The 71,342-nt window shown below is 50.1% G+C and overlaps 2 protein-coding genes across 3 annotated transcripts; one reads left to right on the plus strand and one right to left on the minus strand.

Moving 5' to 3' along the window:
- The first annotated feature begins 20,794 nt into the window (after positions 1-20,794).
- LOC100279565 (Pyruvate phosphate dikinase regulatory protein 2) lies at positions 20,795-23,769 on the plus strand. Its single transcript, NM_001365469.1, has 3 exons — positions 20,795-21,452; positions 22,398-23,037; positions 23,122-23,769. The coding sequence occupies exons 1-3, from the start codon at positions 20,934-20,936 to the stop codon at positions 23,223-23,225; spliced, it is 1,263 nt and encodes a 420-aa protein (NP_001352398.1). The 5' UTR covers positions 20,795-20,933; the 3' UTR covers positions 23,226-23,769.
- Positions 23,770-31,861: 8,092 nt separating this feature from the next.
- Positions 31,862-34,289, minus strand: LOC100277476 (uncharacterized). 2 transcript variants are annotated; one of them, XM_020540433.3, is made up of 5 exons: positions 33,987-34,271; positions 33,611-33,748; positions 33,400-33,481; positions 32,948-33,140; positions 31,862-32,299 (listed from the first exon to the last, which is right to left on the minus strand). In XM_020540433.3, the coding sequence occupies exons 1-5, from the start codon at positions 34,059-34,061 to the stop codon at positions 32,209-32,211; spliced, it is 579 nt and encodes a 192-aa protein (XP_020396022.1). In that variant the 5' UTR covers positions 34,062-34,271; the 3' UTR covers positions 31,862-32,208. The 2 variants fall into 2 exon arrangements, with proteins under 2 accessions (XP_020396022.1, NP_001144496.1); NM_001151024.2 differs by having other exon boundaries at positions 31,913-32,299; positions 33,981-34,289.
- Positions 34,290-71,342: the final 37,053 nt, after the last annotated feature.

The following is a 71,342-nucleotide window of genomic DNA, read 5'->3' on the forward strand; positions in this document are numbered from 1 at the left end:
AGATCATATTTGCGTGTATGTTCGTTGGTTTGAAACACTAATGACTGATAGATGCTATGACTTAGGAACTGATCGATGATACACTTGTTATTTATAGCTTATAGAATTGGGTGATCAAGGGGTAAGATAGATCACGCACCTTGATAAGGTGGCGTCTTTTGCCTCTGTCTAAATCTCTCACCCTTTCAAGTGCTCAAGGTATGTGCAAATCTGAACAAATCAATTTGTTATTATTTGGAATGTTCAATTTCCGTATAGATAATCAGGTTCCGTAATTGAGAGGTGCTCCCATGGAATCCCATTCAACAGGTTAGACTATGGCATGAACAGAACATTTTAGCGATTTGTTATGGATGACACACAATCAGCACAAGGTTTGGGAAAAGATAAGTATCTTGGATTTGCCAAGCACTCATGACAAGTTAACGTTAGGAAAAACAAGTAGCGTTATAGAGTGATCAAAGAATTCATGGTTATTTTATAATGTAGATCTTTCCTGTCAGGTGAATATGAATTACCAAACAGCGATGAATACGCTAACTCTAACTACTACTTGATGTTCGACCAAACAATCATGTGTTTATGACCCTCCTGAGAAAAAACCATGTTCAGCGCAGAAACAACTGCCTGGTGAGTTTGTTCATATAGCTAAAAGTAAATGAAAATGGTTGGATATTTAATCTACATATGTGAATTCTTTGTAAGTTAGATTCTGATTTGTTCTATAGAAAAAAAGCTTTCCTCTTTCAAATGGTGCTATTATGGTGGGATTTTGCTAGCAGACATTCGAATGGTCCGTTGTTTTTTTGTCTGAAACTACCGAATGGTAGCTATTTCTGCAGTCTGTGTCATGCCAATCTGACAGTGTCCAATATTGAAAACACTCAACTACCTAAAGCTAGCTAACTGCTTTTAAGCTCCAGATAGTATGTTCATTTCCTTGATGCGCTACCATCAGGGGTTAACGTTATAAGGATGCTTCTACTGAGGCTGGACTTATGAAAAATGAGGATATGGTAAAACCGATGAGTCGCTCTGGAGATTATAGGTTCACTTACATATACCATTATTTGTCATTTGATACTACCTATGCTCAACTTTCCTGTTCGTATTTTGATGCTTTAGGTCGTGGCACTCTGGTAACTAAATTTTCTTTTCAATATAAGGAACTTCTCAAGGGCCCACTATATTATGCTATTACTATAACTTTTGCCATGTCTCTATTATGGAGAACCTCACCAATTGCTGTAGCACTTATATGCAACTTATGTGCTGGGAATGGTATGTTCTTATATTTGCATTTCATACTTTTGATCCAAGAATAAACCCAACATAACTGGAAGGTGGTAAGTTTGTTTCCAATCAATAATGTAGTAATATATAGTATCTACATATAATCCTCATGTAAACATGTACGCATAATGTCGGGGACCATAATTAGGGGTACCCTCAAGACTCCTAATTCTCAGCTGGTAACCCCCATCAGCATAAAGCTGCAAAGGCCTGATGGGTGCGACTAAGTCAGGGATCAGTCCATTCGAGCGACTCGATCACGCCTCGCCCGAGCCTAGCCTCGGACAAGGGCAGCCGACCCCGGAGGATTTCCGTCTCGCCCGAGGCCCCCCTCCAACGGCGAACATATTTCCGGCTCGCCCGAGGCCCTGCCTTCGCTAAGAAGCAACCTTGACTAAATCGCCGCACCGACCGACCAAGTCGCAGGAGCATTTAATGCAAAGGTGGCCTGACACCTTTGTCCTGACGCGCGCCCCCCAGCAGAGCCGAAGTGACCGTCGTCACTTCGCCGCTCCACTGACCGGCCTGACAGAAGGACAGCGCCGCCTGCGCCACTCCGACTGTGGTGCCATTTGACAGAGTGAGGCTGACAGGCAGTCAGGCCCCGCGGGAGGCACCATAGGAAGCTCCGCTTCGCCCGACCCAGGGCTCGGACTCGGGCTCAGCCCCGGAAGACGGCGAACTCCGCTCCGCCCAACCCAGGGCTCGGACTCGGGCTAAGTCCCAGAAGACGGCGAACTCCGCTCCGCCCGACCCAGGGCTCGGACTCGGGCTAAGTCCCGGAAGACGGCGAACTCCGCTCCGCCCGACCCAGGGCTCGGACTTGGGCTAAGCCCCGGAAGACGGCGAACTCCGCTCCGCCCGACCCAGGGCTCGGACTCGGGCTAAGTCCCGAAAGACGGCGAACTCCGCTCCGCCCGACCCAGGGCTCGGACTCGGGCTAAGTCCCAGAAGACGACGAACTCCGCTTCGCCCGACCCCAGGGCTTGGACTCCGCCCTGGCCTCAGCCGACGACCTCCGCCTCGCCCGACCCAGGGGCTCGGACTCGGCCTCGGCCACGGAAGACAGACTCGACCTCGGCTTCAGAGGAGCCTCCGCATCGCCCAACCTAGGGCGCAGGCCAGCCACGTCAACAGGAGGCACCATCATCACCCTACCCCGAGCTGACTCGGGCCACAGGGAACCAGACCGGCGTCCCATCTGGCTAGCTCCGCCAGATAGGCAATGATGGCGCCCCGCATGCTCTGTGACGACGGCGGCTCTCAGCCCCCTTACGGAAGCAAGAGGACGTCAGCAAGGACCCAACCGCTCCGACAGCTGTCCCTCCGCCAGGCTCCATCGCTCCTCCGACGGCCACGACATCACACCAGCTGGGTGCCAAAATCTCTCCGGCTGCCACGACGACATGTACTTAGGGCGCTAGCTCTCCTCCGCTAGACACGTAGCACTCTGCTACACCCCCCCCCATTGTACACCTGGATCCTCTCCTTACGCCTATAAAAGGAAGGACCAGGGCCCTCTTAGAGAAGGTTGGCCGCGCGGGGACGAGGACGAGACAGGCGCTCGCTTGGGGCCGCTCGCTCCCTCTCCCGCGTGGACGCTTGTAACCCCCTACTGCAAGCGCACCCGACCTGGGCGTGGGACGAATACGAAGGCCGCGGGATTCCCACTTCTCTCACGCCGGTCTCCGGCCGCCTCGCTCTCCCCCCTTCGCGCTCACCCTCGCGCTCGACCCATCTGGGCTGGGGCACGCAGCGACACTCACTCATCGGCCCAGGGACCCCCCCGGTCTCGAAACGCCGACAGTTGGCGCGCCAGGTAGGGGCCTGCTGCGTGTTGACGAACAGCTTCCCGTCAAGCTCCAGATGGGCTGTCTCCAACAACCTCTCCAACCCGGGACGGTGCTCCGTTTCGGGAGTCTTGAGTTCATGTCCCTCGACGGCGGCTACGACATGATACTCCTTCCACCGCCGCGCGACGACGACAATGGCGGCCGACAACCCGCCCGCCGGCGGCGGAATCGACGACGTCTTCCCCGCGTGGTGGAAGAACGACCTTCGAGCTCATCCTGCCCTTTCCCCCGCCGACGGAGGGGAAGGCAGGGCGACCAAGGCCAAGCAGGAGGCAGCGTCTCGTTGGCTGTTGAGCGAGCCGACAGCACCGGCACCCCAACGAGGGGCGCACCGGGTATCGACTTCACGCCTGAGTCGAAGACGAGCGTCGTCTCCCCGCGACACGCCCATCCCGAGCAAGCGGACGACGCCAGCGCGCTCGCGGAGAGCTTGCTGGACGTCACCCTCGCAACTGAGACGATGGTGCAGTCAGTCCCCGACGTGACTTCATCGCCGCTCGTCGACCAAAAGGTACCGATCGATTCCCATCCTACGTCATTTGGATTCAGCCTCAACCCGCCTAGCGACCTCGCTTTGGCGGACACTCTCGTAGAGGCGAGTATAAACCCTCTGGGGTTTCGCATGCGGTCGCCTTGGGACCGGCTGACGGATGTCTCGACCTACGGGCCCTCTGGGTCCGAGGAAGACGACGGGCCCAGCATCTGTTGAGATTTCTCTGGACTTGGCAACCCCAGTGCCATGCGGGACTTCATGACCGCCTGTGACTACTGCCTCTCCGACTGTTCCGACGGTAGCCGCAGCCTCGGCGACGAGGACTGCGGCCCAAGCCGTGAATGTTTCCACGTCGATCTAGGGGGTCCCTCCGAAGGCAATCATCTCGGCATGCCGGAGGACGGTGATCTCCCTAGGCCAGTGCCCCGCGTCGACATCCCACGGGAGCTAGCTGTGGTCCCCGTTCAGGCGGGGGGCCATGACCCACAGCTCGAGCAAATCCGCGGGGCGCAGGCCAGGTTCGACGAGGGAGCAGGGGCGCTTGAGCCGATCCGCCGGGACGTCGGGCAGGCATGGGCGGGCCAACCCCGGCCAGAGAAATACGTCATCTGCCCCAGGGTTTCCAGCACCGCATCGCCGACGACGCCAGGGTCAGGCCGCCACCCGCATCTAGTGGCGTCGGCCAGAACCTGGCTGCCGCAGCGATGCTTCTCCGCGCGATGCCGGAGCCATCAACCACCAAGGGCCGGCGAATCTAGGGGGAACTCAAGAATCTCCTGGAAGGCGCCGCGATCCGACGGGCCGAGAGCTCTGCCTCCCGAAGGCAGGGATACCCCTCAGAACCTCATGCCGCGACTTCCCGATTCATGCGGGAAGCCTCGGTCTACACCGGGCGCACGCGCAACACCGCGCCTGCGGCCCCGGGTCGCCTCGGCAACGAGCACCATCACCGCGACCGTCGGGCCCACCTCGACGAGAGGGTGCGCCGAGGCTACCACCCCAGGCGTGGGGGACGCTACGACAGCGGGGAGGATCGGAGTCCCTCGCCCGAACCGCCCGGTCCGCAGGCCTTCAGCCGGGCCATCCGACGGGCACCGTTCCTGACCCGGTTCCGACCCCCGACTACTATCACAAAGTACTCGGGGGAGACGAGACCGGAACTGTGGCTCGCGGACTACCGCCTGGCCTGCCAACTGGGTGGAACGGACGACGACAACCTCATCATCCGCAACCTCCCCCTGTTCCTCTCCGACACCGCTCGCGCCTGGCTGGAGCACCTGCCTCCGGGGCAGATCTCCAACTGGGGCGACCTAGTCCAAGCCTTCGCCGGCAATTTCCAGGGCACATATGTGCCCCCCGGGAATTCCTGGGACCTCCGAAGCTGCCGGCAGCAGCCGGGAGAGTCTCTCCGGGACTACATCCAGTGATTCTCGAAGCAGCGCACCGAGCTGCCCAACATCACCGACTCGGATGTCATTGGCGCGTTCCTCGCCCGCACCACCTGCCGCGACCTGGTGAGCAAGTTGGGTCGCAAGACCCCCACCAGGGCGAGCGAGCTGATGGACATCGCCACCAAGTTTGCCTCCGGCCAGGAGGCAGTTGAGGCTATCTTCCGAAAGGACAAGCAGCCCCAGGGCCGCCCACCGGAAGATGCTCCCGAGGCGTCGACTCAGCGCGGCGCCAAGAAGAAAGGCAAGAAGAAGTCGCAAGCGAAACGCGACGCCGCCGACGCGGACCTTGTCGCCGCCGCCGAGTACAAGAACCCTCGGAAACCCCCCGGAGGTGCCAACCTCTTCGACAAGATGCTCAAGGAGCCGTGCCCCTATCATCAGGGGCCCGTCAAGCACACCCTTGAGGAGTGCGTCATGCTTCGGCGCCACTTCCACAGGGCCGGGCCACCCGCGGAGGGTGGCAGGGCCCACGACGATGACAAGAAGGAAGATCACCAAGCAAGAGAGTTCCTCGAGGTCCGCGACTGCTTTATGATCTACGGTGGACAAGCGGCGAATGCCTCGGCTCGGCACCGCAAGCAAGAGCGCCGGGAGGTCTGCTCGGTGAAGGTGGCAGCGCCAGTCTACCTAGACTGGTCCGACAAGCCCATCACCTTCGACCAAGCTGACCACCCCGACCACGTGCCGAGCCCGGGGAAATACCCGCTCGTCGTCGACCCCGTCATCGGCGACGTCAGGCTCACCAAGGTCCTTATGGACGGAGGCAGCAGCCTCAACATCATCTACGCTGAGACCCTCAGGCTCCTGCGCGTCGATCTGTCCTCCGTCCGAGCAGGCGCTGCGCCCTTCCACGGGATCATTCCCGGAAAGCGCGTCCAGCCCCTCGGACGACTCGACCTTCCCGTCTGCTTCGGAACGCCCTCCAACTTCCGAAGGGAGACTCTGACGTTCGAGGTGGTCGGGTTCCGAGGAACCTACCACGCGGTACTGGGAAGGCCATGCTACGCGAAGTTCATGGTCGTCCCCAACTACACCTACCTGAAGCTCAAGATGCCGGGCCCCAACGGGGTCATCATCGTCGACCCCACGTACAAGCACGCGTTCGAATGCGACGTGGAGTGCGTGGAGTACGCCGAGGCCCTCGCCGAGTCTGAGGCCCTCATCTCCGACTTGGAAAGCCTCTCTAAGGAGGCGCCAGACGTGAAACGTCATGCCGGCAACTTCGAGCCAGTGGAGACGGTTAAGGCCGTCCCCCTCGACCCCAGCAGCGACGCCTCCAAGCAGATCCGGATCGACTCCGGGCTCGATCCCAAATAGGAAGCAGTGCTCGTCGACTTCCTCCGCGCGAACGCCGATGTCTTCGTGTGGAGTCCCTCGGACATGCCCAGCATACCGAGGGATGTCGCCGAGCACTCGCTGGATATTCGGGCCAGAGCCCGACCCGTCAAACAGCCTCTGCGCCGATTCGACGAGGAGAAGCGCAGAGCGATAGGCGAGGAGATCCACAAGCTAATGGCGGCAGGGTTCATCAAAGAGGTATTCCATCCCGAATGGCTTGCCAACCCTGTGCTTGTGAGAAAGAAAGGGGGGAAATGGCGGATGTGTGTAGACTACACTGGTCTCAACAAAGCATGTCCGAAGGTTCCCTACCCTCTGCCTCGCATCGATCAAATCGTGGATTCCACTGCTGGGTGCGAAGCCCTGTCTTTCCTCGATGCATACTCAGGGTATCATCAAATCAGGATGAAAGAGTCCGACCAGCTCGCGACTTCTTTCATCACACCCTTCGGCATGTACTGCTATGTCACCATGCCGTTCGGCTTGAGGAATGCGGGCGCGACGTACCAGCGGTGCATGAACCATGTGTTCGGCGAACACATCGGTCGCACGGTCGAGGCCTACGTCGATGACATCGTAGTCAAGACGAGGAAAGCTTCCGACCTCCTTTCCGACCTTGAAGTGACATTCCGATGCCTCAAGGCGAAAGGCGTCAAGCTCAATCCCGAGAAGTGTGTCTTCGGGGTGCCCCGAGGCATGCTCTTGGGGTTCATCGTCTCCGAGCGGGGCATCGAAGCCAACCCGGAGAAGATCGCAGCCATCACCAGCATGGGGCCCATCAAGGACTTAAAGGGCGTACGGAGGGTCATGGGATGTCTCGCGGCTCTGAGCCGTTTCATCTCACGTCTTGGCGAAAGAGGTCTACCTCTGTACCGCCTCTTAAGGAAGGCCGAGTGCTTCACTTGGACCCCCGAGGCCGAGGAAGCTCTCGGGAACTTGAAGGCGCTCCTCACAAAGGCGCCTATCTTGGTGCCTCCAGCTGCCGGAGAAGCCCTCTTGGTCTACATCGCCGCAACCACTCAGGTGGTTAGCGCCGCGATTGTGGTCGAGAGGCAAGAAGAGGGGCATGCATTGCCCGTTCAGAGGCCGGTTTACTTCGTCAGCGAGGTACTGTCCGAAACCAAGATCCGCTACCCACAAGTTCAGAAGCTGCTATATGCAGTGATCCTGACCCGGCGGAAGTTGCGACATTACTTCGAGTCTCATCCGGTAACTGTGGTGTCATCCTTCCCCCTGGGGGAGATCATCCAGTGCCGAGAGGCCTCTAGTAGGATCGCAAAGTGGGCGGTGGAAATCATGGGCGAGACGATCTCGTTCGCCCCTCGGAAGGCCATCAAGTCCCAGGTCTTGGCGGACTTCGTGGCCGAATGGGCCGACACCCAGCTACCGACAGCTCCGATCCAACCGGAGCTCTGGACCATGTTTTTCGACGGGTCGTTGATGAAGACAGGAGCCGGCGCAGGCCTACTCTTCATCTCGCCCCTCGGGAAACACCTACGCTATGTGCTACGCCTCCACTTCCCGGCGTCCAACAATGTGGCTGAGTATGAGGCTCTGGTCAACGGGTTGCGAATCGCCATCGAGCTAGGGGTCCGGCGCCTCGACGCCCGCGGTGACTCGCAGCTCGTCATCGACCAAGTCATGAAGAACTCCCACTGCCGCGACCCGAAGATGGAGGCCTACTGCGACGAGGTTCGGTGCCTGGAAGACAAGTTCTACGGGCTCGAGCTTAACCACATCGCTCGGCGCTACAACGAGACTGCGGACGAGCTGGCTAAAATAGCCTCGGGGCGAACAACGGTTCCCCCGGACGTCTTCTCCCGGGATCTGCATCAACCCTCCGTCAAGATCGACGACACGCCCGAGCCTGAGGCGACCTCGGCCCAGTCCGAGGTACCCTCGGCCCAGCCCGAGGTACCCTCGGCACGGCCCGAGGCACCCTCAGCTCAGCCCGAGGCGACCTCGGTTCAGCCCGAGGTACCCTCGGCCCCCGAGGGTGAGGCACTGCGCATCGAGGAGGAGCGAAGCGGGGCCACGCCTGATCGGAACTGGCAGACCCCGTACCTGTAATATCTCGACCAAGGAGAGCTACCCCTCGACCGAGCCGAGGCTCGGCGGGTGGCGCGGCGCGCCAAGTCGTTCGTCTTGCTGGGCGATGAGAAGGAGCTCTACCACCGCAGCCCCTCAGGCATCCTCCAGCGATGCATCTCTGTCGCCGAAGGTCAGGAACTCCTGCGGGAGATACACTCGGGGGCTTGCGGCCATCACGCAGCGCCTCGAGCCCTTGTCGGGAATGCCTTCCGACAGGGCTTCTACTGGCCGACGGCGGTGGCCGACGCCACAAGAATTGTCCGCACCTGCGAAGGGTGTCAATTCTATGCGAAGCAGACCCACCTGCCCGCTCAGGCTCTGCAGACAATACCCATCACCTGGCCCTTTGCTGTGTGGGGTCTGGACCTCGTTGGCCCCTTGCAGAAGGCACCCGGGGGCTACACGCACCTGCTGGTCGCCATCGACAAATTCTCCAAGTGGATCGAGGTCCGACCTCTGAACAGCATCAGGTCCGAGCAGGCGGTGGCGTTCTTCACCAACATCATCCATCGCTTCGGGGTTCCGAACTCCATCATCACCGACAATGGCACCCAGTTCACCGGCAGAAAGTTCTTGGACTTCTGCGAGGATCACCACATCCGGGTGGACTGGGCCGCCGTGGCTCATCCCATGTCAAATGGACAAGTAGAGCGTGCCAACGGCATGATCCTACAAGGGCTCAAGCCTCGGATCTACAACGACCTCAACAAGTTCGGCAAGCGATGGATGAAGGAACTCCCCTCGGTGGTCTGGAGCCTGAGGACGACGCCGAGCCGAGCCACGGGTTTCACGCCGTTCTTCCTAGTCTACGGGGCCGAGGCTGTCTTGCCCACAGACCTGGAATACGGCTCCCCGAGGACGAGGGCCTACACCGACCAAAGCAACCAAGCTAGCCGAGAAGACTTGCTGGACCAGCTGGAAGAGGCTCGGGACAAGGCCTTACTACACTCGGCGCGGTACCAGCAGTCCCTGCGACGCTACCACGCCCGAGGGGTCCGGTCCCGAGACCTCCAAATGGGCGACCTGGTGCTTCGGCTGCGACAAGACGCCCGAGGGAGGCACAAGCTCACGCCCCCCCTGGGAGGGGCCATTCGTCATCGCCAAAGTTCTGAAGCCCGGAACGTACAAGCTGGCCAACAAACAAGGCGAAGTCTACGACAACGCTTGGAACATCCAACAACTACGTCGCTTCTACCCTTAAGATGTTTTCAAGTTGTTCATATACCTCACACCCACGCAAAGTTTAGTCATCAAGGAAGGGTCGGCCTCGCCTCGGCAAAGCCCGACCCTCCCTCGGGGGCTAAAAGGGGGGGAACCCCCTCTGCGTTGAAATTTTCCTCGAAAAAAGATCTCTTCTGCCAGAATGTCTTTCGTGCTTTTTGACTACTTCGAAAAGTGGATCCTGAAAACGACGGAGTACACGTAAGCAGCCAAGGCTGACCGAGCCGAGGGACTCCTACGCCTCCGGGATACGGATACCTCACTCATCACCTTCTGCGATAAGTAACTCACGTTCGGATAAGTGGTTCCGCGGACCGAACAAGTCTTCACGTTCGGAAGTTCTTCTGCCGAAGTGATCCTTCGAGCCTTCTCGACTGAGTCGGTGACAGAGCCTCATGGACGGGTAAAAGTGCGCGTAAGCGGCAAGGCCGACCGAGCCGAGGGACTCCTACGCCTCCGGGATACGGATACCTCACTCATCACCTTCCGCGAGAAGCGACTCTCGCTCGCACAAACATCCCTGTTGCCGACAAAAAAGTCCAGATACTCGAAACAAGAAGAAAAGAGACACAGCTTTACAACACAACGAGGGTGTGTGTTCTGGCCTCGGCGGCCGCAGAAGACACACGCTACAAGACGATCTGATCCTACAGGCTCGGGTCTTGACGCTGGAAGGGGGCAACAGCACCCTCGGCATCGACGACACCTTCAGCGAGGTCCGACCTAGCCTCGGACGGCGACGCGGTCCAAGGATCTCCGCTCTAAAGGACGACGTCATCGCCACACCCGGGCAATCGCTGCCAGGGTCTTCTCCGGAAATCTGGCCCGAGCAGGCGGCTCGGCCGGTCACTCTGGGGCCTCGGCCAACCATCTTCCAAGGGCGCCAGCCCGACCCGAGGCCTCGGCTGGTCAACTCCGGCGTCGGTCCCGCTAACGGACGACCCGGCTAGGCTCCGGCCAACCAGGTTTCATTTTCGAGCCAACTCCGCCCCTGTTCATGCTGATATCGCTACCCCTGGTCTCGGCTCATCGAAGAGCGGCCAAGGGGTCCCTTTAACTAAGCTAGAGAAGCCTCAGACAACAAGGCCGACCGAGCCGACGGACTCCTACGCCTCCGGGATACGGATACCTCACTCGTCACCTTGACACGGGGCGACTCACGCTTGGTGAAGTGGTTCAGACAACCAACAGGCGAGTCCTAGTGCTCGAAAATGAGGAAAAAACACGGCTCAGTGCCAAAATTACATACATGTTCAGGCCTCGACAGCCACAATGAACAAAAACACTGGCATTCAAAGTGCCATTACAAACGGAACTCCGGTTCCCCCTCCGCAGGGATGAACAACCCCACTCGATGGGGGAGGGCCTGCGAAGCAACAGAAGACCGACGAACGGCGCGCCGTCGCCCACTCCAGCAGCAGCGACGACGACGACTTCTGCTCCGGGGGGTCGAACAGCGGCAGCACTGACCTCAGGGCGGATGCTGCTGCCAAGAGGCCCCCGCCCATGCCCAAACTCGTGAGGCAAGGACGGGCAGAAGGCCGTAGAGTTGGAGGTCGGTCCGTGGCCGGCCCTGGCTATCTCGTCGGCGGAAGAACCTCTTCTAGCTGCCGTGGCAGACGCCGGCGCCGCGAGCGGCTCCGAAGCCACTCGCGTCCGAGAGCCAGGCACGGTGCAGCTGCCGGCGCCACGGACGACGACCGCCCTTCCCTCCGATCACTGAGTGAAGGAGCGGGCCACCGCCCACGCAGGGGCCGACCCCAACTCGGCACACTCCCCTCCCCAGCCCTGGTGATGAAAATCCTTGAGGCTGAGGGAGGGGCAGAGGCCGCAGCCCGGCTCGCTTTCCCCCACCATCAAGCTGGAGGTCACCATCTTGGGTGACCGCCGGCGGAGGGGTGCAGCCGGGCTGCATGATGAAAATCCTTGAAGCCGAACGATGGCTGAAAGGTACCAACTCCCACGGAGTTGCGTTCCTCCAACGATGAGGCGAAAAGACAGCGGGTATCCCCCATCCGGGGGCTTGGAAGGTGGAAAGACACGATGCATAAGGGAGCGCGAAGACATGGTCGCCTTCCAAGGGGGTCACCCTCCTTTTAAAGGCGACTATCCCTACTCGCGTCCCCAGCCGTCATGGGCTGAGTCTTCTCCAACATGCTCCAAGGCCCTCCCCTGCGGCGCGGGGGCTGGGTCCCACATGTCATGCAACCGGCTCAGAGCAGAAGAAGCCAAACCGCCGCGCGCGGTGCACACGACCGCCCAGCGGTTACAAGTGACCCTCCACTTTTGCCCCGACCAACGGGCGAAAGGGGCGGGCAGCCATGCAGGCGGCATGCAACCGCGCCAAGTGGGTGCGCTTCTCCGACTCCCAACACGCCCAGCCTGGAGGCCCAGGCCCACGCGTCATGCAACCGGCGCGCCGACTGCTTCGTGCATGCAACTGCACCGCCACTTGCGCCACCACCGCGCCTCCTCGACTGCGGAACCAATACCGCGACTCGAGGCGACCCAGCGCACGACCCAGCAGCGCCAGCCTGGCGCGGCGGTCAGTGCGGCAAAAAATGGGCCGACAGTAATGACGGTGGCAGGCGGGCAGGAGCAGCAGTCACGTCGTCAGCCAAGCTCACATCCCATCCAGGGGCAGCGAGAGAACCCTCTCTCACGGCGTGAAGACAACGCGCCCGTGTTTCGTTCCTCGAGCGGCTCGCGCACGCGCAACGACCGCCCCGCCAACCACTCGCCCCGTCGCATTAACTCCGCGGCGGGACAGGCGGCGCCTCTGGCAGGAGAAGCGGGCGACGCTTCGCCTTCGCCATAATGACCGCGCCAGTAAAGGTACGCCGCGTCGTTCGATTTCGTATCCTTTTTCTTTTTTCCTCTTTCTCTCTCTCTTGCAATAGGGACCGGGAAAGGGGGATACCCCGAAAAGGGTCCTTCCCCATGAAGGAACCAGGCTCCGAGCCTCCCTACTGATCAGAGGTTCGAAGGCTGGCCCCCCGAAGGGTTCGACAGCCGCCTCATATCGCGTGGGCCCTACACCCACTACTGGTCAGAGGTTCGAAGGCCGGCCCCCCGAAGGGTTCCACGGCCGCCTCAGGCTACTTGGGCTCCGTGCCCATTACTGATCAGGGGTTCGAAGGCTGGCCCCCGAAGGGTTCACAGCCACCTCAGACGCCGAGCGAGGGATGACCATGGGTACGTTCGATACATAACCAAGGCTCGGGCTGCGCTCCCGAGGTACCCTAGGACATTTCCGAGACCAGCGGGAGCGATCTTGTAACGGAATCCCATCAGAGGGAGGCATCGAGCCCTCGGACCCCGTCGCCAGGGGACCGGGTCCGGCAGATCACCCGCAGGTACTTTTGGGCGAGCCTCTGGGCCCCTAGCCGACCCCTAACGAACGGGGCACGGACGTCCACTCGAATTACCCGCTTGCAGCTCACCGGAGACACCATGTTCGACGCCCATCAAGGGCAACATGGTGCTTTCCCCCCCTCCTCCTTGCGGAAAGGCGACGCAGGGGCGTATGTAAAAAAGCCGAGTCTGTCCCTGATCGCCCTCTCGCCCTGTGAAGAGGCTTGGGGGCTGCTCTCGCAAACCCGGCTCCGGCCAAACCGTTGACAGCGTCAACATACTAGCCCGAGAACTTGGGACCCGACCGTACACCTGGGCTACGGCCAGCTCGCATGAGGGAACAACCAGACCAGCCGAAGCATTACGCGAGGCATTAAGACCTCGGAGGAGTGAAACCACTCCTCCGAGGCCTCGGGGGCTACACCCGGTGGGTGCGCTCGCGTGCACCCACCGGAACAAAACGCAACCGAGAAAGGCTGGTCCCCTTGCAAAAAAGTGCGACGAAAGCCTCCAAGCGAGTGCTAACACTCCCTTCGAGGCTCGGGGGCTACTGTCGGGGACCATAATTAGGGGTACCCTCAAGACTCCTAATTCTCAGCTGGTAACCCCCATCAGCATAAAGCTGCAAAGGCCTGATGGGTGCGACTAAGTCAGGGATCAGTCCATTCGAGCGACTCGATCACGCCTCGCCCGAGCCTAGCCTCGGACAAGGGCAGCCGACCCCGGAGGATTTCCGTCTCGCCCGAGGCCCCCCTCCAACGGCGAACATATTTCCGGCTCGCCCGAGGCCCTGCCTTCGCTAAGAAGCAACCCTGACTAAATCGCCGCACCGACCGACCAAGTCGCAGGAGCATTTAATGCAAAGGTGGCCTGACACCTTTGTCCTGACGCGCGCCCCCCGGCAGAGCCGAAGTGACCGCCGTCACTTCGCCGCTCCACTGACCGGCCTGACAGAAGGACAGCGCCGCCTGCGCCACTCCGACTGCGGTGCCATTTGACAGAGTGAGGCTGACAGGCAGTCAGGCCCCGCCGGAGGCACCATAGGAAGCTCCGCTTCGCCCGACCCAGGGCTCGGACTCGGGCTCAGCCCCGGAAGACGGCGAACTCCGCTCCGCCCGACCCAGGGCTCGGACTCGGGCTAAGTCCCAGAAGACGGCGAACTCCGCTCCGCCCGACCTAGGGCTCGGACTCGGGCTAAGTCCCGGAAGACGACGAACTCCGCTCCGCCCGACCCAGGGCTCGGACTCGGGCTAAGTCCCGGAAGACGGCGAACTCCGCTCCGCCCGACCCAGGGCTCGGACTCGGGCTAAGTCCCGGAAGACGGCGAACTCCGCTCCGCCCGACCTAGGGCTCGGACTCGGGCTAAGTCCCAGAAGACGACGAACTCCGCTTCGCCTGACCCCAGGGCTCGGACTCCGCCCTGGCCTCAGCCGACGACCTCCGCCTCGCCCGACCCAGGGGCTCGGACTCGGCCTCGGCCACGGAAGACAGACTCGACCTCGGCTTCGGAGGAGCCTCCGCATCGCCCAACCTAGGGCGCAAGCCAGCCACGTCAATAGGAGGCACCATCATCACCCTACCCCGAGCTGACTCGGGCCACAGGGAACCAGACCGGCGTCCCATCTGGCTAGCTCCGCCAGATAGGCAATGATGGCGCCCCGCATGCTCTGTGACGACGGCGGCTCTCAGCCCCCTTACGGAAGCAAGAGGACGTCAGCAAGGACCCAACCGCTCCGACAGCTGTCCCTCCGCCAGGCTCCATCGCTCCTCCGACGGCCACGACATCACACCAGCTGGGTGCCAAAATCTCTCCGGCTGCCACGACGGCATGTACTTAGGGCGCTAGCTCTCCCCCGCTAGACACGTAGCACTCTGCTACACCCCCCATTGTACACCTGGATCCTCTCCTTACGCCTATAAAAGGAAGGACCAGGGCTCTCTTAGAGAAGGTTGGCCGCGCGGGGACGAGGACGAGACAGGCGCTCGCTTGGGGCCGCTCGCTCCCTCTCCCGCGTGGACGCTTGTAACCCCCTACTGCAAGCGCACCCGACCTGGGCGCGGGACGAATACGAAGGCCGCGGGATTCCCACCTCTCTCACGCCGGTCTTCGGCCGCCTCGCTCTCCCCCCTTCGCGCTCGCTCTCGCGCTCGACCCATCTGGGCTGGGGCACGCGGCGACACTCACTCGTCGGCCCAGGGACCCCCCGGTCTCGAAACGCCGACACATAATACATTGAAAATTAGGCAATATGTATATACATGTCAACATGAGGATTATATATGCAATTTTATCTCCATACCACCTTCTCAGCAACTTAATTTTTTTCAATGAAAACCATTGTATATAACATAGTTTGGCCAAACATTATTCTATAGGATTCATGCTAGCTACCTCGTTATACAAGCTACGGTCATGTGGAGGAATGATAGACGAATGGAATTTGTTAGGGTGAGTGGAGTACGTTTGTTTCATGTTCAAACATACATTACAGTTGTATAATACAAATTTGACGTTTTGTTCTCTTATGTCTTTGTGTGTACGAAGAAAAGATTCTTCAAAGGAACTTTGTGCTTGACATGTTCAGTTACAAGGACAATTCGTGCCGATATATCATTCCTACAAATATACAACAGAGACTTATCATCGCTAAAAATCATTAGATTAGTGTACGGTTGTCGACATATTTGCTTATCATTAAAAATTCTATATTGACTCTTTAGAAATAATTTGTGTGATATTGATAAAATTTGTGACACGAATTTTGCATATCATAATGATGTTTGTCGTTTCGTATCTATGTTTCATACAATTTTTTAACTTTCGTGGCAACTGAAAGTCGCCTAGAGGGGGGTGAATAGGGCGAATCTGAAATTTACAAACTTAATCACAACTACAAGCCGGGTTAGTCGTTAGAAATATAATCGAGTCCGAGAGAGGGTGCAAAACAAATCGCAAGCGAATAAAGAGTGTGACACGCGGATTTGTTTTACCGAGGTTCGGTTCTTGCAAACCTACTCCCCGTTGAGGTGGTCACAAAGACCGGGTCTCTTTCAACCCTTTCCCTCTCTCAAACGGTCCCTCGACCGAGTGAGCTTCTTCTTCTCAAACAATTGGAACACAAAGTTCCCGCAAGGACCACCACACAATTGGTGTCTCTTGCCTCAATTACAAATGAGTTTGATCTCAAGAAGGATTGAGGAAGAAAAGAAGCAATCCAAGCGCAAGAGCTCAAGAGAACACTACAAATCTCTCTCACTAGTCACTAAAGCTTTGTGTGGAATTGGGAGAGGATTTGATCACTTGAGTGTGTCTAGAATTGAATGCTAGAGCTCTTGTAAGTAGTTGGAAGGTGGAAAACTTGGATGACTTGAATGTGGGGTGGTTGGGGGTATTTATAACCCCAACCACCAAACTAGCCGTTTGGTGAAGGCTGCAGTCGACGGGCGCACCGGACAGTCCGGTGCGCCACCTAACAGTGTCCGGTGCGCCAGCCACGTCACCCGGCCGTTATGGTTCGACCGTTGAAGCTCTGTCCTGTGGGCCCGCCTGGCTGTCCGGTGGCGCACCGGACAAGTCCTGTAGACTGTCCGGTGTGCCACCCACGCATGTTCTGACCTCTGCGCGCGCTGGCGCGCATTTAATGCTGTAGCAGGTGACCGTTGGCGTGGAATAGCCGTTGCTCTGCTGGCTCACCGGACATGTCCGGTGAATTATAGCGAAGCAGAAATCCGAAGCTGGCGAGTTCAGAGTCGCTCTCCTCTGGAGCACCGGACACTGTCTGGTGTAGCACCGGACAGTCCGGTGAATTATAGCGAAGCGGCTCTGAGAATTCCCGAAGGTGCGAAGTTTGGCTTGAAGTCCCCTGGTGCACCGGACACTGTCCGGTGGTGCACCGGACAGTCCGGTGCACCAGACCAGGGCAGCCTTCGGTTATCCCTTGCTCTCTTTGTTGAACCCATTTCTTGGTCTTTTTATTGGCTAAGTGTGAACCTTTGGCACATGTATAACTTATATACTAGAGCAAACTAGTTAGTCCAATTATTTGTGTTGGGCAATTCAACCACCAAAATCAATTAGGAAATAGGTGTAAGCCTAATTCCCTTTCAGCAACGCACGGGCACGAACCTAGTGTTATAACATAAGCATAAAACACATGCACTCATATATACACGTACAAACCAACTGCAAAAACTAAACACTTATTTGTAAACTTAACATGTCTACCTTAATTTATTTTTTCTTATATACCAAAATCAAAATTGATTTGACCCATAACTACCTACAAAACTAGGCTTGCAAAATACATGTAACGTAGACCAAGTTAACACATGTTAATTAATAAAGACTCCAAAACCTCAAGTCGACATAACTTGATCTTATTAGCCATCTATGAGCTCCAGTACCCTACAATGGTCAACAAGAACATTTCCAAACACAGGAATGACCCAAACTATAAGTCAAAGTATATTTAGCTCTTTTGGTCTCTGAAAGTCGCCTAGAGGGGGGGGTGAATAGGGCGAAACTGAAATTTACAAAGTTAATCACAACTACAAAGCCGAGTTAGCGTTAGAAATAATAATGAGTCCGAGAGAGAGGGCGCAAAAACAAATCGCAAGCGAATAAAGAGTGTGACACGCGGATTTGTTTTACCGAGGTTCGGTTCTCGCAAACCTACTCCCCGTTGAGGTGGTCACAAAGACCGGGTCTCTTTCAACCCTTTCCCTCTCTCAAACGGTCCCTCGGACCGAGTGAGCTTTTCTTCTCAATCACTTGGAACACAAAGTTCCCGCAAGGACCACCACACGATTGGTGTCTCTTGCCTTGCTTACAAATAAGATGATCGCAAGAAAGAATGAGAAAGAAAGCAATCCAAGTGCAAGAGCTTAAAAGAACACAACAAATCTCTCTCACTTAACACTAAAGCTTTTGTGGAGTTTGGAGAGGATTCGATCACTTGGGTGTGTCTAGAATTGAATGCTAGAGCTCTTGTAAGTAGTTGGAAGGTTGAAAACTTGGATGACTTGAATGTGGGGTGGTTGGGGGTATTTATAACCTCAACCACCAAACTAGCCGTTTGGTGAAGGCTGCTGTCGACGGGCGCACCGGACAGTCCGGTGCGCCACCGGACAGTGTCCGGTGCGCCAGCCACGTCACCTGGCCGTTAGGGTTCGACCGTTGGAGCTCTGTCATGTGGGCCCGCCTGGCTGTCCGGTGGTGCACCGGACACGCCCTGTAGGCTGTCCGGTGTGCCACCCGCGCGTGCTCTGCTCCTCTGCGCGCGCTGGCGCGCATTTAATGCGTTGCAGACGACCGTTGCGCTTGAAGTAGCCGTTGCTCCGCTGTCACACCGAACAGTCCGGTGTGCACCGGACACTGTCCGGTGACTCACCGGATAGTCCGGTGAATTTTAGCGGAGCGGATTCCCGAAGCTGGCGAGTTCAGAGTCGCTCTTCCTTGGAGCACCGGACACTGTCCGGTGGTGCACCGGACAGTCCGGTGAATTATAGCGGAGCGCCTCTGAGAATTCCCGAAGGTGTTGAGTTCAGCTTGAAGTCCCCTGGTGCACCGGACACTGTCCGGTGGTGCACCGGACACTGTCCGGTGGTGCACCGGACACTGTCCGGTGGTGCACCGGACACTCCGGTGCGCCAGACCAGGGCACACTTCGGTTATACCTTGCTCTTTTTGTTGAACCCTTTTCTTGGTCTTTTTATTGCCTTTTTGTGAACCTTTGGCACATGTATAACTTATAGATTAGAGCAAACTAGTTAGTCCAATTATTTGTGTTGGGCAATTCAACCACCAAAATTAATTAGAAAATAGGTGTAAGCCTAATTCCCTTTTAGTCTCTTATAGGTTCTAACTTCGGTACTTCTGCACTTCTTGTGACAATGACTCTACTCAAGCTAGGATCTTGAGCCTTATGAATTGAACCATAAACCATATGAATTACCTCAATGGCTTCAAGTCACGTCCTTATGTTGTGATCCTCAATGCACTATAACCTTTCTCAACTTGATCAACCTCGACCTTAGGTACTTCGGTCCTATTGACCTTCTCCCTTAATCTAGTACCTTGAAGACCATCTTGCATTGTCTTTGGTTCGACTTGACTCCAAGTCATGTACATTGAGTCTCAATTGATAATGTACATCATTCACTTTGACTTGTGATATCCATAGACCATATCCAACTCATCTTATATGGTATATCACTTGTATCCATGTGTTGAGCCTTGTAAGCTTTTCACTAAGTACCTGCTCAACACTTAACACCCTGATTAAACCTTTAATTATGTTGTCATCCAAAATACCAAAATCAACAAGGGACCTTTCAATTAGTTGTAATGCTATTTTCATTATTGTAGGTGAAAATGATGGACCTAGTGTGGGAGCATGGGGAGAAGACTGGGTCTGTTTTCAGGTGCAAGTATTGTCGTGAAGCGAAGAGTGGTGGTGGTGCTACTCGTTTGAAGGAGCATTTAGAACATCAATGCAAAAATGTTAAGAATTATCCATTTGTTCCTCTTGACGGTCATGTATGGGTATGGACAACCACCACCTCCACCCGCATATGCATATTCGCATCCAGTAGTACCCCAGCCACCATATGTTCTATTCATCGGTCTCACAGAGTTAGATCCATATAATTATCTGGACAACCAGGTTTGTTAGCTTTGTTTCATCGTATTAACTAGCTAATTTTATTTCATAACTTTGCATATGTTATGTATATGGAATGTGATCATACCCAGATGCTTCCAACATGCTTGAATATTATGACTCCAGCTGAATACGTGGTCCGTACACAATTTGTGTGAAGAAGGGCGTTATAAAAAACTCCATATGTACTTGTATGATATTATTGTAACATTCCATTTCTTTGCGTTGCACTGGAATTACGTTTTCTAATTGTATAAAAGTATGTTTTATGTGATTTCGGGCATCAATTATTTGTGAGTATATTATTATTCATTGTGCAGCGTGATTTGAACAATTTACAAACATACCCCGTGAAAGATCTTAAATTTTTACGTAACTTATTCACATTTCTCGGTCTACAACTAGCAAAAATCGGCGAGAAAAACGAAAACCCGAGATTTGAATTTGAAAATTTTAAACTAGTCTGAAAGGGCATGTTTCAAGCATTTTTCCGTTAAAAATCCGTTTTCGGTCGCTAGCGAGAGTTGCATTCGAAACGGTTTAGTAATCTCTGGTTGACTCGTGCAAAATTGTCCAAAATTGAATGTGCTCAAACTAGATACTAGTGTGGCATGCTACGCTCGCAAATAACAATAAAAGTTTAGCGGCCTAAGTGACATCATAGTATGATAAGTTTGAGGACTTAAAGTGACACATAATGTTAAATTCAAAGACTGCACATACTAGGTGGCGTCTGATAGGTGTGGAGAGCCTCCAATATGGTATGCCACGTTAACATCTGGTTTGAGCAAACGATTGTTTTAAACGATTTTACCCTGGTCGGTAAAGTTGAAGTACCCGATTTTGTAAGTTTGAGGCTAAATGTATATTTTACCTTTTTTTTTTTCCGAAAACGCCACCGCTGGAACGTGGTGCTGTTTCGCAGACATTGCACGGTATCTTGTTCTGACCAGTCACCACAGCACAGACACAGCAGCCGTGGCCACGCACGCTATCTTGAAGTGCACCCGAATAGGCCCTTTTTATCGCTGCGAAAGCAACGCGAAATCGTTTCCTCTGTAACCACTACCGTCCGTCGTCCAGTCCACCCACGCGGGCGAACAGTGAAAGGCATCGTCTCCGTCTCGTGACTCGTGATCGCTGGACTGCCGCCGCCCGCCGCCCTCAGCTTAGCTCAATGATTGGGAGCACCAAGCCGCTCGCGGCGCCGCTGCACCCGCCGTACCCCTCCGGTCGCCGCCTCGCCCCCCCGTCCTGCGCCCCTGATTCCTCCCCAGCTCTCACCCCCGCCGTCGAGAGGCCAGGTCAGTCTCAGTCTGACGGCGCCCCGCCGCCACCACGCCCGGATGAGGTCGCCTCGTCCCTCGCGCTGCGCGCTAGCCCGCAACTCAATCGGTGGTCCCGCTCGCGGGCGCTGCGGTCGAACCGCCGGCCTGGGCTGGAAAGCGCGCTCTCCTCGTCCTCGGCGGCGTCGGTGACCAAGACGTCGCGGCCCGAGGACGCTGCGGTGGCGGTGGAGGATGGCGAGGACGACGACGTGTGCGTAGAGACGGACGCCGCGGGCGGGAAGGCCATCTACATAGTATCGGACGGGACCGGGTGGACCGCGGAGCACTCGGTGAACGCCGCGCTCGGACAGTTTGAGCACTGCTTCGTCGACCGCGGCTGCGCTGTCAATACCCACCTCTTCTCCATGGTAAATATCTCGCCATGCCTTCATATACTTTTTTTTTGCTGGAGGTACGTTCATGGTGCGCTAGCTGCTGACAGAGCGAGTAGCTATCATGGAAGATGTTCAGTTTTGTCATCTAATTGCCGAGTTCGCCAGTTAGAGCCCATGCAATTTTTGGACTGTAGCTGTAATTTTTGACGATGCGTCGATGCCACAAGTGCAACTGATAAAAATAATTGAATGTGAAATTCTAATTTGGAGAAATGAAACTGAGGAAGAGCCAGATCTTCGAAGACAAATAAATGACTGCTAGTTTCACGGATGGAATTTAACGCCCTGGGAATACGATGGCACCCTGCTCTGTAGTGATGTACTGATGTGTGCACAAATATGATATATTTTCAGGCTGATTATAGTACAACTACTATCAATTATTGTGATATGCTACAACTTCTTAATTTGCATGATAATTTATTTGTAATACAAAAAAATATCTTTTGGATGCTTACTTTGATGAAGATAAATTCACAATCTCCAAGGTTATGCATATGGATCATGTACTGGGGTAGACGGCAGAGGCAGAAGTTTTGTGCAAAATCATAACTGCAAGATTGCTTCATGCATATCTATTTATTTTGTTGGTTAAAATTTTGTCTCGATCTTTTATGCACATTAATAATTTTTTGTGCAGAGGCAACTATGTATCCATGCAGTTTGGATACTAGTTATCAACGTATATGTTATTTACTGCCATGACCAGTTTTTTTTCTTCTTTCTTGTCTGTTTGTGTTGATCATAACGTTGGACAAAAGCAGATGTTTGTCATATTCTTCTCTCAGGAAAATTCCCACTAGATGCTAGTTATCCACTTTTATACTTGTGTTGGCTTGAAAAATGTTAGCTGCACATCACTTTTTTGGTATTAGGCTGCATCTGTTGTAAGTAACAGCTTCTGATAATGTTCTGTAGATTGATAACATGGATCGACTTCTTGAGGTAATAAAGCAAGCAGCAAAGGAAGGGGCACTGGTTCTATATACCCTTGCTGATCCTTCAATGGCTGAGTCAACTAAGAAGGCCTGCGATTTCTGGGGTGTTCCATCGACTGATGTTCTACGGCCTACTGTTGAAGCAATTGCTTCTCATATGGGTGTTGCTCCATCTGGAATTCCACGAAGTTCTCCTAGTCGACAGGGTCAGTTAACAGAGGATTACTTTCGACGGATTGATGCTATCGATTTTACCATCAAACAAGATGATGGGGCTCTGCCACAGAACCTCAACCGTGCAGACATTGTACTTGTCGGCGTTTCACGTACAGGGAAGACACCATTGTCAATATATCTAGCTCAAAAGGGATACAAAGTGGCAAATGTCCCAGTTGTGATGGGAGTGGATCTTCCAAAGACTCTTTTTGAGATCAACCAAGACAAGGTTTTTGGATTGACAATAAACCCAGTGGTTCTTCAAGCAATTAGAAAGACTAGGGCCAAAGCTCTAGGTTTTGGTGATGGGTATCAGAGCAATTATGCTGAAATGGACCATGTGAGGCAGGAACTGCTCCATGCAAATCAAATTTTCGCCCAACATCCAATGTGGCCAGTCATTGGTAAGCCAAGTTAGTTGTATTCATGAAACCTTTTGTTTGTTGTTTCTTTGTTTAAAAACATACTTTCATACTGTTTTCATGCAGCGGTCACTGGAAGAGCTATAGAGGAAACAGCTGCTGTCGTTGTGAGGATTCTCCAAGACAGGATACAGAAGTACTCCATGCCACGCATATCAAAACGGTACTAAGGGCACGTTTGGTTTCATTAGTCTCTGTTTGGTTTCAGGGACTAAAAGTGTTAAGAACTCATTAAATTACTCATAAGAATACTAAAATGTCCTTTACCATTCTTCCGCCATTACTCTTCTTCCACTGCAATAGAAATAAATAAGGGGCAAAATGTGGAATTAATATGGTTTAGTCCCTTTTAGTCATCCCTTGAGGGACTAGATACTAAAGCAGTTTAGTCTCTATTTTAGTCCTACTGTTTAGCAATTTGGGGACTAAATGAGACTAAAATGCAGGAAATAATCTTTAGTCTCTGAAACCAAACAAATCCTAACATTGTGTTCTATCTCTTCTACAACTTGTAATGTGTGCATGTTTTGTTGAGCTCTGTGTCAAGCACCATAGCCTTTATGTTTTTTTGTCAGACCACCTTCTAGGTGGCGTTTGTATCTTAAAGGCAACTTGAGATTTAGCACAACAGAAACATATGTATATTGTATTTACGACATTCTATTGGCCTTACTTTATTTGGTCGTTAGTGAATTGTATATCAGGTGAAATAGTAGGGTGAGCTGCCTTTGTACAAATTACCAGAAAATCAGAGTAATATATCTCTTGCAGGAAACTCAACCCCATGACCACAAAAACTTCTAGTTGTCTGGGGTGCAGGGACAAATCATTACATGTGGACCTGAATATTCTAACTTTCCTCCTGAACAAGGATTTTTCAATGCAGTGTGCTTGGACACTCACCTTTGTTTTTTGAAGTATTTGATCATAGTATTGTTTGATTTTTTTTGTTAAAAATACACGCTTCTGAATTAAATAGGCAAATCTTTCCTGAAAGGAGTTCAAAATGTGTTCTTACCCAACCCGAAGATCGGATGCCTTCAGTTTTTTGTTAGGCTTAGTCCCACTCCCACATGTGGTGGGACACTAAAGTTGATTTCAAGTGATTATATGGTCTATATACAAATGAAGTTTTTTTTGCAAGTCAAAATGGAAGCAATGAAAATTTTGATTAATTTTATTTGTGATATCAGTAAGTAGTAGTCTTTGTCGCATTGATATGGTTTTTTCTTGGTTGTATTCAAACCAAAGTTGTTTATAGCCATGAATCTATACTCACAAATAACATGTTATGTCAAAAGAGCCCATTCTTTGGGTATAATTCGACAAGTTTCGACTTATGTCAAACTGACCATAAGTGACTTCATGTTAGTAAGTCATTAAATATTAAGTGATGTTCAAGTGCTTCTGAGGACTGAGCTGAGAAATAAGTAAGATAAGCATTGAGTTTTTGTCACACTGGGATTTAAGAACAAATCTAGATGCATCTCATATGTGTGTCAAGATCAAATATCACACATATGATGATTTAGTGTATAGAAACTAGTGTCACAAGTTTTATTATATAAGTATAATGTCTTTATAAAAATAACTAAATAAAAGAAACCAAACGACGACAACGATCCCAATAATGAGCCACATGCAAATTGACTGGAGCGACGATAACCATAACTTCATCGAACTCTTCATATTACTCTTCCTCATGTTGACCTGATTCTAAACAAATTTCGTAAGAGAGAGCTTACTTACGGTAGGGGCTCAGTAAGTGCGTAGGAAAAAGTATAGTGTAATGCTCATTAAGGAAAATTCTCAGGCTAAGAATGAGCTTTTAATTAAGTTGATCAAACTTTTATTAGCAATTACTAGGTATAAGCAGTATCATTCCAATTAAATAAATGAACATATATAAATTACCCACAATGCAATGCATGTTCAGTTTACTTTAATTTCATAGTTTACTCATGTGAGGATTCGAGCCGCTTTTGACCGTGAACCAAAGTATACCAACCTAATTAGAGAAAATATCATAACCAAATTGTTACCTATAAACCAACCACATGCATGTTAAGTTAAATTTACTTTCATATATTAATCATGTGAAGGTCTGGCCCGCTCGTAACCATGAGCATGACTGATATATCAATTTTACACTCTGCAAAGGTCATACATCTTTATCCACATGTCTTGATACTCATCTGTCAAAGGATCACGAATTCCATTCATCTCTTTTAAGGAGACAGGTCAGGGTTCACCATGAGGCCTTTATAAAGTTCCGGTAGTACGAGAAAATCCGCTATTGTCGGGGACCATAATTAGGGGTACCCTCAAGACGCCTAATTCTCAGCTGGTAACCCCCATCAGCATAAAGCTGCAGAGGCCTGATGGGTGCGATTAAGTCAGGGATCAGTCCATACGAGCGACTCGATCACGCCTCGCCCGAGCTTAGCCTCGGGCAAGGGCAGCCGACCCTGAAGGGGTTTCCGTCTCGCCCGAGGCCCCCCTTCAACGGCGGACACATCTCCGGCTTGCCCGAGGCCTTGCCTTCGCTAAGAAGCAACCCTGACTGAATCGCCGCACCGACCGGCCAAGTCGCAGGAGCATTTAACGCAAAGGAAGCTAGGCCCTGCCAAAGGCACCATAGGAAGCTCCGCCCGACCCAGGGCTCGGACTCGGGCTGAGCCCCGGAAGACGGCGAACTCCGCTCCGCCCGACCCAGGGCTCGGACTCGGGCTAAGCCCCGGAAGACGGCGAACTCCGCTCCGCCCGACCCAGGGCTCGGACTCGGGCTAAGCCCCGGAAGACGGCGAACTCCGCTCCGCCCGACCCAGGGCTCGGACTCGGGCTAAGCCCCGGAAGACGACGAACTCCGCTTCGCCCGACCCAGGGCTCGGACTCGGGCTAAGCCCCGGAAGACGGCGAACTCCGCTCCGCCCGACCCAGGGCTCGGACTCGGGCTAAGCCCCGGAAGACGGCGAACTCCGCTCCGCCCGACCCAGGGCTCGGACTCGGGCTAAGCCCCGAAAGACGACGAACTTCGCTTCGCCCGACCCAGGGCTCGGACTCGGGCTAAGGCCCCGGAAGACGACGAACTCCGCTTCGCCCGACCCAGGGCTCGGACTCGGGCTAAGGCCCCGGAAGACGACGAACTCCGCTTCGCCCAACCCCAGGGGCTCGGACTCGGCCTCTGCGGACGACCTCCGCCTCGCCCGACCCAGGGGCTCGGACTCGGCCTCTGCTGACGACCTCCGCCTCGCCCGACCCAGGGGCTCGGACTCGGCCTCTGCTGACGACCTCCGCCTCGCCCGGCCCAGGGGCTCGGACATCGGCCTCTGTTGACGACCTCCGCCTCGCCCGACCCAGGGGCTCGGACTCGGCCTCGGCCATGGAAGACAGACTCGACCCCGGCTTCGGAGGAGCCTCCACGTCGCCCAACCTAGGGCACGGGCCAGCCACGTCGACAGGAAGCGCCATCATCACCCTACCCCGAGCCGACTCGGGCCGCAGAGAACAAGACCGGTGTCCCATCTGGCTAGCTCCGCTAGATAGGCAATGATGGCGCCCCGCTAGCCCCGTGACGACGGCGGCTCTCAGCTCTCTTACGGAAGCAGGGCGACGTCAGCAAGGACACAACCGTTCCAACAGCTGTCCCTCCGCCAGGCTCCGTTGCTCCTCCGACAGCCACGACATCACGCCAGCAGGGTGCCAAGATCTCTCCGGCTGCCACATTGGCATGTACTTAGGGCACTAGCTCTCCCCCCGCTAGATACGTAGCACTCTGCTACACCCCCATTGTACACCTGGATCCTCTCCTTACTCCTATAAAAGGAAGGACCAGGGCCTTCTTAGAAAAGGTTGGCCGCGCGGGGACGAGGACGGGGACAGACGCTCTCTTGGGGCCGCTCGCTTCCCTCACCCGCGTGGACGCTTGTAACCCCCTACTGCAAGCACACCCGACCTGGGCGCGGGACGAACACGAAGGCCGCGGGATTCCCACCTCTCTCTCGCCGGACTCCGGCCTCCTCGCTCCTTTCCCCCCTTCGCGCTCGCCCACGCGCTCGACCCATCTGGGCTGGGGCACGCAGCACACTCACTCGTCGGCTTAGGGACCCCCCGGTCTCGAAACGCCGACAGCTATGGATTCAAGATGAGGTAGTATATGAATCTCTCGTCTGAAAAGATGTCACAAACAGATCAACCCGAGAACCTTCCTATACTTGACCAACACTTCCCCGCTTGCCCCTTCCGGATACTGTTCTCACACACTAGCTAAAACTAGAGCCATAATAGTCCTTGTAGTCGCACTGTTTTCTCGGGTGATCCCTCCATGTTCCAATCAAACAAAGTAATCTCATCATTCTTAATAATAAAGTCAATAATAATCAATCAAAATAAAACATAATCATGATTCATATGTATCGTTATCCCAAAAACTAGGTAGAACACTAGTAAATCTATCTAATAATAAGTAATCCCTAGTATAAACAAGGTATATGATAAAATAAAATAGATAATCTATTAGGTTTCTATAAATTTAATCTAACTATGAATGCATAATTGAGAACATAATAGTAAATATTATCAAATCAAAACAATGTGATCAAGGATACACTTGCCTTTTTAGTGCAGCTCTAACTGCTCAGATGCTTCCTTAAAGTTGGGCTTTAGGTTCCTCGAAGCCTCACTTTTATATTCACATTAAAACGTACACATAAGCAAACAATAAATAAAAATAACATTACACCAATCATGGAAAATAGTTGCATGAAATAAATCGACGCGCCAAGACGAATTCGTAGGTTCGAAAACCACTAAATTTGGAGTTAAAACGTAAAAGCTATGGACGAAATAAGATTTATGTCTGTTTTCATATTAAAATAATAGTTCTAGGGACTTTTTTGTGAAATATGAGGACCCCTATGTAATTTATATTATAAAATTGAGGACCTAACCGCAAAAACACAAGACCAGGATGACGAGTTCCAATATACATAAACTCAGGGTCGCTTTCATATATTTTAGGACTTAAATGTAAGGATCTTTCTATACTAGCAGACTGTTGGTTTATTTTTGAAAACCCTAGGGCCTCTTTATAAAACTTGGCTCAGCTGACATAAGCTGGCTCAACTTGGGACGCTAGATCCTAAGTCGAAGGCTCATATCACCCGACCGAACTGGTACACTATAGATCTAATCGTTCCCGTCCCCTCAGCGATCTACGGCTCGAGACCCTCCTCCACCCTTCCGACCAAACTAGGTGGCGGCGCACGATCCCCGCAGCAGCGTTGTCGCTGACGACAACAAATAGAGCATTTTGGGGTTCTTCTCTCACACCACGATTGCTACGCGACCCAAATGACTTAGCGAATCATATTAGGGTAAGGCCGTGTTAGTCATAGGACTAAAGTATAGACAAAGAATTAATCTTTAGTCTTTACCTTGTTTGGTTTTAGAGACTAAACATGAGCTAAACACAGTTAAAACAGTATATAAATACTAAAATATCATCATGCTTGCCCCTGTTGCTTATACAAACACATGTGCGTGCTTATACAAACAAACCGAGCACGTGCTTATACAAACACTTGTGTGTGCTTATATTTCAAATGAGCAAATGAGTTTCAAATATTCTAAATGAGTATACAAATGAGAAGCAGCCATAAATATATTTCAAATATTCCAAATGCAGCTCGAGGGTAGGAGAGAAAATTTTGCTGTTTAATTCCGTTTAGGAGCCCTTGGATGGACTAGAGACTAAACTGGTTTAGTCACTCTATTAGTTCTTGTGTTTGGGGAGTTAGGGACTAAAAGGTAAGGACTAAACATTAGTCCTATGGAACCAAACAGGGTCTAAGGGAGCCTAAGGGCCTGTTTATTTCAGTTTATAGATTATATAATCTGGATTATAATCTAAATTATATAATTTAGATTATAATCTAAACATATTATAATCTATATGTAGTTGTTTGATAGTCTAGATTATACAAATGTAGATTATTCGTAAAGACAATAGTATCCTTTTGTTTATTTGAGGTGGAGAAAGAAGGATAGCATATATTCTAATTTCTATTTACATAACCATGGGTATTGTGTCTTTTACCAAAATAATCTCAAATAAGCTACTCTTGAGGAGATTATGAGATTATCATAATTTAGGCTTTAGATTATATAATCTGAACTCATAATCTATGTGTTTGTTTACATGCTAGATTATTTGCGCTGGATTATATAATCTAGAGAGATTATAATTCAAAACAAACAGGGCCTAACTCACATTGGCTTGAAGCTGTGGTGAGGCTAGTCCACGACGCAATGCGGCTCCGCCACGGAGGGAAAACTTCGTCGACAAATTCCGGGCGCTCCGAGGATTCCCACGCTTGGCTAATCTCTCGCACACGTCATGCGTGCTTGAGTTAAGCTCCTAGATCGCTCACTATGGGTAGAACGATGACACATGTGTATAACAGCTGCGGTGCCTACCTTTCTCTCTCTCTGCTCGCTTAGATAGGGCACTCGACTCACCCTGGAGGTCCAGATCAATGGAGCAAGGGGTGCGGTGCTCGAGAATATGTAGTCCCAAGGGTGGACGAGTCCTACCTGGTCTGGTCACAGGAACGATCCTGGCAACCACAGCGCCCAACTCGACTCGCACTCAAGGTTCAAGATATGGTTGGCAGGAGATCCCACTTGTCAGCGTCTTTTTCCTGAGCCGAACGCACCTACGGAAGAGCGCTTGCCCCACGGTCCCACATGACAGGGGTCGATCAAGAGAAGGGAGATAGGCCAAGTTGAGGAGATGGGTTGAAGGAGAGGAAAAAGGTTCGACAGTTTTCCCTTTTTTATTTCTATTTCTATTTCTTGATTTCTTTTCTATTTCTCAAACTTAATTTTCAATTCCAAATGTGATTCAATTTTAGCTTTTCATTCAAATGGAACACTAAAAACACAGCATGCCATGCAAAACCAAAATATTGTATTTTGCTTTTGTTTAAAGAAGTAAATCTCAAGTGCATAATTCACACACTAAAACAAATTCCTAATTTACTCTCATCCCTAATAAATAAAAAAACTACTTAGATTCTAAAACAAACCTTTTGGGGTTTACAATTTTCTTTAGGTAAGTTTCTCTGTTATATGCTTTCTTTGTTAAGTTAAAATGATGACCATGTAAGTAAGTGTTGACTCTGATAATGTCATCTTTGCTTGAGACTTGTGAACTTTATCATTAAGATAGTGGATTATGGCTACAGACTTACCAACGTTATTTATAGTCATGTGTCTATAATTGACTATCACAAGAATCAAATTGTATTGTCTTAATAATTTATGTCCATGTTTAAGTGTTTTATAAAGATAAAGTGTTATTGTTGGAATTAAATAAGTGTCGTAGTTGAATTCATAATGTTAGCATTCTATAAGCATTGAGCATAATAAAAGCTTTAAGTTTGGATACTTAGACATTAAGAATTAAGATATTCTAAGTTGTATTGTTTCCACAATGTGATTTGCCTTAACTTGCCGTCATTAAGATTAAAGGAAGCTCATTTTTTTTAAATAAATTGAGATCTTAAATTATGATTTTGGAGATATGTATGTCTTTTTGAACTTTAATGAGCACATAAGAAAATATTAAGATAGCATGGACAAGTGGATCATGTAAAGGCCATGTTCTTGTAAGATTAAGTAATCATGAATTTTTTAGATGAAATTGTGCACTGCAATCATTGGGTTCAATAGTTCTTAACAGTCTATTCTAATATTTTGGCTTGGTTTGTTGTGGCAGTTAAAAGATGTTTTCTAAGACACCTTAATGTTCTCCTTAATAAGAATAAGTTATATGTCCTAAGATAGCATGATTCACTTAGATGTTGAAATTCAGTGGTAGGTATTGACCGTAATACTTCACCTTGATGTATTGTTTTATCGAGATCAAAGACTTAGTTGAGGCCTCTCGATCAAGGGGGGAATGTTAGGGTTGATCTTGTCCGATCAAAGGTTGACCGAGATTATAGGGCCAATGGCCCATGTTGTTTCTTTTATCGATCGAGATTATAGGGCTAATGGCCCATATTGTCCTAATCAGGGGCAAGAGTCTTTACACCCTTTGGCTTGGTCCCAAGGGTGCTCGGGCTTATAAAAGGGATTACACATCCAACAATGAGCCAGTGGGAGAATACTCTGTGATTAGAAACCCTAAGCACCCACCGATCTAATCTAAGGGAGCCCAAAGCACTGTGAAGACCTTTGTCTACTAGCATGCCTCTTCCCAAGAAAGCATGGGTCATCAGTTTTGGCCCTCATGGCATCTATGACCTCTAATTTCGAAGGTAAATTATCTTATCTTCGAGTTCTAGTGGTTAGGAGTTAGAGCAAGACCTAAGATGTTTAACGAGCTTGACTCCCATACAGACAATACGAAATAATAAGGGATTGTTCGGTTACGCCAATCCTGAAGGGGATTGGAGGATTGGCGTAACTGAACAAACCCTAAGTTGGACACGAGAGTCTATATAGTGGTGGGCCACCACTCAAACAACACAACGATGTGAGGAGAAAGAGAAAGTGGAACATGGGTAAAATTAACAATAAAAAAATTCTTATGCACAATTAGGAGACTACTATTCTATAATTTGACTCAATAGTGAAGCGCTTGACTTTATTATTGAACTTGTTCTTAATGCCAGTGTGCATAGAGGGTCCCAAATTATCTTGGATCACCCCTTGTGATTTGCAACATGGTTTGTTTGTTCGTTGAGGTTAGGTTCAGGGAACAAATACACACACACCACTGTTGAATGAACGGCATCCGAGCTCAAAGACAATTGGCCATCCCTGTTAAGACATGTGGCGAAAATGGTTTGGTTGTGTTTTTAGCATCAGAGGGGAGTAAAAATTTCAGTATTATCTGTTACGCTGTAAAGCGACATGTATCCCTTTTTGAGAGAATCCGAAAAAAAAGGAGAGAGAGAGAGAGATAATACAAGAAGAAACAAGTATGTCTACCATCACAAACTTGTCCACAAAATCCCCAGCCGGCTCGATCTCTTCACCGTCGATATGCCTGGCCCTACTTGTATTGATTCTTGTCAATCTTTGCAAGTTTGAAAATTCTCAGACGAGGCAAAAATGCCCCCTTCGCTTTCGACCGCCGGCGTCTCACCGAGCGTCGCTGGCGCCGCCACTACTGGTGTCCGCCCTGCTCATGGATAGCGTGAAGTAGAGGAGGATCAGCGTTCCCACGCTGGACCTGCAGAAATCGGAAAAGGGCGTGGGTGAGCCGTAAGCCACACTAGTTAGATTTTCAACTCAAGACCTTCTCAACTTAAATTCAGCAATCTGGGAAAAAAAAACTTTTCCAAATAGCTAGAAACTACGTGCTGGACCCCAGAAACACCACGGCGCCGCACCGGGCACGGCAGCGTCGTGCCATGGTGCTCGCCACGGCGGTTGCGCGTCGGTCTCCGTCTCTATTCTTCACTGCTGTCGCTGTTGCGAAGGCTAGTTCTGCGGCGCAACGGAGACCGGGCCCACAAAACCTGCGGGCTGGGCTGTCCGTCCTGCGCCGCGATGCAACCGCGAGCGTCGCCATCGTACCGGAATGCATTTGGTTATGTACTCGCTCGCTACTGACAGTCTCTGAAGATGCTACACCGTGGAATTTACTAGCGTTCACTGTCGCTGCGTAGCCTGTTGAGGGCGGCTCACTTCTTGTTCATGTGGGAGTATTAATCACGGCGACTTTGGCAGACACTAAGCTAGCACGGACAAATTACTGTAAGACGTACTACTGCAACTTGTCATGTTGAGCTGACTGTCTTTTCTCTATCTCTCTATTTAAAAAAATGAAATCGTCAGAACTGACAGCCGACCGAAAGGGATAGTTTGTATTTCTTACAGCGTGGCGAAGAGGAGGACCACCCTCCGGGGATCGAGCCACGGCGCCGGCCGCCTGCCGAACCGCCGGGACTTGCTTCCGGGCGTGCCGGCCAGCGGCGTGTGGACGACCAGCCGCGCGCTGCCGGGCGCGTCCCCGAGTTCGCCGGCCGCCACGTGCACGAACAGCTGCGGCCGCTCGCTACCGCCGCCACCTGCAGCACACGTACCATACATACATCATCCCTTGCATCTCTTTGATACGTCGTTGGAATTATCGGCAATACTAATACATCGCTGTCAATTGTCACCTCTGCTGACACTAGCTTAAGCGAATCATAAACGCAAGCCAAACAAAGAAGATAAAAAGAAACTAGAGAGCCACGAGAAAAAATAATAATAACCATTGCATCAATTTCACTCAGCGCGCGATTCCAAGGAGAGGCAAGGCAACCGTCTGGAGTGGTGACGTACCGGCGGTGCCGTTGGCGTTGGCGTTGGCGTCGGGGTCGGCCGGCTTCCTGTCGCCCTTCCTCGACAGCGACCGCATCACCTTCTGTCGCGTTCACGGCACGGGCGCGATCGAGGAAGAACAGTCAGCTTTGGAAGCAACGGAAGGGAATTTGGCGCGTCCGGCCTGCCCAGGCCGACTCGCTAATAACGCGTGTTTTTTCCTCGGACTTACGGGTGTCCGCGGCGGCGCGGTGGGCGTGCCCGGTGGGCCGGCGTCGCCGGCCAGAGACGACAGCGCGCCGACGTCGAGGGCGACGAAGCCGCCGCACGTGGCGCGGGGCGAGCTGCCAACGTCTCCCGCCGCGACGACCTGCAAGTAAGAGGAACCGGACACGGAAGCTCCTGTCAGTGCTGCTGCCGTTTCTGCCAGAGGAGAAATCCCCTTTGGGCACGCACAAAGAGAATTCAGCCCAAATTCACTCCCAACTCCGGTTCCTCGCAAGGAAAACGCACCGTTGGTGGCTCTCACGAGTTCACGTGCGCCGCGCGGGGCGAGAGAGAGAGAGAGAGAGAGAGAGAGAGAGAGAGAGAGAGAGACTCACACTCACGGGGTGGTTTGCGGCGGCGGCCACCATGCCTCTGGACTGGATCGCGGCGGCGACGACGCTCTGCTGCGTGTCCATGTGTCGGCTACGGCTGGTGGCCTCCTTGTGTTTTGTTCCCTGCGATATATCTCTGCTGGTTCGTTGGGGGAAGGAACCGGGGGGGGGGGGGGGGGGGGGGGCTGAAACTTTGCTCTTTTTCAGGGCGAAAGATTCTCCCCTCTCTTGGTGCCGTGCCCTGTGAAGTCCCAAAGACTGAAGAGCATGTGGGAGGGGAGGTCGAGGTCTCGAGGAGATGGCGAGTACGGCTTTTTATATACTGCTGGATTTTGCTTGGACACCCGGTTACGTTTTGTAAATTACAACGGTGTTTGTCTTGTCACGCGCGGATTCTACGAAACCGGTTCTTGAGTACCTGGTGCAGTGGTACGGTGCCATTGATTTTTTTGGTGGTTTATTAATATAGTTTAGGTCTTAATCAAGAAACAATGATCTAATGCTGCGTTATTACTAAATGGTAGACGATTTATTTCAGGTGGGAAGAGGAAGTTGCGGTAGTTCAAAATTAATGTTCGTGACAAATTTAAATATATGGATTAATCTCTCCAAGCTCTGTTCAAAGTAATTTAAAAGTGACATGAAGACTTCGATGCAACAAATTTTATGATTTTAAATATTTATGGTATTATTAAGAATATAGCATTTTGGAGTTTTAAAACTTTGTTGTATAGATTTTTTTTTCCAAACCATGTATTACATATCAATATATTCTAAAGTCGGTGACTAATATGCAAGCAGGTACTATGTGTAATCGTGCAACTAGACATTTTGCTCCCGTTGGGACTTGACGGCGGACGGATCCTTTAGTGTTCATTCGATATACAAGGGGCTAATAACTAATGTCAATGTGGTGTGGCACAAAGACATTTGGAAGGCTAAGATACCTTTGAAGATTAAAATGTCCATGTGGTATTTACATATTGGTGTTGTACTTACCAAAGATAATTTACTCAAGCGTAATTGAAAGGGAAATGCAAAATGTTCTTTTTGTACTCAGAATGATACAATTGATCATCTTTTTTTACACTGCCAACTTGCTAAATTTATTTGGCGTTTAGTTCGAATCAGATGTGGTGCTCGTCCACCAAACAATATTAGACATATCTTTGGTTCTTGGTTAACTGGTTTGGATAATAGAATGAGAAAACCCTTTATTCTAGCAGCTTCGGCTATATGTTAGGCAATCTGGTTGAGTAGTAATGATGCAGTGTTTGATAATGCCCCAATAAAATCTTCTTTGCAGGTGGTTTTTCGGGCTACGCATAGGCTCCGTTTCTGGGCTCAACTACAACTTAGACAGGATGATTAAGAACTAATAATTAAGGCATGTCGTAGATTGGAGGAGTTGGTGACGCATATTTTTAGACATCATGGATGGGAATATACATTTAGACTTTGTCTTTAGTTTTGTTTCGCCGCACTATGTTTTGCTTTTCTCTGAGTTTTCAGATAGTTATGTTCCTATCTAAGTATGTAATAATTCGGCTGTAGTCTCTTTGAGACAAAGGCCGGGAACTTTCAATTCCCATTATCTAAAAAAAAGATATAGATCCAACAGTATATCATATTTAGCAGTTAAACCCTTCCACCACCGCCTAGTGTAGCTTTATAAAATATTTCTTAACAAACTACAATTGTATCTACCATTGGATCTAACGAACAAAAAAAATCTGCTTGCACGCTTGCACCTAGTATCTGTTTGCATATTAGTTGTCTATTCTAAAAATGTAGTTTTTTAGTACAATTTCTCGATACCATAATATCTAAACAAGCTCTAAGTTTAGTGATTTTTTTGCCATCGTTTATCTCCCTAGCTTTCTGACAGATGCATGCATTCATTTTGTTGCTGAACTAGACAGCCACTCTGCTGCCAATAAATTTGACCAAACATTGTTTCTCCAATTGGCTAATTATTAATGTCTACTAGTAAAACCTTGGCATGGATTGATGAGCCAAGTTTTAACTATAGCTATCCACACGAACTCCAAGCAGATCAAGTCTCACTTTTAAACACGAGGGTTACATGGCGGCAGTTTTATGAGATACTTGTTGTGATCCAAGTAATAGTCCCGTTTGATACGGTCTGAACTTTACCAGCAAAGTTGTTTTTTTGCAGCTATATGAACAACTCACTCGATAGAGATTAATCCATACGTTTGATAAAAAAAACACTAGTATTAGAGCTATTTTGGTGAATCATTTGGCAAAACAAATCCATATGTTTGATAAAATAATTCCTAAACTTTAAAAAGACTATAATGTCCTTCTCTTCCTTCACTTTTCACATCTTCTTCCCTTCCCCCATGTCCTCCTTCGACACGCTTCACATTGACGTCTGCAGCATTCGGGGAAAAAAATAAGACATATTATATTTTGGATGGAGGTGAACATCTAGAAAATATATTTCTTCGGAGATACTTATCAAATTATTGCCTTTTAGGAGCACACAATACTTTGAGGTCTTATTCTGTGAATTGTCAAAACTTTGCAAGCGTGCTAGCTCTCAGCGAATTCAAAAGTTCTTCGAGGAGTGATGCATAAAAAGTAGCGAAAAAAAAGGTCCGATTAGATATGTATTTATTCACTCGAGGTCGTTTTCATGAGAAAAGAATTTGGCAGGCGGATATCCTCAAGCATTCGATGGCTGCGTCTTTTCTTGCCTCCACTTCCACTTGAGCGAGCCAGGCAAGCGTGCGAGTATTTCCCCCAACTCCACCCATTTCCCCACTCTTTCTCCCAAAAATAAAAGGCAGCATATCTCTTTTAAAAAAGTGAAAACATGTACTACTACTACCACTGATAAATACTCCTCCATGCATCTTTTTCATATTTTGGAAGTTGTTTGGATATATCTGGCATGGGAACTTACACTACTAGCTAGTGTGTATGAAAATGACGACCAGCCAGCTTGGAAGCACAAATATATGTGAGTTTATGTTATATCGATTCGTTTTCGTAAGAGGATTATCTTCGTTTTTTTTTCTGAAATTTAATATCTTCGTTTATTCTATTGAGGAGACAGCCAACTGGAGGCTGGTGGAACAGCAATAATCAGGTTATATTCTCGCTCGGTCGGACAGCATGCATATGCGCGATCGAGTGGCGATGATATGATGGACCGGTGACATGGCCGTGGAAATTAATGAATCCTCCGTGGAGATAGCAATCGAGTGGTGTTTATTTTAGTCCAACGGAATTTTTCAGTTGAAGCTGACAGAGAGAGCAACTGCATCTGAAAGTAATCTAGCTAGAGTTCACCGGAACCCTTTCTACCTTGTAACCAAACTAACCGTAATTTTCAAGAGATTGAGAGGAAAAAATAATTTTCTTGGGACACGTAGACCGCGGAGTGTCTATCTAGCTCTCCGTTCGCCAGTGATCACGGCGAGTGCTCCGCACTACGCCACTACAGGCTGAAATCAAACAAAACCTCAGCTGCAGAGCTGCAATGCTGCAGTGGATGCGGCCATACGGATTTGTGATCCGTGAGTATTGTGCGCGACAACTGCGCGCGGGGCGACCGAACAGATGCTGCCACAGCTCAACAGCTGTAGTGAGCTAGTGATCGATCCATGGATCGGACGATCGATTACTATATCAAAGTTCCAAGCTGATATGATATTATAATGCTCCAGCTTTTATTAATGCACGGCATCGTGATTTGTGACGTGCGGATTGGACGATCGATCCGTGATGCACGCACGTAAATATATACTCCAGTATTCGAAACGGAATTCTATCGTCGATCGTCGTCGTCTACGCCATCTCTATGGAGCGGATCAGTACTGCAGGGCCGCACATGCGCTCGTCCAATAGGCCTGATTTGGCACGCAAGTTCGCCGCACCTCGTGGCCTTGATCGGCGTCTCCGTTGACTTGTTTCGCCCGCCGCGTCCCGTCCCTCTCGCCGTCGGCGTCGCCGACTCGCCCTCTCTGCTGTAGTGTTATGCATGATCCTCCCCCGCCAATTTATCTGCCGTGTATGGCGCGCTTTGACATTTTAGATGAACCGCCTTAATTTCTTGAAAGAACGGGTAATATATAATAACTGCCGTTTTTTTTCCCAAAAAATGAAGTGATTTAAGTTTTTGTCCTAAGCACCAACACGTATAAACACCAAACTAGTTTCATTAATCCACGACAAAATTTATATGCGATGGTGCATTTTTTTTTACATTCTAGATGTTAATATATGTTTATAAACATGATCAATACTCATATCACTGTCTCAGCTTGTCCTCTTATTGTAGCCTAAGCTCGCTATAATAAGTTGCTCTAGCTTTCACCCAGTGATGGAGATGGGCCTATGGCCACTAGGGTTTGGGCCCTACTCTTAGCCCAACTAATCACTATAGGTCCAAGTTTCTGCATGATATACATAATGAGAAAGTCCTCAACGTGGGACGTTTCCATCCCATCAATTGTGCGCGATTACGCATGCTACTGTGACGCGAGCAGGTGCGACCAAGTAGTAACATGTGCTAGCCAGCTAGGGTTTTGGCGTGGCGGCTCACATGCATCAGAAGGTGTCGACGGTGGTGGGTGTGCGAGCCACGACGCTGCATGAGCAACGGTAGACCATACGTGCTTACGAGCGGTGGATCGAGGCAAGCGGTCGCGATGGCAGATCAACGACCACGAGCGACGGCGTTGCGCGAGCGAGAGGCGGCACGCCGGTGCGGCATCCATGCTTGCTGTCTTGTTGCTTGCCTGTTGGGGCTTCCACGGCATGGTCAGCCACTGATTCAGTTGTTTATTAGTTAAGTCGGTTTTACGTTAAATTGCAATTATCATGTTCAAATAAAGTTTATATGTGCCATTATCTATATATACAATTTGTATTTTTGGCTAGTATAATTTTTTTAGTATCATATTCGGCCCTACACTTAGATAAATTATGGCTCCGCCACTGCTTTCACTGATTCCTATGTGGAAAGATTTGTGTCACACAATCGACAACAGTGCAAGGGATATAAGAGCAAGTTTAATAATATAGTCAATTGTTGGCTATATGGGTGATATGTATAATGGCTATAATCTATGATATGTATGAGGTCAGACGATCCGTGCATAGTGTCTGTCGGTACCCTGAATCAGGGGTACCCCTTACTACAGTGTTAAGACACGGTGCCCGTGCGGTGATCTCTAGCCGCGCAGTGGACAACACCCGACCCCACCACGTGGACGGCTCAAGGGGGCACCACGTGACCAGAAAAGATGATATATCCCAAGATGCAATCAGTTGGACCGGACCTCCACGAGGAAGCGCCGGACCCCTGTATACACAACCCGGACCCCCGAATACGGTCCGGGACTCCCAAGTAGCGTGCGGGGTCCCTTGGATGGGGTCTGGATCCCTCCAAGTAAGGTCCGGGTCACCCATAACGAGGTCCCGGGACAGGGTATACCTTGACCTAAGCAAGGGTCCGGTACTGACGCGTGTACAGGCTTTATCCTGTGCGCTTGCGCTCCCCGCTCAGGCGGAGATCCGATGCTGCCACGTGGCTTGTTGCCCGTGATGTAAGACAGCGGACGGAGCCTGATGTAAGGCCTCTGGGCCGTGCGGTCTCTACATTTATTACGGAGAGGACGCGCCGCATGTCCACCTTGCTGATAGGCGATGTGCCCCCTCAGCATTTAATGTGTCATGTCCACTCCGCTGGTAGGCGGCGCCAGGGCCATCCTGCAGACGGCGTGCCTGTCCAGTCTATTGTCAAACAGTGTGCCCATGCTGCGGGGTGCATTGTGTCCATCATCACTTATACAAGAAGCTTCCCCTGCATGCTGATACTACGCAGATCTCGGATGTCAGGATGCAAGAAGATTGCTCCAGCAACAAACATTAGTAGCTCCAAGCACTGCATCCGTTATGTTCCTGGGCCCACATGTCGGGGCTCAGTACCCTTGTATGTGCCCCCCTAGTTATAAAAGGGGAGGAATGCAATGACACACACACACACAGACGGAACCGAGGCATAGACTCTCAGCTCTCAAGCTTCCATAGCAATCCAACACACAGTGGAGTAGGGTATTACGCTCCGGCGGCCCGAACCACTCTAAATCCTCGCGTGCTCCTGAGTTCATCGTTCATCTACCAACAGGCAAAACGCTTAAGCCCCCTCCTCATCTTAGGATTTAGGGCGGGTGCACTCCGCCACCCTGCCGGAGAATTCCCTCTCCGACAGTGTCGAACGGTACTCGTCTTTCCTTTGAACAGTCTGTAGTAGAGATGTACATTTGGCATAGTTCCTATTCGAAGTTCGTCGAGGTGTTGCGGACGGTTCGCCAGGAGGGCTAGGACGATTGTATAGTACATGTGGTATTTAAAAAATATGTTTAGGATAATCTACGTTATCCTGAACCTGAACAGTCCGTACTAGAGCCTTGAACGATCTACGATATGTTGTTTTGAGGGTTGATCTTACTTGAAGTATTTTCCGAGTACCTAAATTTATAACTTAGCAAACCAGTTAGCTTGATTATTAGTTGTGATCGTCGTTAATTACCAAAACAAGTGTGAAAATTGATTTTAGGTGTATTTTCCTTCCAGAGATTTAGAACGTGTCAGCTAATCGACCAACTATTTGTTAGCTATTAGATAGTTATTAGTTGTTAGCTGTCGCGATAAAAATCAATGAATAACTTTTTAATTGACTAACAATTAGCTTTAAAGATTTAAAACAAGGCCTTAGAATTTAGATACATGCCTTAGATACATGGGCGAAGACAACGGGGCTAGAGCCTCCCTAATTTTAATGAATTTCCTCTATAGCCCTTACCAACCTAGCTAATCGTCTTAATGGATAGTAGAGTAGAGTAAATATAATGCACGCCCCCGCCCTTACTGTCAGAGGACGTTAGCGGCCAGCTGTGGCTGACACGTGGGGCTGACTGTAGTCTGACATTAGCTAGAAGTAGAGATGGCCAAACGGGTCGTCCGGCCCGGCCCGGGCCCGATGAAGCCCGGCCCGCCAGGCACGGTTACAAAAACCGGGCCGGACCGTCTAAGCATGCGGGCTCAATTTTCTGTCCGAGTCCGGCCCGCAGTGGGCCTAAACGGGCTGGTCCGTTTAACACGAAAAAAGTGGGCCAAAAAACGGGCTGGTCCGTTTAACACGAAAAAAGTGGGCCAAAAAACGGGCTATGCGGCCCGGTAAACACGTTTTAGTGTAAAAAGCGGGCTTAACGTGCTTAGACGTAAACGGGCCGTGCTGGGCTAGCCCACCGTGCCTAGTTTCCTGTCCGAGCCCGACCCGCTTATTCGTGCCGGGCCAGCCCGGGCCCGCATAGAACCAGGCCGTGACGGGCTCGGACCGAGCCCAAACAGTGGGCTTCGTGTCGGGCTCGCGGGCCTCGTGCTTATTGGCCATCTATAGCTAGAAGCGACCAGACGTTTGACGAATCGGTCCTTCCTTATTGGCTATTGACATTCCCTAATCTTACCTTCCACTAGCGGAATCCAGGCCTTTGCCGAGTGCCGGCGGCTTTGCCGAGTGCTTTTTATCGGGCACTCGGCAAAGAAGACTTTGCCGAGAGCCGCACTCGGCAAAGTCCTGCGCTCGATAAAAAGCTTGTTTACCGAGTGCAGCACACTCGGCAAATACTGCTTTGCCGAGTGGCAAACACTCGGCAAAGATGGCGCTCGACAAAGGGCCGTTAGTGGCCGTCTACATCTGACGGTCGTCAGCCTTTGCCGAGGGCCGAAGTCCGGCACTCGGCAAAGCATACTCTTTGCCGAGCGTTAAATATCGGATACTCGGCAAAACATATTTTTATTTTTTTATTTTCCCAACCAAACTTTTTGTGGTGTGTTCGTACACTATATAGACCAACATGTACCATTTTGGGACAATTATAACAATGTTTTCAATAGCTAGTAGATTTAGTTCGTTTATTTTAATTTCTTCGAAAAATTTAGATTTGAACTGCAAGTCACTCGAAACTTGGGTAATCGTGCATGCAAAAATGATACAAATTTTATTTAGCACAAGTTACGACCGATTTCAGGAGCGGACCGGAAACTTCGAGCAACATGCTCACTAAACATGGCCGTGAACTTGCCATCCAAATGTTTAAAAATTGTATAAAACACAAACAAAGTCAGAAAATCTTGAAACTTGTCCACGTGTCATGATATCATATGTAGAGGCTATGATAAAAATTTGAAAAAGTTTCGTGAAAACTGTGACGCACTATGTGTAGAAACCTAAGAGATCCACATTGAAACTCTATGATTTCATGTGTAGTTATCTTAGGTTTCTACACATAGTGTCTCACAACTTTCTCCAAACATTCTAAATTTTTTATCACAGCTTCTACATATGATATCATGACACGTGGACAAGTTTCATGATTTTCTGAGTTTGTTTGTGTTTTATAAAAATTTTAAATAGCTGGATGTCAAGTTCACGACCATGTTGAGTGAGCATGGTGCTCGAAATTTCCGGTCCGCTCCTGAAATCGGTCGTAACTTGTGCTAAATAGCATGGATATGATTTTTGCATGCATGATTTTCCAAGTTTCGAGTGACTTGCAGTTCAAATGTGATTTTTCCGAAGAAATTCAAATAAACGAACAAAATCTACTAGCTATAGAAAACACTTTTCTAATTGTCTCAAAATGGTACATGTAGGTCTATATAGTGTAGGAACACATCACACACTAAAGGTAAGTTCTTTGCCGAGTGTCACCTGGGACACTCAGCAAAGACGCCGTCTCCGTCACCCGGCGCCGTAACGGTTGCTTTTCTTTGCCGAGTATCCCCTGACACTCGGCAAACCTCTTTGCCGAGTGTCCGAGAAAAAGTACTCGGCAAAGAAGGCTTTGCCGATGCACTGTGTGCCGAGCCCTCTTTACCGAGTGCTTCAGTCACTCGGCAAAACCGGCGATTCCGATAGTGTTCGGGCTTCGCCACTACATAGATAGGAATATAGCTCACTAAAAAAAAGCTAGAGACTACTTCATTTGGTATTTGAAAAAAATTTGCACCAAATTCGAATGGAGTAATAATCTGGATCTTTTCCTTTAACAGTTTCCAGTACACTAGATGGTGGATTCAGTACGTCACTAGCAGTAGGACAGCGGGGACACATAAGTCTTGCATTGCATTCCATTCCATTCCATTCCCTTCCATGTGGCACATGTACAGGGTTGGCGCTTCAACTTTGGGGACGGACGTGCGCTGCCGTCCAAGCAAGAATGCGGCCGGTATGTTCCAACGGACCAAAGTGCATGCTCCACAAGGCCACGACGGCCGCCAGAAAAAGGGGGTTCAGAGAATCTGAAACATAGTGCAGGTCTACCCGATAAAATCCATGCGCTTTTCGTACGTGCGCGCATAATATAACGGACCGACCGACCTCTGTGACCGAAGGCACTGATGACTGATCAAACCGACCGATCAGCTCTCGGAATGATAACGACGTAGACCAATGGAGGAGCCACTGCTGGACCTTTATTTTACAGATCATCCATGCAGCAGGCGGTCGAGTTGCCCGGCCCGGCCGCCGTCCATGGCCCGGCTAGCTAGCTCGAGCTGCGCGGTGCATGAGCGCATATCAACAGCGACAGCCACTAGCGAGCGAGAGTGCGCACGTACGAGACGATAAGAAGGCTCCCCCCATATGCTCCTGCTTCACCGTCTACGCTATTATTTGGTGCTTCGGATTCGGATCGGAGGAGGTAGTGCTATACTGCATGCTGGCTAGTTAGATACTAGCTTCTTAGATGTAATATTTATTTTATTTTTAAAGTCCATTATTAAAGCAACTTCATCAGGGTCACCTCTCTATAACTTTTGAGGTGTTTGACTTGTATGGACTAATTTTTAGTGCCCCTATTTTATTCTATTTTAGTCTCTATATTGCTAAATACGGATACTAAAATAGAGTTTTAATTTCCGTATTTGACAATTTAAAGTCTAAAACGAAATAAAACCGAGGGACTGAAATTTATTTCCTAGAAACCAAATGCCCCCCCCCCCCCTAAATATCGATGACCAAAGCTTAAAACACAGGACTCTCTGATTTCAGTGTTCCTGTGCTACCAGAGTTACCATCTAAGCAGAAGGTAACTATAAGTTCATTTTTTTTCGGAAGATAACTTTTCAGATTTTTTAGAAGTCAGTTCAACATCTAAGCAGAAGGAAAAAAAAGAAAAGAAAAGAAAGCAAAGCAAAGCAGAAACAAGAGTTACCATAAGGTTTGAGACAGCTAGCACAGTAGGTGGGAAATGCAAATATCGTCGCCTAAACTGTAGCGATCCAATTGTAACGACTTCAGCTAGCTCGGCCCGGCCCGGCCCATCTGGATCTTAGCCTGCATCGTCAAAAGGTGCCTCAGGCTCAGGCTATAGAAGTATAGAGCAGCGCAACAGACCAAAAATAAAATTAACCGGGCCCAGGCGCCCAGCACAATGCCTGCTCGGCCTTGCTCTCGCAATTAGATTTCTCTCGTCATAACTGTACGGTATTATATACTGTATCATTTAGAACAAGCAGACCCGGTAAAATCATAAAAAAGGGGTGAAAACGGAAATGCTATTTTTCGGGTACCGGGAATCCTTTTTGAAATTTTACCAAAATTTAGGGTTAAATGGAAACGGGAAACCATTACCAGAAATACATAACGCCCCGTTTGGATCACTGGAATTGAATTCCATTCTAATAATAGTAATTTAGACATATATCAATTAAGCTAATTCACTTTTAAATAAAATATATTTGTATACTATTATTAGCAAGATGTCCTAGATATTTATGTACTACATTTTTACTATAGAGGAGTAGAACGAAGAGTATCATGTAAGTTATAGATTATAAACAAATTCTAATCATGTATAAAATCATTTCCTATCCTCCACCCTATGAATTTGAGATATGCTTATATCTGAACTTTGGAAAGTGATGGAATGCCAAATTCCAAACTAAATAAGTTACTTTATTAAGTGAATTCCAATTACTTTAAAATGAAGGGATCCAAACGCCCCGTAAACGAAATCGGTAGAAACGATACGGTAACAGAAACGGTTACCAACAAATACGGAAATGAAATCGGTAGAAACGATCGGAAACGGAAACAGTTTGAGTCTCTTGCGACCGTTTTCAATAATTACTGTATTTATTCGGTACTTTGCCATCGGTAATGACTTTGGTAAATTTTCAGAAAAAAATTAAATCTGAACTAGTTTTTGTAAATTCATAATAAATTTATCTTAAATTAGAAAATGTGAAACAAATTTTATTGTTTTCCTAAAATCAAGATCTATATCTTTTCAATTATTACTCTTGATACATATAATCATAATTTATAACTATATGTATGTATGCGTAGTGCTTGTCACTTATATTTATGAGACATTGTTTTAATGTTTTTGTGAGATCTATCTATTACGGTCATCTTTTAAGATGAATTCAAAGACAATTATTTTATTTACGGAGTTGGTTACAAAATATCTGTTGGTCTTTGTTCTCGAATACTATACATCAAGAACAAAACAATATAATTGTTAATGATAAAAGACCTTCGTCATTCAGCACATTATCTTCTTTCGGATATAATGATCTTCAGACGGAGGTCAAGAAGGACATACCTTCATCATCTCATTAAACAAATATAAACGAAAGTACATGAAATACAAAAGAATATAAATAATGATGATATATCAGTAAATTGTTTATTTCCTCATTTCATAATGCGAGAGTGACGCAAGAGTAATTACAATCCAGCGTGAACAGTACAGGGGTACTGTTCATGTATTTATAGGCACGGGACGCAGCCCGGACAAAATTACATCCATGTCCCTGATAACTAATTATAATCATAATGCGAACTATTAAGGACTATATAGTCTTTTTCTCTTTAAGCCGGTATCGTCCTTCGCCTTTATCATAATAACAAGCCGAAGCTCTTTCAGTCGTAGCTTCAGCTTTTGTCCGCATCATTTCCGGCTTATATCTTCATGTCGCGCCTGCCTTTGTACTGTCTTGCCAAAGGTGTTTTTGCCTTGCAGACCTTCGACGGAGAAGAAGACCCCCAACAGTAGTCCCTTCATGGTGCTAGATCGTTTTTCGTAACGAGCTCGATTCGCGAAAAACACGAAGACTTTGGAATGCTGAAGGTCCGAAAACACCTTCCCTGAGCTCATTGCCGAGAAACGATTATAATATTCCGGACGCCGGACGGTTCACCGCTCAGCCAGTGTGAGTAGTATGGCGGTTCGCCTTCTCCCCTTGCAGCACTATATAAGCAGACGGGTTGGTGAGGGGTTACCACAACATTCATTGCCATTGCACTGTTGTGCTGTAAATTTTTTAACCATAGTCGAAGCTCTCTGGATTGCATTTTCGAGCAAACGCTTCGTCACTGGAGATTAGCTTCGTCTTAGAAAAACCGTAGACACAAATGGCTAGAGTTCGATCCACTGCTAGGGTGTCTCGTGAGGGGGACGAGGCCGAAGCTGCCGAAACAGCGCCCATATCAGAAGTAATGAAGCGATCAGGTCTAGTTGTGCCAGGGAAAGTTACCGACGAAGGTGCTTCGAATGCCGAAGCTGGACAAACTATGGTTGAGGGTGAGAGTGATAATGAAAGCGAAGAGGATAACAACATTCTGAACCCGTCAAAGCCTAGTCATCTTGAATTTGAAAAATCTACTGTAACAGAAGATTACATGACTATGATGAAAAAACTGGGCTATTTCGGGGAGTCTGAGAGCAAGTTTGTTCGATTTGCTTGGGAAGAGGTAATCCCGGAGCCGAGGGAGGACGAAGTTATCGTCTTTAAGAGCTTCTTCAGAGCAGGGCTTCAGTTCCCCCTAAGGGCTGATTTGGTGATTAGGGATCCCGAGGGGATCCATAGGGGAGGAATCCCCTTGCAATTCAATTTTGAATAGCAAGAGGATTTCTTTCCCTCGGTATCCCCGATCACCAAATCAGCCCTAAATGACATGATATGGGAGGTTCTAAAAAACTTTGAAATATACGTTCACCAGCTGACCCCCAATGCTATTGTTAGACTCAGCGTCTTCATATGGGCTCTCCGAAGCCAAGGAATGGATGCTAATACCGAAGCTTTTTGCCGGGTGCACGAGCTACACTACCAGACGAAGGCTAGAGCAGATGGCCTTCACAAGAACTTTGGCTGTTATAATTTTGCGTATCGCAAGGATACGAAGGCCCCGATTATTGGCTGTCGCACCAAGTGGCCAACCAGGTGGACTAATGAATGGTTTTACATGAAAGCTGACGAGAAGAAGAGGGAAAAACTCATGAGTATGGTAATGAGTCCTTTGAAGCTGAACTTCGGCATGACTCGACCCTTGTGCAACATGCAGTTAGGGTCCACTTGCTGAAAGTCGCCTAGAAGGGGGGTGAATAGGGCAAATCTGAAATTTATAAACTTAAGCACAACTACAAGCCGGGTTAGTGTTAGAAATATAAACGAGTCCGAGAGAGAGGGCGCAAAACAAATCGTGAACAAATAAAGAGCGAGACACGATGATTTATTTTACCGAGGTTCGGTTCTTGCAAACCTACTCCCCGTTGATGTGGTCACAAAGACAGGGTCTCTTTCAACCCTTTCCCTCTCTCAAACGGTCACTTAGACCGAGTGAGCTTCTCTTCTCAATCAAACGGAACACAAAGTTCCCGCAAGGATCACCACACAATTGGTATCTCTTGCCTTGGTTACAATTGAGTTTGATCACAAGAAGAATGAGAAAGAAAAGAAGCAATCCAAGCGCAAGAGCTCAAATGAACACAAATGTCGCTCTCTCTAGTCACTATTTGATTTGGAGTGATTCCGGACTTGGGAGAGGATTTGATCTTTTTGGTTGTGTCTAGAATTGAATGCTATAGCTCTTATAATGTGTTGAAGGTGGAAAACTTGGATGCCCTTGAATGTGGGGTGGTTGGGGTATTTATAGCCCCAACCACCAAAAATGGCCGTTGGAAGGCTGCTGTCGCATGGCGCACCGGACAGTTCGGTGCGCCACCGGACACTGTCCGGTGCGCCAGCCACGTCAGCAGACCGTTGGAGTTCGACCGTTGGAGCTCTGACTTATGGGGCCTCTAGGCTGTCCGGTGGTGCACCGGACAGGTCCTGTAGACTGTCCGGTGCGCCAACTGCGCGTGCTCTGTTCTCTGCGCGCGCAGGCGCGCATTAAATGTGTTGCAGTCGACCGTTGCGCGCGAAGTAGTCGTTGCTCCGCTGGCACACCGGACAGTCCGGTGTGACACCGGACACTGTCCGGTGCTTCACCGAATAGTCCGGTGAATTATAGCGGAGCGACCTCTGATTTTCTCGAAGGTAGCGAGTTCAACATCGAGTGCCCTGGTGCACCGGACACTGTCCGGTGGCACACCGGACAGTCCGGTGCGCCAGACCAGGGTGCCTTTGGGTTGTCTTTTGCTCTCTTTGTTTGAACCATTTCTTGGTCTTTTTATTGGCTTACTGTGAACCTTTAGTACTTGTGGAACTTATAGACTAGAGCAAACTAGTTAGTCCAATTTTTTGTGTTGGACAATTCAACCACCAAAATCAATTAGGAAAAAAGGTGTAAGCCTAATTCCCTTTCAATCTCCCCCTTTTTGGTGATTGATGCCAACACAAACCAAAGCAAATATAGAAGTGCATAATTGAACTAGTTTGCATAATTGTAAGTGCAAAGGTTACTTAGAATTGAGCCAATATAAATTCTCATAAGATATGCATGGGTTGTTTCTTTACTTTTAACATTTTGGACCACGCTTGCACCACATGTTTTGTTTTTGCAAATTCTTTTGTAAATTCTTTTCAAAGTTCTTTTGCAAATAGTCAAAGGTAAATGAATAAGATTTTGAGAAGCATTCTCAAGATTTGAAATTTTCTCCCCTTGTTTCAAATGCTTTTCCTTTGACTAAACAAAACTCCCCCTCAGTAAAATCCTCCTCTTAGTATTCAAGAGGGTTTTAAGATACCAATTTTGAAAATACTACTTTCTCCCCCTTTTGAATACAATAAGATATCAATTTGAAAAATTCATCATTTTAAAACCTTTTTTTGGAAAATTGGTGGTGGTGCGGTCCTTTTGCTTTGGGCTAATACTTTCTCCCCCTTTGGCATGAATCGCCAAAAACAGATATTTTGAGTGAAATATAAGCCCTTAAACTACTTTCTCCTCCTTTGGCAAACAATATATGAGTGAAGATTATACCAAAGTTGGAGAGTTGCTCGGAGCGACGGCGAACGATGAGTTATGGAGTGGAGTGGAAGCCTTTGTCTTCGCCGAAGACTCCAATTCCCTTTCAATACACCTATGACTTGATTTGAAATTCACTTGAGAACACATTAGTCATAGCATATAAAAGAGACATGATCAAAGGTATATTAATGAGCTATGTGCGCAAAACATAAAAGAAATTCCTAGAATCAAGAATATTTAGCTCATGCCTAAGTTTGTTCATCTAGTGGCTTGGTAAAGATATCGGCTAATTGTTCCTTAGTATTAATATATGCAATCTCGATATCTCCCTTTTGTTGGTGTTCCCTTAAGAAATGATACCGAATGGCTATGTGTTTAGTGCGGCTATGCTCAACGGGATTATCCGCCATGCGGATTGCACTCTCATTATCACATAGAAGAGGAACTTTGGTTAATTTGTAACCATAGTCCCTAAGGGTTTGCCTCATCCAAAGTAATTGCGCGCAACAATGACCTGCGGCAATATACTCGGCTTCAGCGGTAGAAAGAGCTACGGAATTTTGCTTCTTTGAAGCCCAAGACACCAGAGACCTTCCCAAGAACTGGCAAGTCCCCGATGTGCTCTTTCTATTAATTTTACACCCCGCCCAATCGGCATCCGAATAACCAATTAAATCAAATGTGGATCCCCGAGGGTACCAAAGCCCAAACTTAGGAGTATAAACTAAATATCTCAAGATTTGTTTTACGACCGTAAGGTGAGCTTCCTTAGGGTTGGCTTGGAATCTTGCACACATGCATACGGAAAGCATAATATCCGGTCGAGATGCACATAGATAGAGTAAAGAGCCTATCATCGACCGGTATACCTTTTGATCTACGGATTTACCTCCCGTGTCGAGGTCGAGATGCCCATTGGTTCCCATGGGTGTCTTGATGGGCTTGGCATCCTTCATCCCAAACTTGTTTAGAATGTCTTGAATATACTTCGTTTGGCTAATGAAGGTGCCCTCTTGGAGTTGCTTCACTTGAAATCCAAAGAAGTACTTGAACTCCCCCATCATAGACATCTCGAATTTCTGTGTCATGATCCTACTAAATTCTTCACATGTAGATTCGTTAGTAGACCCAAATATAATATCATCAACATAAATTTGGCATACAAACAAATCATTGTCAAGAGTTTTAGTGAATAGAGTAGGATCGGCCTTTCCGACTTTGAAGCCATTAGTGATAAGGAAATCTCTTAGGCATTCATACCATGCTCTTGGGGCTTGCTTGAGCCCATAAAGCGCCTTAGAGAGTTTATAAACGTGATTAGGGTACTCACTATCTTCAAAGCCGGGAGGTTGCTCAACATAGACCTCCTCCTTGATTGGTCCATTGAGGAAGGCACTTTTCACGTCCATTTGGTAAAGCTTAAAGCCATGGTAAGTAGCATAGGCAAGTAAAATGCGAATTGATTCTAGCCTAGCTACGGGTGCATAGGTTTCACCAAAGTCCAAACCTTTGACTTGTGAATATCCCTTGGCCATAAGTCGAGCTTTGTTCCTTGTTACCACACCATGCTCATCTTGCTTGTTGCGGAAGACCCACTTGGTTCCTACAACATTTTGGTTAGGACGTGGAACTAAATGCCATACCTCATTCCTAGTGAAATTGTCGAGCTCCTCTTGCATCGCCACCACCCAATCCGAATCTTGAAGTGCTTCCTCTATCCTGTGTGGCTCAATAGAGGAAACAAAAGAGTAGTGTTCACAAAAATGAGCAACACGAGATCGAGTAGTTACCCCCTTTTGAATATCGCCGAGGATGGTGTTCACGGGGTGATCTCGTTGGATTGCTTGGTGGACTCTTGGGTGTGGCGGTCTTGGAACTTGTTCATCTTCCTCATCTCGATCATGGGCATCTCCCCTTTGATTATTGCTCTCCTCTTGAGGTGGCTCAACTTCTTGATCTTCTCCTTCATCATTTTGAGCCTTATCCTCATCTTGAGTTGGTGGAGATGCTTGTGTGGAGGAAGATGGTTGATCTTGTGCATGTGGTGGCTCTTCGGATTCCTTAGGACACACATCCCCAATGGACATGTTCCTTAGTGCGACGCACAGAGCCTCTTCATCACCTATCTCATCAAGATCAACTTGCTCTACTTGAGAGCCGTTAGTCTCATCAAACACAATGTCACAAGAAACTTCAACTTGTCCAGAGGACTTGTTAAAGACTCTATATGCCCTTGTGTTTGAATCATATCCTAGAAAAAACCTTCTACAGCCTTAGGAGCAAATTTGGATTTTCTACCTCTTTTAATAAGAATAAAACATTTGCTACCAAAGACTCTAAAATATGAAACATTAGGCTTTCTACCGGTTAGAAGTTCGTATGATGTCTTCTTGAGGATTCGGTGTAGATACAATCGGTTGATGGCATAGCAGGCGGTGTTGACCGCCTCAGCCCAAAACCGATCCGAAGTCTTGTACTCATCAAGCATGGTTCTTGCCATGTCCAATAGAGTTCGATTCTTCCTCTCCACTACACCATTTTGTTGTGGGGTGTAGGGAGAAGAGAACTCATGCTTGATGCCCTCCTCCTCAAGGAAGCCTTCGATTTGAGAATTCTTGAACTCCGTCCCGTTGTCGCTTCTAATCTTTTTGATCCTTAAGCCGAACTCATTTTGAGCCCGTATCAAGAATCCCTTTAAGGTCTCTTGGGTATGAGATTTTTCCTGCAAAAAGAACACCCAAGTGAAGCGAGAATAGTCATCCACAATAACTAGACAGTACTTACTCCCGCTGATGCTTATGTAAGCAATCAGGCCGAATAGGTCCATGTGTAGGAGTTCAAGTGGCCTGTCAGTCGTCATGATGTTCTTGTGTGGATGATGAACACCAACTTGCTTCCCTGCCTGACATGCGCTACAAATCCTGTCTTTCTCAAAATGAACATTTGTTAGTCCAAAAATGTGTTCTCCCTTTAGAAGCTTGTGAAGATTCTTCATTCCAACATGTGCTAGTCGGCGATGCCAGAGCCAGCCCATGTTAGTCTTAGCAATTAAGCAAGTGTCGAGTTCAGCTTTATCAAAATCTACTAAGTATACCTGACCCTCTAACATTCCCTTAAATGCTATTGAATCATCACTTTTTCTAATGACAGTAACACCTGTATCTGTAAAAATACAGTTGTAACCCATTTTTACATAATTGCGAAACTGAAAGCAAGTTGTAATCTAAGGAATCTACAAGAAAAACATTTGAAATGGTATGGTCAGGTGATATAGCAATTTTACCCAATCCTTTGACCAAACCTTGGTTTCCATCCCCGAATGTGATCGCTCTTTGGGGATCTTGGTTTTTCTCATAGGAGAACATTTTCTTCTCCCCTGTCATATGGTTTGTGCACCCGCTATCGATGATCCAACTTGAGCCCTCGGATGCATAAACCTACAAAACAAGTTTAGTTCTTGATTTTAGGTACCCAAACGGTTTTGGGTCCTTTGGCATTAGATACAAGAACTTTTGGTACCCAAACACAAGTCTTTGGCCCCTTGTGTTTGCTCCCAACATACTTGGCAACTACCTTGCCAGATTTGTTAGTTAAAACATAAGATGCATCAAAAGTTTTAAATGAAATGTTAGTATCATTTGATGCAATAGGAGTTTTCTTCTTAGGCAATTTTGCACGGGTTGATTGCCTAGAGCTAGATGTCTCACCCTTATACATGAAAGCATGATTAGGGCTAGAGTGAGACTTCCTAGAATGAATTCTCCTAATTTTGCTCTCGGGATAACCGGTAGGGTACAAAATGTAACCCTCGTTATCCTGAGGCATGGGAGCCTTGCCCTTAACAAAATTAGACAATCTTTTAGGAGGGGCATTAAGTTTGACATTGTCCCCCTTTTGGAAGCCAATGCCATCCTTGATGCCAGGGCGTCTCCCACTATAGAGCATGCTCCTAGCAAATTAAAATTTTTCATTTTCTAAGTCATGCTCGACAATTTTTGCATCTAATTTAGCTATATGATCATTTTGTTGTTTAATTAAAGCAATATGATCATGAATAACATCAATGTTAATATCTCTACATCTAGTGCAAATAGTGACATGCTCAATGGTAGATGTAGAGGGTTTGCAAGAATTAAGTTCAACAATCTTAGCACGTAAAATATCATTGTTATATCTAAGATCAGAAATTGTAACATTGCAAACATCTAAATTTTTAGCCTTAGCAATCAAATTTTCATTTCTAAGGCTAGCAAGAGAATCATTTAATTCTTCAATCTTAGCAAGCAAGTTAACATTATCATCTCTAAGATTGGGAATTGAAACATCACAAATATTAGAATCAACCTTAGCAATTAGTTTAGCATTTTCATTTCTAAGGTTGGCAATAATATCATGGCAAGTGCTTAGCTCATTAGATAATTTTTCACATTTTTCTACTTCTAGAGCATAAGCATTCTTAACCTTAACATGCTTCTTATTTTTCTTAATTAGGAAGTCCTCTTGGGAGTCCAAGAGTTCATCCTTCTCATGAATAGCACTTAGTTCATTTAATTTTTCTTTTTGTTGCATGTTTAGGTTGGCAAAAAGGATGCGCAAATTATCCTCCTCATCACTAGCATTGTCTTCATCACTAGAGAATGCATATTTAGTGGAGGATTTTGATTTTACCTTCTTCTTTTTGCCGTCCTTTGCCATGAGACACTTGTGGCCGACGTTGGGGAAGAGGAGCCCTTTGGTGACGGCGATGTTGGCGGCGTCCTCGTCGGAGGAGGAGTCGGTGGAGCTCTCGTCGGAGTCCCACTCGCGGCACACATGGGCATCGCTGCCCCTATTCTTGTGGTACCTCTTCTTTTCTCTCCTCTTGCCCTTCTTATCGTCGCCCCTGTCACTGTCACTAGATAGTGGAAATTTTGCAATAAAATGACCGAGCTTACCACATTTGTAGCACACTTTCTTGGAGCGGGGCTTGTAATCCTTCCCTCTCCTTTGCTTAAGGATTTGGCGAAAACTCTTGATGATGAGCGCCATCTCCTCATTGTCGAGCTTAGAGGCGTCGATGGGTTGTCTTCTTGATGTAGACTCCTCCTTTTGCTCCTCCGTTGCCTTGAATGCAACCAGTTGTGCTTCGGGCGTGGAGGGGCCATCTAGCTCGATGATTTTCTTTGAGCCTTTGATCATCAACTCAAAGCTCACAAAATTCCCTATTACTTCCTCGGGAGACATTAGTGTATATCTAGGATTACCTCGAATTAATTGAACTTGCGTAGGATTAAGAAAAACGAGGGATCTTAGAATAACCTTGACCATCTCATGGTCATCCCATTTTGTGCTCCCGAGGTTGCGCACTTGGTTCACCAAGGTCTTGAGCCGGTTGTACATCTCTTGTGGCTCCTCTCCTTGGCGAAGCCAGAAGCGACCGAGCTCCCCCTCGATCGTCTCCCGCTTGGTGATCTTGGTCACCTCGTCTCCTTCGTGCGCGGTCTTGAGTACGTCCCAAATCTCCTTGGCGCTCTTTAGTCCTTGCACCTTGTTATACTCCTCTCGACTTAGAGAGGCGAGGAGTATAGTGGTGGCTTGGGAGTTGAAGTGCCGGATTCGGGCGACCTCGTCAGAATCATAGTCTTCATCCCCCGGTGATGGTACCTGTACTCCAATCTCAACAACATCCCAAATGCTAGTGTGGAGTGAGGTTAGATGATGCCTCATTTTATCATTCCACATATTATAATCTTCACCATCAAACATAGGTGGTTTGCCTAATGGGACAGAAAGTAATGGAGTACGTTTGGAAATGCGAGGATAGCGTAGGGGAATCTTACTAAACTTCTTGCGCTCATGGCGCTTAGAAGTTACGGACGGCGTGTCGGAGCCGGAGGTGGATGACGACGAGGAATCGGTCTCGTAGTAGACCACCTTCCTCATCTTCTTCTTCTTGTCACCGCTCTGACGCGACTTGTTGTGTGAAGGGGATCCCTTCACCTTGTTGGCAGACTCCCCGGATGGAGCCTTCCCATGGCTTGTGGCGGACTTCTCGCCGGTCCCGATCTCCCTCTTGGCGGATGCTCTCGACATCACTTCGAGAGGTTAGGCTCTAATGAAGCACCGGGCTCTGATACCAATTGAAAGTCGCCTAGAGGGGGGGTGAATAGGGCAAATCTGAAATTTATAAACTTAAGCACAACTACAAGCCGGGTTAGTGTTAGAAGTATAAACGAGTCCGAGAGAGAGGGCGGAAAACAAATCGTGAGCAAATAAAGAGCGAGACACGATGATTTGTTTTACCGAGGTTCGGTTCTTGCAAACCTACTCCCCGTTGAGGTGGTTGTTGGAACTTGCTCTCTGTTGCAAGGGGATCCAACGGGGGTGAATAGTGACGTTAACAGGGTTCTCGCGCAAGATGGCAATAGCTCTGTTAATCTAGCCTCTCAAGGGCACTGTGCGGGGGTATTTATGGGTATCTGAGTGCCCAGCGTCTTGTGTTAAGGACGCATGTGCCCTCAGACACCTAGGTTATCCCCAGAATATTCCCATAAAGCGGGGTTACAGACTGTAATTACAGGGATGCCTTTACAAATTAGGCCTGTGACACGCAGCGGCCACGCAGGGCCTGTTACAATGGGCCGGATCACACGTGGGCCTCCATGCTGGACGCCGCCGCATGGTGGGATGACCTCGTCACAGGTCTTCGTTCGATGTCGCATGGGGCGAAGGGTGTCCCTGCCCGTTTTGTCTCCGTTGGACCAACGACTGCGGCGAAGGCCTCGAGCGAAGGGTGGCGTCTTCGCCTTCGCCCCAACATTTGCCCTCTGAGGGACCAGTTCGACTAAGTCATCTGGTGCCGAAGACGTCGCTAGATGGCGGAGACGCTGCCCTCGCTTGAAGTGGTTCCGCGGGGGTTTTTGACATGACCGTTGATTGACACCGTACTGTTGGACTGCGGGTTTCCCGAAGCGCCGCGCCCTGTGTATAAATGGGGGCGGGGGGCGGCACGTTTTGAACTTTGTCTTTCCGCGCTCCGTGAAAACCCTAGCCGCCTTTTCCACCGTCTTGCTGCTCGTCTGCCCTCCTTGCTCTTGTTCGCCGGAGATCTGGCTCGAGTGAAGCAGACCGCCTGTCGCCGCCGACGGTACGTAGCGATGCCGACCTCTTCTTCTTCTGCTGCCGCTATGCCGCCGGCCGACGCGTCGTCGGAGGAAACGCTGAGTACTATGGCGGCGGAGGAGTTGCGCGCCGGCGATACGGTGGATTTTGGTGTGTCGCGGATGTCGTCGGTCCGCGTGCAAGATATGCAGCGGCTGGGTTACTTTGGCGGGGGAGTCGCTCGTGTCCCGGGGACGGAGGAAGTCCCCGAGCCGGAAGGCGAATTGGTTGTGTTCGAGGCGTTCTTCGCCGCTGGTCTCCGCCTGCCTGCGCACCGATTTGTTGGAGAAGTCCTGCGCAGATTTAACGTTCAGATCCATCAGCTGACTCCGAATGCCGTGGTGGCTCTGTCGAAGTATGTCTGGGCGACGACTTCGTACGGCGGACAACCATCAGTCGAAGTCTTCGCGAAGTACTATTGCCTGCACTGGCAGAAGAGGATGATTGGAGATGAAGTTGCCCAGTTTGGGTCCTGTACATTTACGCCGAAGACCGGCAAAACCACGATGGAGGTAGTTGAGTTGGTTCCTTGCGCCTGCAACAAGTGGGGCAATTGGCATGAGTTTTGGTTCTACGTCGCGGAGGGTACAGTCGAAGACCATCCGGGACTCCCCGTGTCCGAGATGTGCTCGCATTTTTACTCAGCATACCCGCCTTTTGAAGTGGCGGAGGAGGATGCGGACGAAGGGGCCCTTCGGTGCGCCGCCGGCCTGAGCAGCGGGCGCGATTTGGTTGAGGAATTTGTGGCGTACGGGGTATGACCTTTGGCACATGGCTGGGCGTTGGGCGAAGTGTGACCTCGCCAGATGCCTTCCCATGGTGGGAAGCTGGTGCGAAGTCCTTCCTTCACGCTGGATCTGCATAGCCGCGATCCGGCCGCCTTTGTGCGTGAGGCGGAGGATGGGGCGGTGCGGATCGTTGGTCGGTACGTGTCGAGGACAGAGGGCCAGCGTAGCTGGGATATTCGTGGGTCGAATGACCGCTTGAACAGGGTTTTTGAGCTGAATCGTCTGCCGTATGGCGGTTATCCCGGCCAAGACGATGTGGATCGTCGCGGGAAGAAACCGGTGGTAGAGTCTGGAGACGACCCCGCGCCGGCGGCCGCCCCGTCCTCTAAGAAGAGGAAACTAGGTACTGCTATGGGAGGACTTGGGGTTTCCGATGGTTTTGCTAGAGAATTGATGAGGACATGCGCGGCCCCGGGGGGAAGGATGTCTTCGCCCGAGCTCCGGGAGTCTTCGGCGCAGATGCTGAGGGTTACCGGGGGTTGGTGGCCTAAGAATGTTCCTATCCCCCGCGCGGCCGGCGAAGACTTTTTTACTTCTCGCATGGTTCGTGAATGGAAAGTGTTTCCTTACGGGCGGAATATTGCTGCTGTTGTGTCGGCAGTGATGGACAAGGATCGCCAGGGAGCTGCGCAGAAGCGTCAGGCGGTCGTCAGGCTTCATGAAGCCAGGACAAAGAGGCAGCGGGGGGCTGCGAAGGCTACTGCCCCCGGCGGAGGCCAGCCGCCGCTAGCGGCGAAGTCGGCCGTCCCTGCATCCAGCAGGGCGCCGGAGGCGGCGGCTGCCGCCGGTGGTTCCAAGTCTACGAAGGCTGCACCTGCGTCCGGCAGGGTGCCGGAGGCCGTGAAGGCGGCCCGAGAGTTGCCGCCGCCGGGCAAGCGCGTCGCCGACTTCGCCACCGACATTAGTGTGGACGACTATCTTGTTGGTAAGCCGTTGGCTCGATTTTTTTGTAATTTGTTGATACGTCGCAGGGTCAGACGAAGGCCAACTTGTTGTTGTTCCGCCTGCCGCGGCGACCACGGTGGCTGCCGTAGTGCCAAAGGCGAAGGGTGGTGCTCTTAGTGCCGGCGGCGAGATGCCGGCACTCACTGCTGTCAGGGACGAGGCGGGTGCTATGTCCCGCCGGCTGAAGGAGATGAAGGAGGCACTAAGTCAGGTACGTTGAGCTAGACTTCGGGTTTTTTTTCCTACCGGCTTCGTTGGGGTTGCGACCTTATGTGTGTTTTGCAGGCGGCTGACTTCGCAGACCGCGCGGCGTCGGGGGCCCTCACGGCAGTTGTGTCTGCTGAAGTCGTCCGGGAAAAGTCGGCCACCGACAGTAAATGTCGCAAGCTGGCGGATAAGGTGGTCGTGCTGGAGGGTGAGAAGACTGTCCTCCGGCGCCAACTGGCGGAGGAGAGGAAAGAGGCCAATGAGGCCCTCGCCAAGACGCAGTCTGCGCAGGCGGAGGCCAATCTGGCGCGGGCGGAGGGCAGTCTTGCCAAGCAGCGCGCCGAGCAGTTGGAGGAGCGGCTCAGCGCTCTGCAGGCTCGCGTGGAGAGGGCCGAGGCCTCGACGCGCACGGAGGCTGAGCGGACACGCAAACAGCTCATGGATTCATACCATGAGCTGGGCGCGCGGACCGCTGATTTCGAAGTTGCGGACCGAGAGCCCGGACTTCGCTGCCTTGAGTGGGTACAGGAGGAGTTGCAGGCGCTCCCCACCATCGTGGAGGGGTTTATGTCTTATGCCTCCCTGGTCACCTGCGAGGGGGCGGTGAACGCGCTCTCTCGTGAAGGGTGCCGGCACTATGAGGTCTTCGACCAAGCTGATGAGGATTTCGAGAGTGATATCTACAAGGTTGAGGACCCTATAGTGAAGGAATCCGCTGGAGCCCTCTACGACCGGATGTGGGGCCCCCACTGTCGAGAGGTGGTTAGGGAGCGGGCTGAGACGGCGAGGGGTCAGGTAATGTTTGGCTTTTGTTTGGTGTTTGTTGAATGTGGGCTATGTACGGGTTTGCTGAATTTGTGTGCTGTGTCTCAGGCGGCGCGTGGCGAGAGGGTGGATGACTTCGGGGCTTTGAACAGCGCGCTGCCTGACCCGGAGTCGAACCCGGCGGCGGTTGTGTCCTAGGCCACCCTGGAGCCGCCCCCGGAAACCGCCGAAGGCGTTCCTGATGCCCCCGTAGCCGCTGCGGCCGGCGGAGGCCCGCCGCCAACTGCTGCGCCGAGGGCTGAGGATCCTGTGACGGTGGCGGCGGAGGCGACAGCGGAGGCTCCCGCGACGGCTGGGTCTTCGCAGGTGGCCTAGTGGGTGTGGGTAGTTAGGAAATTTTGGATATTGTTGCTGAACCTTGGTTGCTGAGTAGGTTCAAGATTTTGGGCCTGCGCACGCAACCGCTACTGCTAATTTTTGGGCGGCTTCGACCGTGGATGATGGGAATAAATTGGATGAGTCTGCATCTAAGTTTTCCGAGTTTGGTGATTCTGGGAGCTCTGTTGAGTGGACCGAAGAGTCGTCGGATGAGGACTTGGACTATTTTGCGGCCTTGGATGTGGCAGCGGTGGAGGCTTCACCGCATGCTGCGGATGCTGAAGCTGTGCCTGGTCCGAGTGCTGGGCGCATGCAGCGAAGGGCGGTTGCGAAGCGTAGAGTGAGTGAGGCGGACGGCGGTCGGCTTCGTGCGAGCAGGGCTGGCAGGCAAGAACTGTTGTCCTTGCCGGCCACTGTGAGTTCCGGTGAGGGGGAGCTGCGAAGTCTTTTTGCGAGTGAGGAGCTGAGGATAATGTTGTTTAACTATAGGGAGATGGGAATTATTCCAAAGGTTGAACCGATGTAAGGTGTGATGCCCTCGCTTGTGCATATGTAATGGCTTGTATGATGAGGTTGTGTGCCTTCGCACATTCGGCTATGCTCACGAAGGCATTACGTTGTCTGGTGTATTTGTTGTGTTAGTCGAGTACACATGTAGCCGGTTTTTGCACGGACAGATTGGTGTACGCTTGTTAAGCTTCGCCCGACTGCACCCTTAGGCGACTGTTGTGCGGATAGTTTTCGCGGAAAACTTCGATTTGTTGCATTTGTTGTGCTAGTCCGGCTGCACCCTTAGGCGACTGTTGCACGGATAGTCTTTGCGTAAGACTTCGATTTTACGCACTTGTTGTGCTGGTCCGGCTGCACCCTTAGGCGACTTTTGCACGGATGGTCTTCGCGTAAGACTTCGATTTTACGCACTTGTTTTGCTGGTCCGGCTGCACCCTTAGGCGACTTTTGCACGGATAGTCTTCGCGTAAGACTTCGATTTTACGCACTTGTTGTGCTGGTCCAGCTGCACCCTTAGGCGACTTTTGCACGGATAGTCTTCGCGTAAGACTTCGATTTTACGCACTTGTTGTGCTGGTCTGGCTGCACCCTTAGGCGACTTTTGCACGGATAGTCTTCGCGTAAGACTTCGATTTTACGCACTTGTTGTGCTGGTCCGGCTGCACCCTTAGGCGACTTTTGCACGGATAGTCTTCGCGTAAGACTTCGATTTTACGCACTTGTTGTCCTGGTCCGGCTGTACCCTTAGGCGACTTTTGCACGGATAGTCTTCGCGTAAGACTTTGATTTTACGCACTTGTTGTGCTGGTCCGGCTGCACCCTTAAGCGACTTTTGCACGGATAGTCTTCGCGTAAGACTTTGATTTTACGCACTTGTTGTGCTGGTCCGGCTGCACCCTTAGGCGACTTTTGCACGGAGTTGTCGCACGCGAGGGTGGCTATCGCTGAGCCTCGCGGTGACTTTGTATTGGTCGAATGTCGAAGACCGCCGGCGCGGTCTTTTTTCGACGCAGGTTTTTGCGGGGGATTTTTCGCTTGTATATTACATGACTCCGCCTCGTTAAAAACCTCACCCCCGGGAGGAAAAGAGTGCGGGCCGGAATAAAATTGTTTTTGCGAATTACAAGGGCCAACCGGCCCTGATGAGTCAAACAAAAAATTTGCGGAGATTGTCGATGTTCCAGGAGTGCTCCAGGTCTTCGCCGTTTGGCGTTGTGAGCCTGTAAGCGCTGGGGGAAGCCTTCGTCTTGACAATGAAAGGGCCCTCCCACTTGGGCTCCAGCTTGCCCCTGGACTCTGTCTGAGCTGTTCGGACGAGTACGAGGTCCCCTTCGTTGAATTCTCTCGGGATGACTGCGTGGTCGTGCCATGCTTTTGTCTGGGCTTGGTATTTGTTCAGGGCCTGCAGAGCGAAGACTCGGTCTCCATCGATGAGATCCTTCGAAGTGGGCTCGTCCACGTCGGGGACGGCTGACTGAACTGTTCGCGGGGAGCCGTGTTTTATTTCTTGTGGGGTCATGGCCTCCGATCCGTATAGCGGTCACCCTGCACTCAGTCGTGTTTAGCGCCCAGACCGCCTCAGGTAGCAAATCAGCCCACTTGCCCTTTTTCGTCGAGGAGCATCTTTTTGACAGCTGTGAAAATTTTTCCATTGGCTCGTTCCACAACTCCGTTGGATTGCGGGTGATATACTGAGGCGAAGGCAAGCTTGGTGCCAATGGAGAAGCAGAAATCCTTAAAGTTTTGGCTGTCAAACTGCTTGCCGTTGTCGACTGTTAGTTCGGACGGTACTCCGAAGCGGCAAACAATGTTTTGCCAAAAGAATTTTTGTGCAGTCTTTGATGTTATTGTGGAAACAGCCCTCGCCTCGATTCATTTGGTAAAGTATTCGACGGCGACGAAGGCGAACTTAAGGTTCCCCTGAGCCGTGGGCAGGGGCCCGACGATGTCCAGGCCCAAGCGCTGGAGAGGCCATGTGTGGGCGATCAGTTTTGTGAATTGCGAGGGGCTGCCTGATCGAGGGGAAAACTTCTGGCAGGCTTCGCAGGACCTTGCAACCCGATTTGCAGCGCAGATCATTGCGGGCCAGTAGAAGCCTTGTCGGATCACTTTTGCGGCTAGGGCCCTTGGCCCTGCGTGAGAGCCGCAAGTACCACTGTGGACTTCGCGCAGGATTTGGACGCCTTCAGTCTCGGTGACACATTTAAGCATTGGCTGACTGACCCCTTTCTTGTAGAGTTGGCCCTCAATCAGCGCGAAGTCCCGGCTTCGATGTTTGAGGCGCTTGGCCTCGTTGATGTCAGTTGGGTGGTAGTACCCTTGGAGGAACAGGGTTATTGGTGCCCGCCAGTCTTCGATCATAATAAGGTTGACTATGCGGTGGCCCTCGCTGTCATTGGTTATTTGGAGCCCTTCGGGGCTCCGGACGGCTGGCGTGCCGATGACATGGTAGAACACGTCGGAGGGCAGAGACTCGCCTCTGGCGGCAGCCTTGGCCAGTGCGTCGGCCTCTTCATTCTTGGCCCGGTCCACATGCTGCAAGGTGAATCCCTTGAATTGTGTCTCGAGACTTCGGATGGCCGCGAGGTATTGCATAAGTGCGGGGTCCTTTGCTGCGTAGTCTTTCTCGACTTGGCCGGCAACTACCTTGGAGTCTGTTCTGATGATGCAGGTGGTTACCCCAAGGGCCCTCAGCTTGTGGAGGCCGAGGATGACTGCTTCGTATTCTGCTATGTTATTTGTGCATCTGTCAGATTCCAGAGCGAAGCTGAGGCGCGCTGCATATCTGTGCTTGACCCCGACGGGTGAGGTGATGACTGCAGCGGCGCCTGCCCCCGCATGGCACCATGCGCCGTCGCAGTGGATCGTCCAAACCTTCTCTGCGGATGGGTCCGGCTGTGTTATTGGCCCAGTCCAGTCGACGACGAAGTCTGCCAGGACTTGTGACTTGATGGCTGTCCTGGGCTCGAAATTGATGTGGTAGCCGGAGAGTTCGGCCGCCCACTTGGCAATCCTCACCGATGCTTCCGGGTTTCTGAACAATTCGCCGAGTCCCCTGTCTGAGGTGACTCGGACCTTGAATGCTTCAAAATAATGGCGCAATTTGCGCGAAGACATAACGACTGCGTAGGCAATCTTCTCCAGTTCTGTCATGTTATATTTGGACGGTGTCAGCACTTCAGAGACATAATAAACTGGGCACTGCCTGATCATGCCCTCAACTGTCTGCTCCTGCACCAGTGCCGCGCTGACCGCATGCGGCGAAGCCACAACATAGAGCAACAGGGGTAGCGAAGAGTCGGGGCTTGTAAGGACTGCCAACTCCGATAGGTACTGTTTTAAAGAGGCAAAGGCCGCCGCCTGCTCTGGTCCCCAAGCGAAGTCTTTTGCGCCACGGAGAGTTTTGAGGAAAGGAAGACTTCGCTCAGCGGATCTGGAGATGAATCTATTGAGGGCGGCCAATCTGCCCGTCAGGCGCTGGACGTCTCTGGCGAACTGCGGAGGCGTCATGTTTATGATGGCCTGAATTTTGGTTGGGTTGGCCTCGATGCCGCGGTGTGATACCAGGTAGCCCAATATTTTGCCTTGGCGAACGCTGAAGACGCACTTTTCCGGGTTTAGGCAGAGTCGTGCGTCTCGCATGTTCGCGAATGTCTCGGCGAGGTCAGCGAGATGGTCCTCCTTGCTCTTGCTGGCGACGACGATGTCGTCCACATATGTGAATGTATTTCTGCCAACTTGCCCTTCGAGCACTGTTTTGGTAAGCCTGGAGAAGGTGGACCCGGCGTTCTTGAGTCCCTCCGGCATTCTGATGAAGCAATATGTGCCGAAGGGTGTTATAAAGCTGGTGCTAGCCTTGTCTTCCTCCTTCATGTATATCTGGTGGTAACCGGAGAAGCAGTCGAGGAGTGACATGACTTCGCATCCGGTCGTGCTATCGACTATTTTGTCGATCCGCGGCAACGGGAAGTTGTCCTTTGGGCAGGCCTTGTTGAGACTGGTGAAGTCGATGCACATTCGCCACTTGCCGCTCTTTTTCTGCACCATCACAACGTTGGAGAGCCACATGGGGTAAGCCACCGGCTCGATGAATTTGGCTTCCAAGAGGCGGTGCACCTCTGCCTTGGCGGCCTCTGTCTTCTCGTCGGACATTTTGCGAAGCCGCTGTTTTTTCGGTCTCACCGAAGGGTCGATTCCCAAGCTGTGCTCAATTATGGATCGGCTGACCCCGACCAGGTCGAGGGCTGACCAGGCGAAGGCATCTTTGTTCTTGGACAGGCAGCAGAGGAGTTTCTCCTCTTCATGCGAAGTGAGGTCTTCGCTGATAGTGACTGTCTGCTTGGGCGTGGCCTGGTCGAGGGGAACAGTCTTGGTCCCGTCGTTGCTCTGCAGCTGTGCCTTGTCGTGCTCTTTGTCGGTTGGGCTGACGGACGCGGGGACCTCGCGCTGGGCCGTGAGGCAGTGCACGTTTCTTTGTCCGGGGACGAAGTCCCGCTCTATGTTGCGCGCAGTCTGTTGATTGCCGTAGACCGCAATGGCGCCTAACGGTCCTGGTATCTTCATGCATAGGTACAGTCCATGAATGGCTGCCTCAAACTTATTGATGGAGCCCCGGCCCATGATGGCATTGTACGGATATACCATATCCACAATATCAAAGGTCACTTGCTCACTTCGGGCATTGGGTGCTACACCGAAGGAGAGAGGCAGCTCTATTTTGCCGATAGGAAAAGTGCCCTTGCCGCCGAAGCCATACAACGGGTTGTCCGAAGGCTTGAGCAGGCTGTGGCTTATGCCCATGCGGTCGAAGGCGTGGAGGAAAATGATGTTCGCCTGACTGCCATTGTCGACTAGGTCCCAGCCTGCCACGCTGCAGTTGATAACCATGGCGTCGATGTGGGGGGCGCTGCGCAGGTCGACGTCTCGTGCGTCGAAGGTTAGCGGTACGTGGGACCACTTTGTCTGCACGACTGGGCCAGTGATGGCGACGTGGTTGATGCTGCGGTAGTGGTCCCGCTTCTGCCGCTTTGTGTCGAAGTCGGTGCTGGACCCCCCAGTGATCATATGAATGACTCCGCGATACGGCTGATCGGCGAAGTCTTCCTGCTTTGGGGCGTGGGGGATGTTTTGATGTTGCTGGTGTGGTGGTGGGGGTGGGGGAGGTACGATTTGTACTTCCTGATGGTGTTGGTAAGCGTGGTGCGGTGGATGCGGGGCGGGGGCGTGGATATATGGTGGACGGGGTTGCTGGTAAGTGTGCGCGACAACTCTTGGGTTGTCGGCTGGCTGCGTCCGTGCCATCCTATCTTTGGTGGCTTTCGTCTCTGGGCAGTCTCTGGTTTGGTGGGCGCAGTCTTCGCCATGGAAGAGACAGTAGAATCGGCGCGGTGGCTGCGCACGCCCCCGACCCCTACCGCGAGTTCCATTTCCGCGGTCCTGGGGGGATATTCCTGGCGGCGAGGGGCGTCAGCAGCGGGGTGCTGGTTGGCGATGTTATGCACTTGCTGTTGATTGCGGCCGTCTCGACCGGAGTCTTGCTATGGAGTCCTCGTCCATGTGCGGCTGGACTGTGGGGCATCTTTGGGCTTCCTTTGAGACTCAACCTTGCGCTGGTGGAGCTCTTCGGATTTGGCGTATTTTTCAAATAGCTGATATAATTCCTGGAGGTTCTTGGGCGGATCTCTGATGCAGTGGCTATAAAGGACGCCGGCGCGAAGGCCACTGATGGCGTAGTGGATGGCGATCTAGTCATCGACTGAGGGCAGCTGTGACTTGAGTGTTAGAAATTTGCGGTAATACTCCCGTAGAGTCTCCTTTTCCAGCTGCTTGCAGAGCGAGAGTTCGGCCAAGGCATCGGTGTCTGGGCGGTACCCTTGGAAGTTGAGCAGGAACTTGTCCCGGAGGCTTCTCCAGGAATCAATGGACAACGGAGGCAACCTGGTGAACCAGGTGAGAGCTGGGCCTTCGAGGGCGATGATGAAAGACTTGGCCATCGTGGCGTCGTCCCCTCCGAAAGATGCAACGGCGACCTGATAACTCATTATGTATTGTGTTGGGTCAGTGCTGCCGTTGTATTTGGGATAGGTCCCTGCCCGGAAGTTGGCGGGCCAAGGCATCACTTGCAGATGTGGCGCCAGGGGACTTCGCTCGTCGAGGTAGTTGACCCCTTGGAATGGCGCGGCGTGTGGGAAGCGCGGGTCTTCCAGTTGTGCGCGCTGTTGCAGGGGTGGCCCGTGCTGCAGGCCAAGGTGGCCTTCGCGCATGTCTTCCAGTTGTGCGCGCTGTTGCAGGGGTGGCCCGTGCTGCAGGCTGAGGTGGCCTTCGCGCTGCATCAGCGCGATCTCCCGCTCGAGGTCCTAGGCCTTCTGCTCTTCGTCGCGTATCATTTGCCGCACCTTGGCTAGTGCGGACACGCGCTGGCGCTTGGCCTCCAGTATCTCCTTTTGCCTCTGGAGATTGCGGTTCTTGAGGCGCAGGGTGCGCAGCTGTAGCTTTTCTTCCGCTGAGACGCCGAGGACTTCACCGTCCTCGGTGAGGTCCGCGCCCTCCGGTGGGGCGAAGCTTGGGGGAGGCTGTGATTGTCCTTCAGGGCCGCAGGTGCGGAGAGTGTCGTCTTTGCAGGTGCGGAGAACGTCGTCTTTAGTAGCCTCTTGGTGGGTGGAGTGGGTGAGGGCGAGGGCCTTGCCCTTTTTTGCGGCAAGCAGTGCTGCCTTCGCAGCCTCGTCAACCTTCGAGTTAGCTTTCTTGGGTGCCATCGCGGGTGGTTTTTTCGTAGCACGAACGGTGGGCGCCAAATGTTGGAACTTGCTCTCTGTTGCAAGGGGATCCAACGGGGGTGAATAGTGACGTTAACAGGGTTCTCGCGCAAGATGGCAATAGCTCTGTTAATCTAGCCTCTCAAGGGCACTGTGTGGGGGTATTTATAGGTATCTGAGTGCCCAGCGTCTTGTGTTAAGGATGCATGTGCCCTCAGACACCTAGGTTATCCCCAGAATATTCCCATATAGCGGGGTTATAGACTGTAATTACAGGGATGCCTTTACAAATTAGGCCCGTGACACGCAGCGGCCACGCAGGGCCCGTTACAATGGGCCGGATCACACGTGGGCCTCCATGCTGGACGACGCCGCATGGTGGGATGACCTCGTCACAGGTCTTCGTCCGATGTCGCATGGGGCGAAGGGTGTCCCTGCCCGTTTTGTCTCCGTTGGACCAACGACTGCGGCGAAGGCCTCGAGCGAAGGGTGGCGTCTTCGCCTTCGCCCCAACAGTGGTCACAAAGACCAGGTCTCTTTCAACCCTTTCCCTCTCTCAAACGATCACTTAGACCGAGTGAGCTTCTCTTCTCAATCAAACGGAACATAAAGTTCCCGCAAGGATCACCACACAATTGGTATCTCTTGCCTTGGTTACAATTGAGTTTGATCACAAGAAGAATGAGAAAGAAAAGAAGCAATCCAAGCGCAAGAGCTCAAATGAACACAAATGTCGCTCTCTCTAGTCACTATTTGATTTGGAGTGATTCCGGACTTGGGAGAGGATTTGATCTCTTTGGTTGTGTCTAGAATTGAATGCTATAGCTCTTGTAATGTGTTGAAGGTGGAAAACTTGGATGCCATTGAATGTGGGGTGGTTGGGGTATTTATAGCCCCAACCACCAAAAATGGTCGTTGGAAGTGAGAGCACCTAGAGGGGGGGGGGTGAATAGGTGATCCTGTGAAAACTTAAACTTATAGCCACAAAAACTTGTTAAGTGTTAGCACAATAATTGCCAAGTGGCTAGAGAGGAGTCTCAACAAAACACAATACCACAAGAGATCAAACACAGAGATGACACAGTGGTTTATCCCGTGGTTCGGCCAAGACCAACGCTTGCCTACTCCACGTTGTGGCGTTCCAACGGACGAGGGTTGCAATCAACCCCTCTCAAGCGGTCCAAAGACCAACTTGAATACCACGGTGTTTTGCTTTGCCTTTCAATATCCCGTTTGCGAGGAATCTCCACAACTTGGAGCCTCTCGCCCTTACACTTAAGATTCTCAAAGAAATACGGAGTAAGGAAGAAACTAGCAACGCACACAAGACTCAAAATCAGAGCAACAACACGCACACAAGTCGCAACAAGAGCTCGCAACACAACTCAATGAGTTCACAACTCAACAAGAGCTCTAGATGCTATCACAATGAACCAAATGCGTGGAATCGATGTCTTGGTGCTTAGGAATGTTGTAGGAATGCTTGGTGTTCTCCTCCATGCGCCTAGGGGTCCCTTTTATAGCCCCAAGGCAGCTAGGAGCCGTTGAGAGCAGTTCTGGAAGGCTGAGCTTGCCTTCTGTCATCGGGCGCACCGGACAGTCCGGTGCACACCGGACACTGTCCGGTGCCCGATCTCCTTCCTAAAATGGCGCAGACGACCGTTGCAGATCTGGGAGCCGTTGGCGCACCGGACATGTCCGGTGCACACCGGACAGTCCGGTGCCCCCTTCCGACCGTTGGCTCGGCCACGTGTCCCGCGCAGATCGCGCGGCCGACCGTTTGCCCGGCCGACCGTTGGCTCACCGGACAGTCCGGTGCACACCGGACAGTCCGGTGAATTTTAGCCGTACGCCTTCGGCAAATTCCCGAGAGCGGCCACTTCGCTCGAGGCAACCTGGCGCACCGGACACTGTCCGGTGCACCACCGGACAGTCCGGTGCCCCAGACCGAAACAGCCTCTTGGCTGTACACAGCCAACTCTTCTCTTCTTCTTTCTGTTTCTGATACTTAGACAAGTATATTAGTACACAAAACCAATGTACTAAGACTTAGAAACATACCTTTGCTCTTGATTTGCACTTTGTCCATTCATGGGCATAGATTCTCATTTAAGCACTTGTGTTGGCACTCAATCACCAAAATACTTAGAAATGGCCCAAGGGCACATTTCCCTTTCAATCTCCCCCTTTTTGGTGATTTATGCCAACACAACATAAAGCAACTAGAACAAGTGCAATATCACTTCAAATAAAAACTCAAATTCATTTTGATTCAATTTGGCATATATGGATCATCCTTTGCCACCACTTGGTTTGTTTTTGCAAATCAAACACAAAATCCTATCTCTAAGTCAAATCCACTTGTAGAGACATAAAGAGAGGTTTTCCAAAGAAAGTTGATTCAAGATTCCAAAAACTCCCCCTTTTTCCCATAATCAACACTTCTCCCCACAAGAGGCCAACTTTTGACAAAAGAGACAATGCAAGAGTTTTGACAAACCAAAAGCTCTATCCTACTGTTTTCAAAGTTTCTCAAGTGGTAGCTGATCCATTTATTGCTTTGGCCTTTATTTTCTCCCCCTTTGGTATCAAGCACCAAAACGGGATCAATCTTGGCCCTTTAACCCTATTGCCTCACCAAAATCTTCAATTAAGAGCAAATAGGCAATAAGAGTCTAAAAATGAACTTGGAATAAGTTACCCTCTCATCGGAGTGCAGTGGAAGTCTTTCATAGTCCAAGTCCACCTTTTTCCCTTTCAATCCATCTTCGAGACTAAATCATCAAACTCAAGCACATGGTTAGTCTTCAAAGGGTCAAGTTGTAACATATCTCCCCCTAAACATGTGCATCACTTTGCAATGGACTTGTGAGGTCCAGGGAGTGTTTGTACAACTTGAGCACCACAATTAGCAACAAAATGCATAAAGGAACATGATCATAAGGCATAAATACATGTATGCTACAATTCAATCCAAGTTCCGCGAATCTAAGACATTTAGCTCACTACGCAACCTGCAAAAGGTCTTCTCATCTAGAGGCTTGGTAAAGGTATCGGCTAGCTGGTTCTCGGTGCTAACATGAAACACTTCGATATCCCCCTTTTGCTGGTGGTCTCTCAGAAAGTGATGCCGGATGTCTATGTGCTTTGTGCGGCTGTGTTCAGCAGGATTTTCTGCCATGCGGATAGCACTCTCATTGTCACATAGGAGTGGGACTTTGCTCAGATTGTAGCCAAAGTCCCTGAGGGTTTGCCTCATCCAAAGTAGTTGCGCGCAACACTGTCCTGCGGCAACGTACTCGGCCTCAGCGGTGGATAGGGCAACGGAGGTTTGTTTCTTAGAGTTCCATGACACCAGGGACCTTCCTAAGAATTGGCACGTCCCTGATGTACTCTTCCTATCGACCTTACATCCAGCATAGTCGGAATCTGAGTATCCAACCAAGTCAAAGGTAGACCCCTTTGGATACCAGAGCCCGAAGCAAGGCGTAGCAACCAAATATCTAAGAATTCGCTTCACCGCCACTAAGTGGCACTCCTTAGGATCGGATTGAAATCTAGCACACATGCATACGCTAAGCATAATGTCCGGTCTACTAGCACATAAATAAAGTAAAGACCCTATCATTGACCGGTATGCTTTTTGATCAACGGACTTACCTCCTTTGTTGAGGTCAGTGTGTCCGTCGGTCCCCATCGGAGTCTTTGCGGGCTTGGCGTCCTTCATCCCAAACCGCTTTAGCAGATCTTGCGTGTACTTCGTTTGTGAGATGAAGGTGCCGTCCTTGAGTTGCTTCACTTGAAACCCAAGGAAGTAGTTCAACTCGCCCATCATCGACATCTCGAATTTCTGCGTCATCACCCTGCTAAACTCTTCACAAGACTTTTGGTTAGTAGAACCAAATATTATGTCATCGACATAAATTTGGCACACAAATAAATCACCATCACATGTCTTAGTGAACAGAGTTGGATCGGCTTTCCCAACCTTGAAAGCATTAGCAAGTAAAAAGTCTCTAAGGCATTCATACCATGCTCTTGGGGCTTGCTTAAGTCCATAGAGCGCCTTAGAGAGCTTACACACGTGGTCGGGATACCGTTCATCCTCGAAGCCAGGGGGTTGCTCCACGTACACCTCCTCCTTGATTGGCCCGTTGAGGAAAGCGCTCTTCACATCCATTTGGAACAACCTGAAAGAATGGTGAGCGGCATATGCTAGCAAGATACGAATTGATTCTAGCCTAGCCACAGGAGCAAATGTCTCCTCAAAGTCCAAACCTGCGACTTGGGCATAACCTTTTGCCACAAGTCGAGCCTTGTTCCTCGTCACCACCCCGTGTTCGTCCTGTTTGTTGCGGAACACCCACTTGGTTCCCACAACATTTTGCTTGGGACGAGGCACCAGTGTCCAAACTTCATTGCGCTTGAAGTTGTTGAGTTCCTCCTGCATGGCCAATACCCAATCCGGATCTAGCAAGGCCTCCTCTACCCTGAAAGGCTCAATAGAAGAGACAAAGGAGTAATGCTCACAAAAATTAACTAATCGAGATCGAGTAGTTACTCCCTTGCTAATGTCACCCAAAATTTGGTCAACGGGGTGATCCCTTTGAATCACCGCTCGAACTTGGGTTGGAGG

This window comes from Zea mays, chromosome 7 (genome assembly GCF_902167145.1).
Source record: "Zea mays cultivar B73 chromosome 7, Zm-B73-REFERENCE-NAM-5.0, whole genome shotgun sequence".
NCBI classification, from domain to species: domain Eukaryota; kingdom Viridiplantae; phylum Streptophyta; class Magnoliopsida; order Poales; family Poaceae; genus Zea; species Zea mays.

Excerpts from the sequence above, each read along its gene's own strand:
- LOC100279565 (NM_001365469.1), top strand. The coding sequence starts at position 20,934 with ATGATTGGGAGCACCAAGCCGCTCGCGGCGCCGCTGCACCCGCCGTAC. Across the intron at positions 21,453-22,397 it reads ATACCCACCTCTTCTCCATG|ATTGATAACATGGATCGACT; the intron begins GTAAATATCTCG and ends AATGTTCTGTAG. Across the intron at positions 23,038-23,121 it reads TCCAATGTGGCCAGTCATTG|CGGTCACTGGAAGAGCTATA; the intron begins GTAAGCCAAGTT and ends GTTTTCATGCAG.
- LOC100277476 (NM_001151024.2), bottom strand. The coding sequence starts at position 34,061 with ATGGACACGCAGCAGAGCGTCGTCGCCGCCGCGATCCAGTCCAGAGGC. Across the intron at positions 33,482-33,610 it reads CCGCGCCGCCGCGGACACCC|AAGGTGATGCGGTCGCTGTC; the intron begins GTAAGTCCGAGG and ends TGAACGCGACAG. Across the intron at positions 32,300-32,947 it reads GTCCTCCTCTTCGCCACGCT|GTCCAGCGTGGGAACGCTGA; the intron begins GTAAGAAATACA and ends CGATTTCTGCAG.